Raw genomic sequence first — 71,642 nt, forward strand, 5'->3', positions numbered from 1 at the left:
ACTGGCCCAAAGTTAGACTTTAAGGGCCCAGGAAACCTTTGCATGTGTTTTAAATTAATTAATTGATTAGGGTGTGATGCCACACTTTTCCAATAATCCCCCTTTTCACAGTATTCTAATTTTCTGAGACAGTGAAATTTGAGTTTCCATTATCAGGAAGTCATAATCATCAAAGTACAAGATGATTCTATGTAATATGAATTTCACTTTCTGAGATGACTGGCATGAGATATTGCACTTTTATTCAATATTGTATTTTTCTCAGATGTACTTGAATTTTGAATGGCGTTAATTTACACCATTTATTGTTTTGTTTATCCCTTGATAGAGCAGTTTTGTGTAAAAAAGATGAAATTCCAACTCTATGATCCCCCAAAATGCAATTAATTTATTTTTATTTTTTTTTATCATTTCTACTTAAACTGTCAGAAGAAATGGACAATAAGGCATTATATACAAACCATGACTAAGCTCGCAGGCTTTGTAATCAGCACATGCACAACCATAGCCATAACAGTTTATCTACAGGTTAATGGGAAATTAAAGCAAAAAGGAAATCAATTTACAACCCAAAATCAAATGTAAGTTTTCAAGCACCAGTCTAAAACACAGCATTTGCATGGCAACATCTTACAAGACGTTTTTACAAGAACATAGCTCTAGCCTTAATAAATGATTTTGTTTACACACACATACAAACTGTCATACTAACTTACTGTGTTATAAATTTAAACCCATAATAAATAACCATCATTCTGGTGACAAATCACAGACCATGTATGTCTAAATATAAGAAAAACTATGATTTAACATGATATGACATGAATTAACATCAATTTTAGTGGAAGTAAGCAGTTGTGTATTGCATAAAGTTTTCTTGGTCTAAAAATAGTATTGTTCAGAGGAATGATTTCTCCACATAGCAGTAAAAGCTTGAAGAATCTAAACATTTCATCTGTGTTGATTCTAACATTGAGTTCATGAAACAGAAAGTCAGAATTTGCATTCAGTGCAACAATTGGGGCACAATTCCAAGAACTTGAGATGAAGTCAAAAAGAAGAAAAAAAAAAGTTGCTTTTCATGTTTTGCTTAATACTTGCAGTGCTAACCATGGTTCCCTGGGATTAGTTAAGCTTTGGTCCCTTTTTTTCTTCCACACAGTTTGATTGAAGCCCTTTTGACTTCATGTCTGCGTCCTTTTATGCACTATGCTTCAAACTCTTCACTCTTCCACACGCCTGCTGTTAATGTCTCTGCTGCGGTGCTCAGCGATATTGACTCCACATTAGTCCCAACAGGCTGGTTCACAAATGCACTCAGAAATTAAAGAGCACAGACGTTGGTAGCTGCTGCCCTCTAGAGGTAGTCCATCTCCAGTGCATGGCTCAAAGCCTCCAGATCTGCCCGACAAGACACCCTCCAGAACGGCATGTTTTTCTATTTATACAAACAAAACAGATTATTAGTATGTAAAATTATAGCAGATGTCTCATAGTAGTAAGTGATACTGCTGCAAATGCAGAGTAGTTGTTAAATATTAGGTAAGGTGTAGGGTAGGCCTTTGGACCAGTTGGAAACATGCTGTCTGTCTGATATCAATTCCTTATAACATTCTGACGTCTTAGTGTTAATATAAAAATCAGTCACAACAGCTTTGCAAATAGAGATTCTCATAGTGTACCAGATTTTATGAGGACCATTTTTCAGCAGTCAGCCATAAAACAACAGACTGGATTATATATACCTTTTTGGCTACGGTCTCCTCTTCGGCTCCGTCTCCTATTACCACGTAGACCGCTCTGCGACCAAACCTCTGAGATACACGCTCAAAGCAGCTCTCCTTTCCTTTAAAGAGGAAACATACATATATGTATCAAATAACAAAACTTAATCTTTGGATAAACCAAAACAAAAAAGAAACAAATTTAGACTTAAAATATAGACGGTGTTACATCAACACATCTGTCTTGTCTTAGGGCAGTGGTTCCCAGTCTCTTTTCCTGAGTGTTCTCCTTCCTGAGGGTGGTGGGGGACGGGGTGGGGCTCTTAGGAGAAATATGCTTTAGGATAATTTTTTTATGTCTTCAGAACTATGCTCCTTTTGAGAAGCAGGTTGTGTGTAAACGCAATAAAACAAGGTCTAATTTCCTCTCAGATCATGTTACAAATTAACGCAAAAAGTTGCTTATGTGACGTAATTTTATAACTTTCAACTTTCCTTTCTGCAGTGTTTGACTCAGGATGCACTATCTGTCATTCACTATGATTCACTATTTGCTCTGTGCTCTCAACCATTATAACCAGATAGCTATGTCATCTCAGTGTGTTGTAAATTTTAATATGCTAACAGTCTTTTTGGCATCGAAGCGCAGGCACTCCCAGAGCTTTCCAGGACCCCACTTAGGGATGCTGCCTCCCCCCTATGTTGGGAATCACTGCCTTAGGACATTGTTCTGCTCCCAAAGGTTTTCCTCACCTGTCTTTGTTGCACTGTAAATGTTCTCTATTGGGAAGGCTGAGCCAAGACCATAGAGTAACACCTTCGAGAGAGCAGGGATAAGCTGGGTGGTGGTCACCAGCACATTCACACAGTTAGGCCTGGGGACAGAATGGCAATATTATAAAATGTCACATTTAGCAGTGATTCCTTTCATATTGTAAGTTTTATACATCAAAAACATCCTCCATTGGTGGAGCAGGAAAGCCTAACCTGGAGTTGATTAGAGCCAGGGCTTTTAGTGCTTGAGTCAGCCACAGGTCAGTGAGGACTTCCATCTCTCTCCTCAGCTGTAACCATTCCTCTCGCTTGGGACTGCCCAGCAGACCTGAAAGACACGTCCAGTACAGCTTGAAACACATCTCCGTGAATATATATTATAAAGTTGGAGTAATTTTCCTTCCAGGCACTCAAAATTGAATTGTCAATGTAAAATGTTAGAAAAAGACTCAAGCAACAAAAGTTTTAGAAAAACAAGGTACATTGCTAAGCCTTCTGAAAAAGTTGAATGTGAATCTAATTACACATTTCATGTTATTAGTAATCTTTTTTTCATAGTGGGACTGCAAATCTTACTTAATATATTAAATTGTGTTGATCTTTTCCTTTTTAACGTGTTGGAAAATCAAACACCAGGTAATTTTGAAGGTAATTTATTTAACTACAACAGGTGCAAACAAATGCTCACAAATGTAAACAAAATGAGAGCATGACGGACCTCCAACATTATTTTTGTAAGTGTTGTAGATCTCCTTGACTCTGCGGTATCGGAAAGCCAGTTTCCTCATCCAGTCCACCCCTCCATGGACCCCTGACCCCAGGCACAAAGATCCTGCTCCTGCCGGGCTCTGGAAGCCATCCGACCCAAAGTTGTAAGTGCTGCAGATTTTCAATAAAGGAAACCGTCAGATCATCAAAAAAACAAACAACAAAAAACAATTTAAAAATACATTGTAGTTCACACAGTTCCACTTGTTTCACTTTTATCAGTTTGTTAAGGTGAGTCCCTTTGAAATACTTCCATTCATTAAGGTTTTGTCAGTTGTGGTGATTAAATACAGTAGTCATTCGTCAATTTTAAGGAAGTACACATTACAAAGAAACCAAATATCTGTCAGGGTGAAGAGGTTACCTTTAAAACTGAAACGAGACCATCAATGAACGTTTGTCAGAAAAAAATAATATATGTACTAAGTATTAAAATCATAAAATAAAAAAATGGCCTTATTTAATCAATAAAAAAAAATCTCATTGTTTTTCTGTGTGATTAAACTGAAATAACTTTTTTTTGTACAGTGCCTCAAGGCGACATTTGTTGGGAATTTGGCTATATAAATAAACTGAATTATTTTGTTTAGTCTTTTTATCAAATTACTCACAAAAGTGCCCTGAAGTATTTACACATGTTTATGTTGTTTAAAGTAAGAGATATTTTGATAAAATTTTAAAGCGTTGGATATCATGTGACATACTATACTGCTAAGGAAGTACAACAAAAAAAGTCACGGACAAGCTTGCAAATTTGAATGCACATATTTACACACATCCCATTCCTCGCTTCATCTCCTTTGTTGTTTTTTTCACCTGGTGTATTAAAATTTAGAGAGCAAATCTGGTTCACAAGCCACAAAGAAGTTGGCAGTGTCCCACATCGAATCTCTTCAGGAACACAAAAGAAATTTTACCTCAGGTCCTGTCCATTGTCATCTGATGCCACGTCATCAATATGAACCTGGTCACATTCCTGGGAAATGACAACGAGAGCAGACATGTCAGGAGATCCATTTCAGAGTGTGACACGTCAAAGTTAAACTGATGTTATTGTGGCAAAATGATGGTGTATCTTTGTAGTAATCTAAAGGAAACTAAGCACAAACATTTAAACAGACATTAAAATCCATAGTACAACCAATCAGTGTAGGTGTTAAAACCAGTCCATTACTTTTCACTTTTAGCAAAAATGCCTTCATCACTATGAGAAAAAATTAAAAACAAACCCGGCACAACAAATATCATATAACAAAGGCATATGAGTGCAAACGTCTGCAAAAAAGGAGTTTTTATGATTCTGTCCTGAGTCCAACTTAAAAGATCACAAAACCATCTTTCATATTGTGAAACTCTGCATACCTTGATTTTTCTGAAAGCTACACAATATACAGAATCCATGAATAGGTTGTTATGAGATGACCCAGGACAGAAAGGCTCTCCTATCACATTTCAGTCACCCAGACAGAGACACTACCTCATCCTCCTTACATTATTGCAGTTCTTGGTTCTCACTGGCTAGTCGCCACATCCCACTCAGGTGGCTTCATCAGAAAAGTGACTGGTAACCATTAAATGTAAATGACCACTTCAGTTCTGAATATGAACTAAGACTTAGAGAAAAAAATAAAATCTTAGTTCTGGATTAAAAGGACAATAGTAGCCATAGCTACTATTGTAAACCTAGTACAAAAAAATAACCATTTTCTGTTTTGGGCTTAAGACTTGTCTTTGTTTTTCAGGATTACTATAATCATTATAGTTAGTTGGTTTTTTGTTTGTCTTCTATAATTTCTAGTCACAAATAAATTCATACCTTTTTAGTAGATGTTGATGTAGCCTGAATAATGTTGTACTTTTCAAAATTTTATTTGTGAAAAACTATGAGCTACCCTGAGCTAGTCTATTAAATCAAATTTTAAATAGAATACAATAAAGTGCATGAGATGTCAAAATGATAAAATATTTAAAGTTTCTGAATACTATCGGGAAGATATTTTACCAATTTCTAATTCATAACAGAAATTCAGATTTTTATTGACATTCTTTATCAAACAATGAACTATACACATGTGACACCTGCGGCACCTTTGACACAAGTAAGTATATAATTGGATAATTGCCCCACTTGACAGCAGGAGCTGCTAGCCAGCTCCAAAGTACTGCTCAGGAGATTTACTCAGCCCCAACTACAAAAGAAGGAATGAAAACTGGGTTTGGAAATGGCTTTGCTGGCTCCTTTCACTCCTCCACATTGCTTCTCCTCGTTTGACTAATTTTCCTCTTGGATGCCCAGACACACACCTGTAATTATGACGCAAAGTGTTCTTGTTCCCTTTGTCTGAGTCCCTCTTTAATCTTTTCCCTTTTGACAGAACAAGGGAGAGGAATGTGATGAAAAACACATGTAGTGTTGAGTCTTTAGCATGTCCTAAAACACCGTTTTTTATTTTGTTTGAGTCATTGCTTTTTAGAAGCTGCGTTAATGCCTAGTTGCTTATATTAAATTAGTTGAACTTTAAGTAGATTTATTAGGTGTTTCTGGCTTTTTTCTAGCGCACTGGAACATTTTTGACAGTTAAAAAACTGTGAGATCTGCAGTACACTGAACCTAATTTGAGGGTGGATCAGAAAGATTTTTGACTCAAGAAGGGCGGACGATTGCTGCTTAGTTGACTTCGGATGAGAAAAAAAAACTGCAACTTTCTCAGTTTAGGCTTGTTCTTCATCTGTTTCTGATTTGCTTAAATTTTAGAACTCACCTCTAGGTCATTGAAAAAGAGTCTTGAGTCAGCTAGATTGAAGATCATTTCTTCCATCCACAAACCCAGAGACACTGCCTTTGATGAGTCCTGTTCAACAGACAAAAGGGGGGAAATTAATACTCCTGATATATAATCCTTCTATAAATCTTAGCATAATCTCATTGACAAAACAGAAATCTCTTTCTTAAACCAAAATGATTCTTTTTGTGTCACAATACATAGCATATGTTACCTAAAAGAAATGTCTCATGGTGAGCTTTATTTATTATGTATTTATGTCTTGTGATATGTTTTGTAAAGAAAAAAGAAATTGGGATTTGGAAACTACAAACAGGCTTTGACCTTCTTTACAAAGATAATAACAAAATAAGGATTTCAAATAAGCAGTTTACAAACTTATAAATTATGTAAATAAGGTGAAAAAAAATCATAACTTGACTGTGAGATTGTGTGTCTAAGATATGTAAATAAACGTTCGGTTAAACTGAATTAGCAAACAGCATTACTCCCGCCACCATGTCAGTGCAGCTGCCTGTCTGTCTCTATTAACTTCCTGCTCATCAACTACACTGACAAACAGGTTTCAGGGGGAAAGAAGAGAGAATATTTCACTGTCAGTCATACCGCCTGCCAAACTTTTTCATTACTGTTGATTTTCCGCATGAGTTTTGTCTGTCAGACAGACAGTTTGTTTTCTCTCGTCTCTACTGGAATGCTTTCTCTGTCCACTAAAGAGTTTTAATCTACTAAGTAAACATCAGATTAAAAGTTGCAAAACAAGAAAAAGGTGTTGGTTCTGACTTTTCTTTGAAAATCTATGTAACTGAAAATAGAACATTTTTTACAGGCATAAACAGGGATTTTTCTAGTCTTGCCCACAGTAGGTACAACTCTACTGTAATGACAAAGGCAAAATGTAAATGTGCCTTTGTCATTAGATTAAAGAGTTTTAATCTACTAAGTAAACATCAGATTAAAAGTTGCAAAACAAGAAAAAGGTGTTGGTTCTGACTTTTCTTTGAAAATCTATGTAACTGAAAATAGAACATTTTTTACAGGCATAAACAGGGATTTTTCTAGTCTTGCCCACAGTAGGTACAACTCTACTGTAATGACAAAGGCAAAATGTAAATGTAGAGTGAGGTAAAAATAACCATTAGATGAGTCTTGTTTTATCAATGCAATGTATTTCTAATGAGGTATTAGAACTGCCTGCAACAATCCATGTCATACACACATAGAAAAAGTCCATAAATCAAGAAATGCATCACAAAGTGGATTGACAAAGAGAGTAAGTGCTGAACACTCAAAAATAAAAAGTAATGAAAGGCATGAAAAGACAAGGAAATTGCTGGAATTTCTCGGTACTGAGACGACAATCCTGTCCCCTATCACTGCCATTTAACATAAACTAGTTAAGCCCCAGTTGTTAAACCGTAAAGATTCTTACCAGGTTATCACTCAACATATTTTAGATATAAACTTCTAAAAGGTCTGGTGGTTACTATTTGGCAACAAGCCAAATATTTAAAAAACTTCCATTCATCATAAACCAGCTACAAACAGGTGCTCCTCACAAGATGACTTACTTACAGACATCAAAACTATAATGAGAAGAGTTGTTCAAGAGCCAAGAATGACTTTCAGTGAGACTAAGACCTAGAAAAACAGGTCGAGCTTTCCCGATGAAACAATAAGTAATTCAGTTGACTGCCGTGACCTTTACGCCTGTTAACTGCACAAGACTTTGTTGCAAAAAAAAAAAAGCATGTAGAAGCTTGATTAAAGTTTGCTGAGGAACATTTGGAAAAGCCACTTTGGAGGAGGAATTGTGCTGCACTTCAAAACTGCCATATCCACAATGAAGTTTGCTGGTTTGAGTGCCGTAGTGTAGGGCTGTTTCACAGCACAGTAGACAGATAGGCCTTGTAAAATTGAAGGATGCATTCAGAGGTGACCAGATACTTTTTGAATCAGAAACTGAAGATGAAACAAGATATGCAAATTCACATTTGCTGAGAAAGTAGACAGATTTGCCACTTATATCCCCCGCTATATCAAAGAAAGTAAAAACAATAAAAAAGTGGATCTAATGTAGAGCAGTTAAGATCACATCTGTTTACTTTGTCATATGATAAAACAGCTTCAAAAATGTTGGAACATCTGCCCTCTCATCCACCATCCTCATTTTGTTTGCTTTCCATACTGATAAAAATAAAAAGCCTGGGTGTGACACAACACCAACTTCAGTTATTAGATTAATAAGCAAACAATTAATCCCCTATCCACAGAATCATATAAATCATAATCCAGAATCTGTCAGCTTGGATGTGCTGTAATTCTATACTGCAAAAGCAGGTGTGTTAAGTTATGTGTGCCACATTGTTTTACTGGCAGCCCTGGTAGCAGAACAAGCCAGAAGGGAGAAGTGTCAGCCAAAGGTAAGCATCTCATTAAAGTATTTAGAGTGACAAGCCGGGGCTTTTTTCTGGTTTACAATTACAAGCCACAAGTAGGGTAAAAGATGACACAAATAGGACAATTACAACACATCCCCCTCAGAAATGAGTGCAATATAGAACAAGAGGGTGAACAAAAGTTCAACAGGATCAATATTGAGACAGAGGAAGTTTTAGAAGAGGAAGAGGTCAAATGTTTAACAAAGGTGTTTTTATGTTTATTATGAGAATTAAAATCATAATCTATGATAGTCTAATTCTTCAAACGGTCTGCTACCCAAAGTCAGAATTGTTTGTTTTTTTTTCATTTAGCATTATTATCATCATCATATCTTTACTCCAGACATAAAAAAGGTCCATAGTAAAAAAGATAAAACAAACAAAATAAGAAAAAGATACAAATAAACAAATAAATAAAATTATACTCATAAAACAAGGATAGATACAAAAATCCCCTCACTTCTCACCTTAACTCTTATGCAAGTAGTTTGCCGATATGAAAGACAGCTGGGAGACTTGAATTCACATAGTGGAGGACAGGACGGGGTGTTGTATGATGAATGAGATAATAGATGAGATGATATTAAAGGTTCTCCAGTAACATTTGGCTCAACAAAAACTGCTGAAAACAGGCATCTTTCAGCCTGCCTCCCACGTATTTCCAAGAACAGGTCCCAGTTTTACCTTGAAAACCAACCATTTATTCTCAAAATCTATTCACACTTATTCAGTCAGTGAAGTTATGAATAAGCAGAAACTGTATAAACTGAGCAAAATGAATTAAGCATGAGATTGCTGTAAGATTAGAATGAATTTTGTGTTAATTATCGTTTTACAAGGTTTTAAGAAGCCTCAGAGAACTGGACTGTTTTCTCTGCTGTCACTCATTTAATTCCTCCGCTGCATGTCTGAGTTTTGATGTCAGAATCTGTCCAACCGAGCTCCCCTGGATCCAGCAGTGGGGTGTTTGTGTGGTGGGAGGAATTTTTGGCACATGAGTCACATTTCAACACATCCGCAAGGCCCAACTAGCACTTTGCTTCTTCCTCACTCTGCCTCTCCAGACCCTTGCCGGGGCAGAGCAGAAAAGAAAAAGAAACATCGGCACACAAGGCCTGCCAGGGAGCTTAAATGATCTGCAACGCTGCTCTCAAACTCCCATCAGCCTTGTGTCAACCCGCAGGGGGACCGTGAGAATTCAAAACATGGCGCCTTTGCCAAAAACAAGAAATGCACCACTGTCCGCCTCTTGTCAGCTGCCGGTCTCTTATGTAAAGGTCCTGCTGGCTGTCAATCACGCCGCGGGCTGTCAGGGTAGCCAAACAACCTCGCTGCATTATGAAAAGAAACAAGAGGGCAGAAGGCATAACATGGCCAGCGTGTGAAAATGTTCAGAAATGAGACCTGAAGGTTATGGACTTCAACCTTTGTTCAAATAAGCAGGTGAATAGAGAGACAAAGGGAGTATTTTGCAAAGTAGAACTCTGTGTTTACCGTGAAGAGTCTAAGCAAACAAACTGTCTGCTTGCTATAATCGCCTACTGTGGGGCTGGGATTTGTCACAGAGCATGACTCTTATGCTAAATGACAAAGTGAAGGGTAGTCCTACCTTGCCAAACCGTGAGGAGAAGGTTCCAGTGAGGAGCGAATGGAAAATGATGATGGTTTCATCCAGATCCCAGATAAACACACGCTGCAGTGAAATAATAGATATGTTAGCTGCATGACAGTTTGTGTGTTCACGAAAGGGAGAAAGATAAATATTGTTTTTGAGAAATGCCAATAGTTTTGCTGTGCGAGAGGGTGTTTACCTCTATATCAGAGTCAAGAGGGGGAGCGGGTTCAATAACTCTTTTTCTTCCTCTCAACTTGCTGTCGGTTCCCCTCCGTCCTGGGATTCCCTCTTCTTTACCCGGGGTTGGCGGACTGGGTGGTGGATTGTAATCTGCTAAATGAAAATAACCTTAAAATCTATAGGACTTTTTACACTTATTCCATATTTTTTCTAACGGTTAGACGCTAATTAGTAGCCACATAAATAGTATTTGTTTTTACGTATTGCAATTTTAACTGTTAGTAATTTTTGCAGCAATTTTTTTAAAGACTATAGAGTGACATGACGATCTATCCAGAAAATGTTTTCTGAAATTTTCCATCATGATATAGCCACAAACTATAATGTATTTTATTGGTATATTATGTTAGAGCAACACCACATAATATACATAAAAATGAATCCTCCTTAGTCCGTGAATAATAATTGGCATATATCTGGGACAGATTTATGTTACTGTCCCAGAGAAAAAGATTCCCCAAAACTAACATGAATTACTTGCTTTTTCACATGCAAAATCAGGATATCCTGCAATTATACTTATATTCCATTTCATATGGCAAGGACTTTTTTGATTTTTCAAGAGCAATTTACAACTCACACAAAAAATTAAGTACATTTTGTGCTTCTAACCATCTCTGTGCTGATGGTATACACATTTATTACTCAGTTAAGTACAACAATTAAACTATAATCTCTATTTAATGAATAACCAACATTAAACACATTTGTACAAAAAGAACATTCATAGATTCCTGCACAGTGCCAACCTGCAATCAAACAACACATCGGTGCATTGAGCTGAACTGTTCAGCATGGCCTCTGAAATATTTCAATTAGTTCTGACTCTGCTTGAAATCAACATGTTTTTCTTGTTTTGACTGATTTTGGTTTAATTGGATGATTCATTTTTAAAGTCAGTTATCCTTTATTGCAGAGTTTCATGTTAAATAACTATGCTTTTTGGCTAAATTAAGGATGTTTTTGATGTGCCTTTATGTTTTCAAGTTGGCATTTTTCTGAAGCAATTGGTGGATCTTACCATTGACAAGTGTAATATCAATGTTTTTTTTTGTTGGTCTGAAAAACTAGTTCACAGAAGAATAAATCAAGAAAGCAAAAAGAAGTTAAGATTTATATATTGAGAAGAAAATGACTCTTTACCTGTATGTGACTCTGGGCTGTGATTGGGCATCATAACCGGGTGCTCTGGGTGCTGATAGGCTAAAGGAGCTGTGATTGATGCAGGACTGATGTTGCTGCTGGTTATGTAGGGACTGTTGTAGTGATGTGAATTATAATAGGGAGAGTACTGGCTCTGACTGTAGCTGGAATATGCAGAAAATTCCTGACAATGGAAACAAAAATTTTAATCGGTTGCATCAGGTTGTTAAAAAAAGGGTAAATGTTAACAATTAGTAGGTCAATAATTATTACTAAGACTATTATGTCTTCAGTAGCACAGGAACTTCTTTAAATATAAACTTTCTTAAGGTAAATTACTCACTTGTTGGGTTGGGTTGAATGGGGTTGAACTTGAGATTGCATGAGTACCTTGAAAAATTCCAGAAGAAATACCAGCACCTAAGAAGAAAGTAAATGATATGAAATGGAAAAAGTGAAAGCTTCTGTTAATATGACACAATTATAAACATAAAAAAGTATGGGTGATGCACTGGTAGTGTTTATTTGCTTTCCGTCTTATGTAGGCAAAAAAGGCTGTGCTGTTACTGCCCTGCATCTGATCTGTGTAGCTGTGTGCAGGAGGAAGTAGCTCTTGTTCTTTCCTTGGTGACAGCTCAGAGCTGCAGGAGCTTAGTCTGGGATTTATGACTGACATGGCAATACAGGTGGGAAAGTCTACAGCTCCTGCGCTTCTTACTGCTGTGGGAATTTTCAAATAAGATCAAGCTAAGACAGGAATGCCTTCCTCCAAGCAATCTCCCCTCACCTCCAACATCCTGTTGAGTCTATATGTACTGTTTGTCAGGTTATTAACTTTTCTTATCTCCAGCCAACACCCTGTACAACATCTTTACCTTTATTTTTTTTTACCCAGTCTTTTTAGCATGTGGCTGACTGTTCCAAACTTGAATCGAAACTAATTTGAATAAATACTGGAAATGGGCCACTTTGAAACACATGAGCTATTGAACACAAAACAGGTAGAAAAGAGCACTGTGTTGGGCATGTCATATGATGCAAACAAACTTCCCCGAAGATTCAAATCTGACCAAAAGTTCAAAAGGTTGGCCTAATAGTATTTATTCAAAAAGTACCTTTGTATGAGTGCAATTTCTCACAGAGGTTCAAGTTCAATGACTAGTAACTACTATACTGAATACTGCCTTATTAGTAATACATATAAGCACCACCAAATTTCAAGATATGATAATCTTGAAATTTAGACTTGCAGGTAATTAGTCTGAAAACAAAAAGTTGGAAATAAACTGAACACATATCTTCCAATGACATTTAGTTAAGTCATGCAATGTAAATTGCATCAGTCCAGACTGAGGCATTTCAAAAAACAGCAGGAATGTGAAACTCATCCAGATGTTTGAAAAAGTTCTCAAAGGGGCAATATCAATCAAGTAGCAATGTTAACTTCAGTTGTAATGAAAATCTCGTAAACATCAAAAATAACTGAAAAGAAATTTGAATTTGCATTGTGGCCATATCTTACGCCTTGAAATTAGCCTCTGTCTCTTTAAGAAGTTCAGATCCTTTCTGACGCAATCCTCAGCACATCTTCACAATAATGCTTCTCCATAATGCCATTCTTAGGAGTATTGGACTGAGAAATAGTTTATATGATAAGTTTAAAGAGCCCAGCATGGACAGCCGAAGTCAAACAGTCAAAGAGTGGTTGTATGGTTGCGGGACATTTGTTTTCACACACACCCTTCCAAGGGGTACAAGACACACTGTAGCATACATCACAAAGTTTTGCCACATGCTAAAAATTAGCCTCAATGGTAAGTTTAGCTAAGGTATAGTCAATAGCATCTGGATAATCAAGAGCACTTTGACTAACATGGACTTATACCACTCAGTATGGTAAAATTCGTGTATAAGCTAAAATTAGCCGAAATGCTAATGTTAGCCTAAATGCTGTCAGTGGCATGTGGGGTATCACTAGCATGTTGTCTTACATTGACTTACTCCATTCCGTATACTAAACATGGCTAATCAATAAGAACAATATCTAAAAGCTTTTTTTAGGGAAAAGGCAAATGCTAACTAGTGAGGGGCAGTGAAATGTTATGTGCTAATGTTAATGCACTGCCTTGCGCAGCCCAATAAAAATGTTGGGTTTACTTGTGAGCTGGGGTCTGTAATTAAAGTTAATTAGTGGGGACAGATCGAGATTGGACACTACGTCTACATGTCAGGTTGTATGTTTTAGGCCTTATCTAAACTCTAGAGTATAGTAAACAGCACAGTGGATCTTCAGATCCTCTTTGACCAAAACTGAAGATATTTACTCAGCCTGCCTGTTCAAGCGGTCAAAGAGCAATTTAAAAGACCCTTCACACCCAGCATGCTGCCAGGGTACACAAGACACATACGAACTGGCTCAGACATTATAACATATTATTTTAGAACCATCAGGAATTAGTTGCTTTTCTGTTTTTTTTTTAATCAAGTTTTATTTCTATAGATTAAAGTTTTTGTATAAGTAGAGTGCATTGTCAAACTGTGGTCAATTTATTCAAGGTTATCATAACATAAAAGCCTTTTAGGTCATGATTCATTACAGCTTTCTCTTGACTGTTATATGTTACCCAAGCCAAAAAGATGAGAAAAGAGACATTATGACTCAGGGGCAGAAATCTTCCCAGACAACACAACAGTCCCTTAAACTGACAACAAGAAAAATAGAGGGGGTCTCTCCAGTAAACACAGAAAAGCCTGCATTTGGTTTAGTTGTGTACACTGTATACAATAAGCTTTTGGAAGGATTTTGGGTGTGTGTGTGCGCGCGCTATCTTTGTGTGTTGTTGTGTATTGTGTGCAGTATAATGGATGATGAAAACGTTCTAATTACATCAACTATTTGAATGTTGTGGAAATCTATTACCCTTTGAAGTTCACAGTAAATGATTTATACATAAGAATATTCAAACAAATTTATTTTGTTTAGGAACATTGTCCCTCAAAGTCCAATTACACTGTTAAAAATTTCTTTGTTGGTCTAACTGCCGTGCTGTAACAAAGCTGTGCAGTTTGTCAAAGGGTTCCTTCAAAAGCCTGTTTACACAAACATTTACATTCTTCTGTAATGTTTCACATCTGAATATTCCTTAAAAGAGAAAGTACAATAATACAAAAATCATGGATTGTCTTCAAAGGAATAAAAAATAGCGGTTCAGGAGTTAGATCATGTCTGGAGAAAGATTACGTGTCATTCATATTTAATGGCAAATAGTTTTAAACTTAACTCTTTAAAAGATCACATTTTAACACACAGCTTTACGTCCCTAAAGAGTAAACAATGTTGTGAAGACAAGGAAGATAATCACTCACTGATGGAAGTGGGAGTTATATTAAAGCTTAGAGAAAAAGACGAACGAGGAAAAATGAAGAAAAAGCAGTATTGAAAGTAATTTAAAACCAATGTGATACTTACTGACTTGGATCTTTAGAAATATTTACATTTTCATAGTTACATGAGCTGGATATCGCATAAACTAACTTCAATTTATTATTAAAAGTGTGAGAAGAAGGTTATTTATATAGACAAGAATTTTGGTTGCTGGAAAAAAACATTTAGCTTTGTTGTCAGCTTTTCCTTCAGCAACTGATAAAACCAAAAATTTAATTCTTAAGAGCAACAAGAGGTTTGTATTTTAATAAATATTCTGACATTGCCATTGAGTCATTTATTTGAATTTACATTATAAGAGGAGCTTTGATTATGATCAACATTAATTAATAGTATAAAAAAAATGCTTAAGAACATAATATGTAAGAAGAACTGCAGAACACGTTGACTAAAATAATTGTCTGCTTAATCATCTGTGGATAAATATTATTAGGCAACACAAAACTCAATTAATTTTTGGCCTTACTTTGTATCCACTGACTCGAGGGTCAGCAGAAACCACCTGGTGTTACCGCTGGTGATGATCCGCAATATTCACAATATGGATTTTTTTCATGACACTTATGTTTAAAATTAGTTTTATCTGAATAACTTTAAATACATATCAAAGTTTCTCTTAAATGAATAATCTTATTTTAAATTTTCAAAAATTCTTTGACAATATTTGAAATAATCCATAATTTGATGCAACTTAAATAATGTTAACTTGTTTGAAACTTTGGTACTAAGGGAAACCCTGGTTAAGAAGTATTATTTTGGCTACAGCAACGAATTACTCTAAAGAAAGTGTTAATAAAGTTTCATTAGACGTCTAACATGACATAGTTTTCATGTTACCCCAACCCTGATTGGTTCATGTCTCCTCTCGAAGATCCTTCACAATGCACATCGGGATCCAAGCAGAAGATTTTCCCAACTAGATCAAAGAGGGTTTTATAACCTTTGAGGATTTGGTTGGAGTAAACAAGTTTTGTTTGCATCATACGATAAGCCACTTTTGTCTGTTTTTGTGTAAAACTATGCAAGACTCCACTTTTCCTCAAACGATTTTGAAGCATCACCAAATAACTTCTAAAAGATCATCATCACTAAACAAAGCCTACAATATCCATGTTTGGATATCTGGAATTTACAGTGACAGTTTTAAACATTACGAGGTGATGCAGAAAAACGTAAAAAGATAATCTGTTTTTGGTACTTTAATATTTGTTCTTGCCTTTGTCTCTTCCATACAATGGGAACAGCTTGTGTAGCGCCTGTAGCACTAGACCAGCTCACCCCTCCGTAAAATGCCCCTTAACCTCTCCCCTGTCACACACAAGGTCAATTTCATGCTGGTTTCAAAGCCATAAAGTCGCACTGAGCAAGTCATGCTTTGGGCGCCGGGCGACTGAGGAATGTGTACAGCACAGTCGCTTGCACTCAATCACAGACGCACACTGACATGCAGGGAGCTGCACACCCTCCCAGGGCTGAAACATCTTTATCTAAGTACCTTTATCAGAAAGCACTTCTGCCCAGCTTTTGTTGTGCCATAAATATTGTGGTTTTTTTCCCCATCTGTCTGCTTTGTTTCTTTGCTTTTGTGTGCACATAATATTCGGTCCTTCTTCCGTCAGAAAAACAGAAACAAACGGTTGCATGCTGTGTTGTTGGTCTGAGTGGAGAAAGGGGGCCTGACCCCTAGAAAAGAGGAGGGGTGAATAGACTTTTGACGCCAGAAGCCCAGACCGCAGCTAATAGAGAACAGGTGTGGTGGTGAAGAAAAAAGAAGAGAGGAGAGGAGATAGAAGGAGGACTACAGCAGCTATGGATGCTCCTGTAGTTAAATCAAATATGAGTTAGAAAGGCTATGCCTACAAGTGCATCAGAGGGCCCTCACATGCAGTGAATGTATTGTTTTAAACTGACCATGTGTGTGTGAGTAGCTGTAGAGGCTTTGGCTCGGAGGGGTGCCGCTGAAGTTTGAGTAGCCCAGGAGTCCTGTTTGTCCCGGAGAGTGACTCAAACCATCCTCTGTTTTTATGTCTAAAATAAAAACAACACAACATTTATGATATATTCAACATAAAACATATGGGCATCCACTACGGTAAAATACGAGTTTAATCTACTGATCTCGGCTATTTAACTATGACCAAACAATTCCACCATTTGCTTTTGGAAGCTCAAACTATGACTAGTTATCTGGATGTGCAAAATCTAGACAGCAAATTAGCCATGGTTTTTGCTTTTGTAAGTCAATAAAAAATTATGTGATCATTTCTTGAATTAGACAATATTTTCACAAGGCAATAAACATGCTTTACTGTTTAGCACTAGAAGGCACAAGCTGTACTGCGACTCTCTGTGGGATTAAACACGGAAAACCAGTGTCTAAACTTAGGCTGTGTCCTGCAACCAAATGCAATCAAATTAGCAAAAATACCAGAAATGACATGACAGAATGTAAAATAAAATAAAAATCTTTTTATAGTTTGGACTTTATATTTTGTCAGTTTTGTGGTCATAATAAAAACGTGTCAGGAACCTCAAAGACTTTATGTTTGATATATGTTTTTATAGATGCAACATGTTTTATGATACAACAACTAACATGGCCCAGGAAATCTGAAATGTCAGAATGCCAACAAGATGCCACCGGAACATCATAAAGGATCACCCATTTTGTACAGCTGAGTTCAACTTCACCAAGGCCTGATTACCTCCAGACATGCAGAATTAAAGCGTTACTTAAATAGAACTTTCCTGACAACATGAAGTATCCTAAAATATTTAAAAAAGAAACACACTATGACCCCTTTCTACTGAAATTCAAAAACAGATTAAGTTACATACCTTATTTTAGAAAGAGTTAAAAAGCAATTTCAAAACATTTGGGACTCTAGTGATCCAGAGTGAAACATTATCCACAAATTGATAAAAAAAACATCCCACCCAGGAGTGAGTGATTTACCAAAATTACTCTTAAAAGCACATCCGTGATTCATCCAAGAGGTGATAAATAATGTCAGATTAACATCTAAAGAACTAAAAACCACAGTTGAGGTCAGCATTTATGATACTGCAGTTAGAATCAAGGTGGAAACCACAACTGAACAAAAACAACAGAAATGTCTGTTCAAAGTTCTCCAAAATAAAAGCAACACATTTTTGGGGAAAATATTCTGAGGACTGATGAAACAATAGTGGACATTTCCAGAAGATACTGAATTGACCTACCATTCAGTCTTTTATTAAAGTTAGCTCACAGAGCTAACTTTTTACAGGAATAACACATTTTTCAAACATAGTACTGAGTTTGTTTGTACTCACTGTAAGAGGGCATGCTGTAGCCTTGTGTGTGGTGTGTATAAGCTGTGTATGGCACTGCGGGTTGAAGGGCAGAGCTGTACTGAGTCTGTCCGTATGCAGCCATGGCTTTGATCCTACAAGACAGAAGGCATAAAATAAGGTTGTTACAGCAAAACATTTGTTCTTTTATTGGAAATTTTATTGTGGAGTGAAGAACTTTTTTCAGTCAGAGAACAACAGACGAAAATCTGAGTCGTTGCTTACCTCTAACTTTAACAAGCTTCTAAAAAGCACAAATACAGTTGGACTTGTCTCACAATCAAAATTCTAAATTATTATTATTATTTTTATTTTAATCTTCTACGCAAATGCAAGAAGACATGATGCACTGCATCATAAATCTATTTAAATGTAGTGCCAAATGTCACAACGAACTTAGGTACCAAAGGTAAGGTAAGGTAATTTTATTTATATAGCATTTTTTCAGCAACAAGGCAATTCAAAGTGCAAAGCTCTGAATATGAAGCCGTCAATGAGAAGAGCTGTAAATTAAGAAACATGGTCGGTTGAAAAAACCTCAAAACTTTTAATAAAAAAGAAAAGTATGAAAAAATAAATAGACGATTCTTTAGGGCTAAAATTAGTTACATTACATGCACTGAAAAATCTCACTGATCAAAAACTAAGGAAACATCTTAAGTAAATGTTCTTTTTTTTGGCAATGTGATTTACAATAAGGTCACAAAACCTGTTTGATAACTTCAGGGACTTTCTGCTTTGTTCTTTTCCTTTTTCTCTCTTACCTGCTCCTATTGAGAGGGCCGTATCTTCTTTATCCTGTCACCCTCCTCTTAAATCAGGTTCCTCTGAGTACGTCAACTCTCCTGTGGAAACAATCAGGGCCCAGATATGGAGTTCACTGATCCTCGATGACCTGCTTTCTGCTTTCATCAGATTTTTGGCAGCTAAAAAAGAAGAAAAAAAAATCCATAAACACGAGGCAAAATGTGAAAGTATGGAGCAAAAATGAGAGCTTAAATGCTATCTTAGTGTGAAGAGATTTAGCAAATTCAGTTACAGTCAAATTATAAATTATGTTTCCTGGAAAATTGTTGATTTATGCTTCTGACTGGCACCTGTACTTTCTGCACCTTGAAAATATTCAGGCTGTCTAACCGCAGAAGAATATAAACACCAAGAACAAAGCAGTGTTAGCTGCCAAGAGACAGTACTGTGCGTTTTTTAATATGCTAGTCTCAATGGCAAACAGTAGAGCTTTGTTAAACAGGGCAAGATAAGACGGGAGATTTTGTTTTAGTTTTCCTGCCCTTCTCATTGTGGATTAAACCCCCCGAACGGCTCTCTGATTAACATCAGATATAAAATTTATTTTTACTGAGATTTTAATTTACTAGATAATCCAAATATAAACGCATTTCGATTTTTTTATATGTTAATTCAGCTTATGATACAGTTGTAATGAGAACTGGTCATATGTGATGAATGAATTCCATATAAATTTTGCACTTTGATTTTTGAATTCCTTTTTACTAGTAAATAATGAACATATGGAAAAAACAAGAGCTAATGGTATAAAATTTAATTAATAATGTATAATCTATATCCCATACAGGGTCAAAATTATGAATACAAGCTGAAATAGATGTACATATCCTCTAATTCTTGAAATAAATGGTAAAAAAAATGTATGTTAGCATGACAAGGACAAATCTTTGTAACTACTCATTTTCAACCATAATTGACTGTAAATGCTAGTTACTCTTTGCCTGTATAAGGATTTGTTTGATTGAACCAATGGATTGATCGATTAATACTCAAAACAATAAGAAGGTCAAAGAAAGTCCATGAGGATGTCATATTCAGACTGACCCTTTGGACAAAAAGAAAAATTTTTTAGGATTTTTAGGAGCAATGCAAACATTATCAAGCCTTTAATGAACTGGAAATTGTAGGAATACCAGTATGGTTGTAAATGGTGAAATGAGTTTTACATTGTCATGCAATAAAAGAGTATCACCCAAGAAGCTTCAAAATTAACATCTTCCATCCAAATTGCCCACATGGACAATTTCTCTGTACTTTTTGTGCAGAATCATTAGCTTCTGGCAATGTTTTCTTGTGGCTTGTGCTGCACAAAAGAGTCTCTCAGACAGTCTGAACAAGGTTTCTGCAAACCATGAATTGTATATAAATATTTTCCCTAAAATGTACCACAACTACAATGTTTTGTCCCTTTTTAAATTAGGTTTTGTTTTAGTCCTAAGGAAAAATGCATGTTGTTGAAAGTTAATGTTTCTTAAAAATGCAGAATATTCTACCAAAGTATTTAATTTTTGTTTATGTTAGAACGAAACTGTCACATTTAATTTGGGAATTCCACCAGTATTCCATTTTCTTTACTTCTCCTTTTTTTTCTCCTTCTTGTTGCAGTTGCTTTTGGACCACAGAGTGGTCCAAAAGCAACTGCAAGGTTAAAATGCTGAAATTTTAACAAGGTTAAAATGCTGAAATTTTAACCTTGTTGAAAACATGACCAGATAGAGAGTTGACAATTGTGAGCTGTTGAGGCAAAAATGTTTTTAAAGAAAGAGAAACTGACAAAAAGTAATATTTGAAAAAGACAAAAATAGATTTATGCATATTTTTCTTCTTTTTTTTTGTATTTTATAAAAAAAATGCTAAGGGTTATGCGTAAACTTTAATTTGTGTATGTTATCAAAAGCAGAAATAGTCCAAAACTTCCATTAATCCTGGTATGAGCTTTATCATAACAGACTTTGATGCCCTACAAAATGACAATGATTGTGGGCAAGGAACAGTATGAGGACAGTGCTTTGCACATCCTCGATCTTCTCTCAGATCAAAATTAAAATTTATGGTAATTTAGCATGCTCTTGATTTCAAAATGGACACACATATACATCTTCAAGAACTGTGTGTGTCACCACCGAGGCACTTCCTTGTTCAGGGTGAGGCCCAAGAGCAGGGCGTCCAAGGCCATGGGAACTACAGGACACCGGAGGGGAGATGAGCGGAGCTCAGCAGAGCCGTGGAGAGCCGAGGTCTGAAACTAAAGCTAAAACAAACTCAGCGGGGCCACAGGGGGCCACAAGGCCACAAGGCCAGTTCCACCAGCTTCACCTGGGTTCCAGGGATCTGCTAGACCGCTGCTTCTTTCACGGATATCAAATTCTAGCTTTTATGTTGTGTGTTATGCATTAAGTGCAAATGAGAGTATAAACTCTTCAAAGAGCGTTCCAATAACTAAGCTATTTAATAATAAAAATATGACTACACAGCACTGAATGAGTTTTGAACACAGTTAAAAAATAGTTAGTTGATGTTTTCAATGACCTCTAACATCTGAAGCCATGTAAGAATGTCATTGTGGGGATTCGTGACATTCAATCATAATCTTGCATTTGTTTATCCGTAAGTAAATGTGGTAAAAAGGGAAAAAATATTTTACCAAAGTTTAACTTGTACAGGAGCAAAAGAACTTTTTCCACTTGCTACTTTTTTCAGGTTGTCAAACAGTATATTTTCATAAACTTAAGCACCTTTAATGGTTTATGTAATAATTGACGTAAGCACTCTGACATAACGTCTTTTGGTTAAAAGGCATATATTTTTACTTTGATGAGTTTCTCTACTTCAACGGTTGAAGCAGAGAAGACATGTTAGTTCTCCATAACTAGGAATATCAAGTGCCCTCAGCAACCAAAGGGTTTTGTGTTTCACAACACATTCCACAGCGTTATAAATCATAAAAGTTATGCACATTTCACCAATTTGTGCGAAACCTCCTGAGTGTAAACGGCAACTGCTGGCAGTATTAGATCATTTTTGTAAGACGATCTGATAACCTTGAGCTACACAGTTAAGCCAAAAAGTATTCACACCCCTGGCAGATTTACCAAAAGGTTTGTTTTTAATAGGAGACAGTTATCTATCAAAACATAATAACATCTTGTCAAAAGAGTTTCTCTTTGAAAAAAACTATATTTAAAAATAGCCAGGTTAAAAATGATCTACACCCTTCTTAATCAATGAAAAAAAAAAAATCTTCATTTGCATTTACAGCAATTAAAGCTTTCTTTTAGTTCTGGTCAGCTTTGCATGTTTCCACTGGAGTTTTCATGATTCTAAAATGTTAATGTTACTTTAACTTGGGGATAAGCACTATGGATGGAAAGCTTACTCACAATGTTTTGGGGTTTTAATGGAATAACAATAAGTGAGATTAAAAACTATTCAAAAAATACACTGTTAACTTTTTCTTGGTAATAACATAGGAACTGAAGTTAAAGTCCCACAAACACAAATACTGCTCTAATAAAAATTATTTACACATTACTTAATATGGTGCTTCAGGACACAGCTGACATAATTAGTTAGTGCAGGTTTAGCATCATACAATAACTGTATTTATTTTTTTAAGAAAACATTTATTGCTGATTTTATGGAGCCAACAGTGAAAAAAAATTGTTCTAACAATCCTTTTAGTTGTTGATATTTCTTAGCCTCGTAATGTAGTTAATTGTTGCCATAATAAATGTAAATCTAGAAATTATGTCACAATCATGATAAATGATTGATGAATGATGATCATCATCCCCACTTCCAGTCAAAACCTAAACATCCAGGGATATAAATAAATTTGGGTTTAACTCTATAACACAAAGTATGCTTTATTGGTTGCTAAATTACGAAAAACAAAAACTGATGGAGGTACCCTTCTTATACATACAAATACTTTTTTCTTTCTTTTTTTAACATAATTTATTTATACCATAAATATAAAACAAAGTATCTGCCATCACTTGACTGGTGGCTAGTAGCAAATAAATAAGCCTCAGTTGGTCTTTTCAATTATTCACACAAGTCAAGTTATATGAAATTCAATGTCTTTATCTTTATCTCACTAAGAATGCATTTATGATCTAAATATTTGAAATGTGTTCCTGTTTGTCTCAACGTGACAAAAGAGTCATATTGCACATTGTAATGTTAGTCTGATGGCCTGACCTTTATTGAAACAGTCAATCAACAGCTTGAAGAGGTGACTTGCCAGTCTATAATCATACCATATGGAACCCCACCTGGAGCCCCTAATTTAGACGGTCAGTGTAAGTGCCTGGGGAAAAGCTGGAGGGGCTGAATCACTGTTGCACAGAGATGTCTCTTCTTAGAAGCTGATAACAAGGAGGGCACTATCTGGATCTGTAGGACACTGTTAAGTTTTTTTTTTTTTTGGGGGGTGGAGGGGAATGGTGCCATCTGCCATCTACAGCTCTCTTTAGTCATTACTGACACACAGCTGATACAGAGAAGGACAAGGGGAAACAAAAGGTGAGTGGAAAGAGAAAAGGAAGAAACAATTCTACATCACTATGAGTTTCATAAGGTAGTGTAGAATAAAAGAATGGAAATGATTCAACATGCAAGCCAAAATAGAGGAGATTCACAGGTGTTCGTTAGAGAAAATGAGTAAACAAACATCTGGATGATAAAGAGCACACTAAAAATATTAAGAATGAAGTAGTGGAGAAATTTGAAGCGCAGTTATGATTCAAAACAAATATAAGCTGCAAGCATCTCATAGATAGTTCAACGCATAATCTGAAAATGGAAAAAAAAATATGACACATCTGCAAACCTAAACTGACAGGCTACACAAGAAGCTGGATGACCTGCAGAGATCCACAGATCAGGTGGGAGAATCGTTCATAAAAAGCTGCAAAAACTCCAGACTAAGGTCGTCATTGACCTTCAGGCAGAAAAGCAATCTAAAACAAAAGCACAGAGGTACAACGGAGTAATTATGACACTAGCAAGTTTATGTGTTAAAATAACCCAGTTAAAGACCAGGCTTAAATTTAATTGGAATACATTTTTTGTGAAAAGTTACTAATGCTCTGAGGGCATGGTGAGGATGTTGTAATGATGGGTAAAAAATAAGAGTGAGGAGCAGCTCTAATCATAACCATGTGTATTTCCTTGCATAAATGTAATGATGTTTTTAATTTGTGTCCTAACTAAACACTTCCTATTTCTAAACAAGTATACTTTAATGTCTGGAACCAAATACCATGTAATGTACACAAAATAGAAAGTACGCCAAAAACAACAGACAGTACGGCACAAATTTCAAAGTAAATTTGAAACACCACCAATGAGGGACTGCGGCTCAGTCATTTTTTGTTTTAGGTATGTTTATGTAACCAGATACCGAAGCCTTCAAGTGTTTATTTTAATGTGATGCAACAGTCAGAAGACAACACTGTGTTACATAATTTTAATGCTTATGAATATCTTTTACACTGTGACTTTGAATCAATCAGTCAACTGCACTAGTTAAAAAAAAATCTTTGTGTGCATGTCTGGAGTTTCAGAAGTGTGCACAAAAATACTCCTCTGAAGCAAAGAGCATTTTCAAACAAATGTTAATCTGTTGAAACTGAGCTTTGATTGTGTTTTTAATTATTCTGATACAACTGATTAGAACTTTTTATGGCTGCTAAGTCAAAACAGTAGATGTGTGCAATTGGTGCTCACCACACCCCACCAAGCAAAACACAGATGTTATTTACAGTTACATAGTAGAAAGATTAGGTTTTGGATGGTAAAAATAATGCTTAATTTATTAAGACATTTTCTACTGAAGCTCATCTGCTTTCTACATTATCCCCCTGTTTTTTATTATTTCAAATAACTTCACATGGTAAAATATTTTTTTCTAATTGTGAAAAGATGCCTAAATACATATAATTTATAGTGACTGAGATACAATGTTTGCTTTACCAGCTATAAACTGGAAACATGAGTGACCACTTAAGACCTTCATGATTAATCCTTTATGACAAGTTAAAAACCATAATTGCACACACACACACACACACACACACACACACACACACACACACACACACACACACACACACACACACACACACACACACACACACACAAACCTGACTAACGCTCCCTAAATCTAGTCAACACAGACTACATATAACAACAGACCAGAGCTCCATTTCCAGAAACAGAGGGATTCAACAACGGGGTCCAATTAATCTCTGGCAGCAGGGAAGCTGTTGTCGACTCAGTCTGCGCTCTGTAACTTTACCCTCAGGCCTGATGGACTTTTCTTTTCACTTGAGTGACTTCTGCAACAAGACGTTTTCAGTCCCAGGACCCCCTCTCTGCGTCTCTAAGTAACCAAAATCGTCTGCTACAGAAATCTGTATCTCTGTTTCTTAAGCAACCCTTATTTGTTTTTAAATTCCCCTTAAAATACACTGTCTCCTAGGAAAGATTGGATCCATCTTCTATGTCCAAGAACAAGGAAAAAGAGTATATTTTAAAAATGCCCCTGTGTAATATTGCAAAATTGTAGTGGGACCACCTACTCCATGGCCTAGACCCAGTCTCCCTCAGAATCAGTGCCCCGGGACGGAGGGTCAGGCAGAGAGACAGCTGGTAGACCTCCCACCAGCCTGTAGGAGATGACTAGGCTGACCCCAGTCAGATGGTGGTCTGGCTCCCAGGTAACAAACATCTGGTCCAGAGATGGGAGGGTGGTCAAACATGCGCTCGCACATTCAGAAGTGACACACGCCTGACTGCTCCTGCCTTCGCTAATGAACTCGCTCTCGCACGCAGGGGCACACACACTCCACACTCGGGTTTATTAGTCATTAGGATGAAAAGGTCCTCCCTCAATCAGGCTCTTCTGCACAAGATGGCAACTGGCCGCCCTAGTTGCTAACAGCTGGTCAGACAGAACTAACTGGTAGGTGAGGCTCATAAGCTCTACAGCCGCAGCAAGGTTCAGTTACATCTTTTTAAGTAGAATTAATGAATAAGGGGAAAAGAGACAGAAAGAATGAAGCAGAGTGAGATTCATGATTGAAGATCGAGTAAGTTCATGGAGAAAGAAGAACTGAAATTTAAGGTAGTTGGTGGAAAGACTATCTTTATAAAATGAATACTAAAAAAAGAATTGAGAAAATATTTTATCGCCAAAAAAATTTTATTTAGATACAAAAAGTAGAAACATTGTTATTTAAAGTGTTGCTTATGACATTTGTGGCTTTACTATTTCCAAAATGAAATAAAGAGAGCAGCGATAAGTAATGGGGACAGCTGCCCTCTGCCCAACAGCACAGGGTTTGTTTCACTCGCAGACCAACGAGCACCACCACTGAGCCAGACCCAAGAGCTCTCTGGGGACTAACTGGATATGAAAAATGGGGGTGAGGATATTTCTATATTTATAGAAATAAATAAAAAATTCAAAAGCTATTAAAAGTCAGACACAGTTAGCCCATTTGATCAACCTTAACAACGTTTTCTCCACAGCTTTTTAACCACATTAAAACCTCAGTTGACATCTTCATGTACGTCTTAATGCTGCTTAAATGGAAAACAGTGTCTTTATGAATGTTTATTTAATAAAATGTTGCTAGGAGATGTGTTGTATTTAATCATAACTGAAGGACCGTTTGATAATCCAACACTTTCTTACAAGGCAAGTTAAAGTCCTTTACTTTAATTGCTGTTTGTTCAGATGAAATTGGCAGTACAGACTGGTTCCTCCATTTTCTTTTTTATTTCATGATTTATTTAAGAAAGACAAAATTAAATACAACTATATATTTTAAAAAATACATATAAAGAACCATTTAAAAGTAAATGTCATTATTTTTATTTACTGAAAAGTATGGTTATATCTTACTGTCTTTAGTGTTTGAATTAAATGTTGTCTCAAGCAATCATCAAACATCTGACAAACTAGTTGCTTGTAATAAATATATTTCTTTTACCATACATTATGTACAAAGTGTTGTAACAGTCATGCAAATATGACCTCAATGAAGCAAGTAAATGCCAATAACCACACCTACACTCTCAACATTCAGTGTACTTGTTAAAGCTCAAAGACAAGGAAATTAAACAATACTAAACTATCTGAGCTTCTGCAGCAGCAAAAATAAGGAAAACTAAATGAGCAGCATGCCAGGAAAAAAAAGTAAACTATTTGGTTTTGCTGGAAAGTTCTTCTGCAACCTTGAATTCATGCAGGTACAATTGTACCAGCCAGTGAAACAAGGAAGGATGGAGAGAAAAAGGAAAAGAAAGAGGGATTCACAGAAGCTGAGAGACATTAAGACGCGAGCAGCTGTGAAGGGGTATAATAAAATTGGGGCAGATAAAGTCAGGAAGAGCAGAACTTCCTATGAAAATATTTATCATTCCAGAAACGTTTGGCTACAGAGAGGTTTGGAATTAATTTGTGTTTTCTTAGGGGGGCTCAGAGGTGGGGGGCCTTCAGTGTACAGGATGGGGAATTCTTCACATCCCAGGACTTTTTAGGCTGCTGCTTATTCACAATTTATCAGACCGGGTAATAAGAACCATGAAGGCTGAGGGGAGAGAAGGGGAGATCAACTGAGAAGGGCCTCGGGTCAGCCATCGAGAGGCAGTCCAGAAATGGGGCCTGGTGTTATTAAGAGAGGAACCACAGTGTTAAATCAAACACAGTCGAGCCCACACGTTCGGTATGTGGTCTGAGCACACCGCTCGGCATCCTCCAGCAGACCCCTGGATGTTATTTGTGGGGCTTAAAATACAGGAGATTTACTAGGATTTACAGCCCATTGAGAATAGAAACATGATATAGGTGCTATCTAAACTAATATTCTCTTTTTCTCTGAAGGTTTGCTTCAGATAATTGAAACTGACAAGAAAAGATGTGCATTGACTCTGTAATGAAAAACCTACTGGTGAGAGAGAAATTTCCAAGAATCAGCCTCCGTACAATCTATTTACACGTCTTTACTTTCCAACAGGAATATATGCAAATAAAAACTTGTTCTGTGGAACATGAAAATGGATTTAGCCCGGATAAACATTTTTTTTCCAATTACATAAATAATCAAGCAAAATAATAAAAATAAAAAGATAAAATTTACCAGAAAATACAATTGCATTAAATATATCATAAAATATATTTTCATAATGTCTTTCAAAGGAGGAACTAGGTTAATGGTTGCAGCTCTAAATCTGTAGTCGAAAAAAAAAATAAAGGGATGAGTGTTAAAAAAAAAAATCAGAGAGAGACTTTTTGGTCTAAAGTCATGAAGGGGTCCTTGGAAAAGAAAAAAAATGAATACCAGCTTTGAAAAATGCTGAAGTGTGGCTCCCCTAATTTCCTTTAATGACGGTCTGCATGGCTGCTGGAGGCCTGTCAGTGAATTGGATATAATCTTCTGTAGTTAGGCAGAAAGTGAGCAGAAAGTATAGCATTGATTCAACCAGAACCAAGAAAAACAAAATGTTCAATTAAAAGCGAAGGCCCTTCACGCACTTTCACCCTGAATCTTTAAATAGCACGTTGGGAGACAAATAAACCGTTTGCTGATGGCCAGTTCCTGCTCCTCTAAATCACTTCTTAAAAATTCAGAGTGAGTGCAAACGTAATTATGTTTTAACCTATGGCATAGTTTAATTAACACTATTGTTATAATTAATAATATTTTATTTTGTTAAATTTAATTTTAAATTGAAAATGTATTTAAGGTATGCAATACGCTTATACATTTGGCATTAAAAATACAATACAGTTAGGCACAGATATTAAGTTTTTTTAAATATATTTTTAACTTAAAACAAATATAGAAAAAAATTGTTAGAGGCTATGTGACGTAATTTAAAAACAAGGCTTTGGCTATTTTAGGTTATTGTGTTTTATCAAGATTTTTCTTTAAAAGACAAGTTCAAATGTAAAATAATCCAACATTATATATATATATGTATGCAAATCAAGTGTTATGTCCTAAACTGAGATGAATTTGAAAAATTTTGCAACGCAGCATATTTTAAATGAGTAGCCTAGTGCTAAACCCGCTTTGAAATGTGTAAGCGTAATCGTAAACCAAATTAAACGACGACACTAACTCTCTGTATGAAAAAACAAACCAATAATTTTTACACTCACCATTATTTACATAGAATGCAAGAAAAATCCACCGGCCGTCAGTCAGAGGAGCTGCCGCTCCATGCCTGGAGGAGCTTCCCCGCAAACTTCTCCAAGTGTCCCAACGTGAGCGCTCCTGTCGACTCGGAGCCCCTCAACGTGTTTGAGGAGAGATTTAAAAATATAAAAAATAAAAATAAAATCGCTGTCGGTCTGCAGGTCCAGGTGACGGCTTTCTGCAGACACACAGTCGGCATCGATCTTACTTCTTGCTCCTCTGCAGATCCAGGAGGAGTGTTTGCTTTCCCGGCGGTGGGGAAGTGATGTTAAGTAAATGAGCGAAGATTTTTGGTTCCTCCTCCTCCGCGTCCTCCTCCTACTACTTCTGAACAGTGCGCGCGTCCTGCATAGCACGCGGCTTGAATACGTGCTGTGTGTGTGGGCGCGTGCCCCCTTTTTGTCTCAGCCTCGTTCTATCTCCGCTTTAAATCTTTTGTTTGGTCAAGAGTTCCGTGCCTGTTTGCACAGCGACCCTCTGATGCTCGAGACTATCTGTGTTTGTTGCAGATGTGAAGATTTCCCCACACTGCACAAAAGCTGTTGACACCTTTATCAAGACGTTGTTGTCTTTGCTGCATTTTGTTAATAGTCTACTTACCAGAATACCCTAAAAATTGTGACCCACTATATTTATGCAGCTTGTTTCACAAGAATTAAGTTGTATTTAAGTTTATTTTTACTAATCTTCGCAGTTACATTGATTTAATTGTCCTCTTTAATAAGAGCATGGACTTAATTTTCTTCATTGTAACTAAAGACAAACTAAAATCCCAATATAAATTCCATATCATCCCATTATTGTATATTTTAGAACATGGAACGCTTAAAAATTGCTTTGTTAACCATAACAGAATTTAGAATTAGAATTTAGAATGTATTGCTTTGTCGCTGCACAATGAGATTGAAGTAAACTCCAGTAGTATCATAGTATCATAAAAGAGTTTTTCCTCATAAAGTTTGGGTTTTTACATGTACATTAGAATATGGGTCCACATTCAGACAATAAAAGTGAAATGATAAAAGCTGTTTTACGATTAAGACATATTTTCTGTAATATGAAAGAGTGTTTGGGGATGTAATGTTATTGGTATGTTTTTAGGTTTGAAAATGTATTAGTTTCATATGTAACATTTATAATATTTTTGCTGTTAGTAGAATATCATATTTTTGTTATTTGAATGAATCAGTGTTTGTGTTTTTTTTGTAAAAAAAAAAAAAGGCTTTGACATAATGTATGCAAGGTGCTATAAAAATAAACATCTATATCACTTACTGAAAAGTGTTGTTCTAGTTTACTAGCTCACCTTTCAATATTGTCACTTATTTCCTGTTGGAAAATGTGACAGAAACATTAAGGTTAACAAAACAGGTCACATGGAAGCAACACCTGCTGAACAGGAAGTCGGTATTTGCCTCATGTCTGTTAGGACAACCGCCATTTCCAGAGGTTCCCTTAAAACTGAGGAAATGTGATTCAGGTGTGTCATCCTCTATATGTGTGTGTTCATGTCTGCTTCATGTGTGACTAGAATATGTGCCATTGTCTCTGTGTATTTTCTGTAACTTGAGAGAGAGTGTTTCACAGCACAGAACGTTGATTTGGTAGGAAACAGGTCCTTCTTACCAGAAACAACAGGATGATCTTGCTAAAGTAATCTCCACAGCCACAGACATGGGATATGTGAGGGCACATAGGTGAAGATTCATAGTATTTTACATCTGGGATGGTGCTGATATGACTGACCATCTATGGCTAATAAATATCTTGTTATTTTCTTCAGTTGTAGTTTGCTTTTTGTGGTCAGAAAAGAAAAACTACCAAACTCCATGGATATGCTGAAACATTGTTTTTTACATTTTCTCTCATATTTATTCATCCATGGAGCTATGTTTTCATGTTAATTCTAATAAAAAGTAGCCGAGCAGACTCACTGCAAAAGAAAAATCAAAAAGGAGTGTCAAATGTAGATAAAGAGTTACCTTCAGTTCAGAGGAATTGCCACCCACATCTTCAGTGTTGTTGCTTCACTCTCCCCTAACCAGAACTTCTTTGGTTAAAATTTTGCTTTTAACAGTAGTTGTTTCAGGCATCCCATGAAGCAGGCTCGAACTTGTTTCATTTGGCACAAAGGTAACACCACCAGCAAGTAGAAGGAAATAAACGTAGAAACCTGTAACTTCGTAAACAAAAGAGATTTTTGTAGCAGTGAACCATGCTGGCGTTTTGAGACTACTATGAATAAACATCTGGTTTAAACATTCCTCGTCTGAAAGTGCCGATACATGAAGTAAGATTAGATCAGATAAACTTTATTGTCCCCAAAGGGCAATTTGCAAGAATAATTGCAGATACATAAAAAAAAAACATTGCAATAATTACACAATATAAGATGTAATTTTTCAGTACAAGATTTGACTCTACAGAGAGCACAGGAGAGTATATCTGTCTGGCATACGTATCATAAGTCAGTTTCATAATAAACCATTTTACACCCGAGGAGTCCATTTAGTATATGATGATAAAGTAGCACATTAATACCTTTATAAAACTATCTGCAATGAAAGTAGGCTACGCTTTGGTTCTCACAAGTTTCTACCCTCTTTGCTCCAAGACAGGAAATGTTCAAATAAAATGTTTCCATAAACTACTCATTCCAATTTTCTATTAAAATTGGAGGCCAAAAGGCCAAAATATTTAGTTTCAGGTTGCATCTTTTAATTCTTGTTGTATTCATTTTATCTGCATTTCATCAGGTGAAAATGCAATGTTAAATAATGTGAGTGGCTATAAAGCCTACTCAATGTACACACCTTATGGCAGTAAAGTTTTTTCATTAAAGAGTGAGAAAGTGCATTTATCTCACAAGCCATAACATTGCTATCAGCTATGTTCAGTACTTTGGATCAGTGTCTTTCTGCTTTGTTTAAATAAATACACTCATTGGGATATGATTAAGGCTAGCTGTTGTTAACATAGAAATATTAATACAGAAATATTACAGAAAAGACTGGGTTATGTTGTAAATGTAAAAAAAAAAATGGTTTACAAAAACAGCCCTAAAGATACATCAGAGATGAGTAACTCTTTATTCAGTAAACATACAAAAATGACTTGTGTCTTATTTCTATTACACAAAGAAGATCATAAAAATACCCCTGTATTACAACCTTTACAATACTAATTACACAGTTCTAGAATGATTTCTGCTTTCATTTCCTCTGATAGTTTGGGGTTCGCTAAAAGTTGCACTGAGAGAGGGTCTGCAGCTGATATAGCCAAAGATCTATTTAAGATTCAATTTAATGGCAGTGCAGCTACCGAGCAACCGAATGTTTCAATATTTAACATTAAAAAAATGGAACAACGAAAAATCTAATAAAAACAAAGTGATATGATGTCACGAAAGGAAACAATAACAATAGCTTTGGAATGTACAGTATGCTCAGACATGAACTGGACTGCTTTTGGTATAAAAAGAGGGGAAGCAGGCCTGTTAATCCTTTAGACAGGAATGTAAGGTGGAGAAATAAAACCCACCATTGTCTCTGTTTTCCTCCTTAGGTCTCAGCTATCTGCTGCTTCATCTGCTGACACACTGCCATTGTGTGTTGTTATTTCGCTAACTGCCCCACAGAGAGAAACATGGTTTGTTGATTGTCAGCAGAATTTAAAGTAAAAGAAATAAAAAAATAAAAAAATTGTATACATGTGGGAAAGTTTTGATGGTGTGTGGAGCGTCCTTATGTGAATTTATCATTGAGGGAAACTGAAAAGTAAAATAATACTTTCTGGTGCTAATGCCTGACAAAAGTAAGCTAGATTCCAAGTATTGAATGGATTATTACTATGACAGCAACCAAATGTATTTTCCAAATCTTTGGAATAAGGTATCCGTATTATTAAGTACTAATTACTTGAGAAGTACTTTAATCTGACATAATTTGTTAAATGATATAATCATGCAGTCAAAATTTAAAATTATTGCAGGTTCTGGTACTTTGAATAATAATAATAAAAAAAAATTACCAAACAGCATGCATTCTAGTTTGTAAGTATGTAGCAGTAAATGCAACTAGTTTCTGCCAACCTCTGCTTATTCTTTCCAAAGAAAAGAATCCAGGCTTGGATGAAACCTTCCAAAGACGCAGGAATATGAGTTACAGTCAGATAAAAGGCAACTTTAGGCCACATTTCCAAAAGGTTTGTTTGGAACAAAACAACGCTGCATATCAACAAAAGAATATGATACTTACAGGGAACATGGTGGTAGCGACATTATGGTCTGGGGAGATGGCGGGATTAAATTATGTTCAATTTGGAGTCAAGACAATTTGGAGTACATGCTCAGCATAACCTACCAAAGAAGACGGAAGGCTAAAATTAATTATCCAGACGTTATGTAATATTAAAGGTAGAAAAGACAGTAAAACAATTAATCAAGGTCTCATTCTTTCAACAGCAGTATTGACACCTTTCAGATCTACCATACTTGTAAATGTGGTTTTAACAAGTAGAAAACCAAAATAACAAAAAAAGAAGACTTGGTAGTGGAAGTAGTAAAAATGTATAATAAGGTTTTCTTCCCAACTCCTGCTTTTCCACCAGCCACCAGAAAAGTTGTTTGGCGTGATCTAATGAGCACCATTCTCCTAAAATCTAGAGGTGAAAGCAACCGTTTGACAGATTTGTCCACAACCCCAAGAATTCTTCAGTTTGCTTTGGGTCTGGCAACTGAATGCCACTGCATATGATTCACATCACTGTTGTATTCCTCACAACATTCAGGGGCCCCTCATGTCCTGGGTGGAAGCATCTGGATTTTCTTCTGTTTTCCATTTGTTCATTTAGACTTTTTTATAGAGACCAAACTGTCCTTTGAAAATAATTCCTATGGTTGCTTTTTTATATTTTTGCTTGAGGAGGATGGAAAGTGATTTTGTCCATTTTCTCTTAATTTCTCTAAAGATGTCAAAAATATATCTAATAAGTTTACATATATATTTCTCCTAAATTAAATTAGATTTTCAATGTAAAATGAGAAAAGCTGAACTTGATTCAGTTATGACAGTAGGTTTTAAAATAGATTTTTAAGTGTTTAAATGGACTTGCACCTACACCATTAAGCGATTGCATACAGAGACTGCAGGGCAATAGCAGATCTACCAGAGCAGCTTTGGATGGAAATTGTAAGGTCCCCTTTCAAAGAAGCACTTTTGCTCAAGTGCTCTGTCCGTGAGAGGATCTGCTGTTTGGAACTCACTTCCTGTTCATTTAAAGTCTGTAACCAGTTTTACTATGTTCAAAAATAAAACATAACTCTGGTTATGTCAAAAACAGAACTGTACCCATTTTTGATGTTTTACATTTTTCTGTTTGTATACATTATGTTGTGCTATTTTAACTGATTATCACTTCAATTTTTAGAGTAACTTTTTAAAAGCCCATCTAGGGACAAGTGCTGTGAATTAGCTGTTGCTATTGCACCATGATGCAAACATGGGACTGCTGTTTTATTCAGTTTGTCTATGTTGATGTGTGTCTGTCCCTATCAAATAAACTTTATAATAATTATCTACTTGAAGAACCCTGAACCCTTAAAATTAAAAGCTGGAGGGTTTAAATAAATCTGCTTAAAAGTTTTGATTTGATATGACAATGTTTCAGTTGTTGCTGACATTTTTATGTTAGCACAAGAGATCAAAATAATATCACATCAGAAATTACAATGGAAATGTAAAACAATCAAACAAACAAACACAAAAATAGGCCTATATGCATTTGTGGTGTTTTTTGCAACCATAACGTATAATATAAAATTTGCCCCTTAAAAGCATCTTTGCTTTTAAGTTATTTTACCATTCCCTGATGTGTACCAACGTTGTAGGGACGTAAGAAGTAGATGAGAGTATATCAAATCATCAGTGAATGTAACTTAGAAAGTAATTCAATGTGAGAGAAGACAGCAAAGGAAATTAAATGACAAGTCTCAAATTTCATGAAATTCATTGGTGTCAACTGCCTGTGATGAACCTTCATTGTCATTATTTAGAAAAATAAATTATATTCTCAGACAGTGTAGCATAGGCTGACTTACTGAAAAAAGAAGAGTAGTCAATGTGCAAGTTTTGAGTCTTTACTGAGAGAGCCAGAAAGGATATACACACACTTACAGCCACACACACAATACATTGATGCTGTCAAATTCAGTCCCTGCTGCTCTACACCCCTCCTCACCTTCCTCACAGGAATGTGGAAATGATTGCCTTAATTTTATACAGCACACAGCTTCCTTTGGTTCAATTTTCACCAACACCATAAAAAAAGAAGCAGTTGTAAGGTCAGCAAGAACCCATCTGGTTTTGCCATTGCTGGGACTTTAATGACCAGGTAATAAAAGTTCAATTTGACAGAAATTACAACAGATGTTTCAGGCTGAAAGCCTCAGACATGTTGGTTTCCACAAGAGGATGAAACTCCAGCATGCAGAAGCTGCCCACTCGTCTGACATGCTGCATAAAATGTTTGTACAGCAAGCGATAATGTATTTGGGAATAGTCATGGAAAAATACAGTAAAATAGAAATACAAATTAAATCTGTTGTTCAGCTATCTGGAGTTGTCCATGACAACACAACTTGTCATCCAGTGATTTAATTACAAGAGTCAAAAGGTGTGCATCTCTTCCCTGTTGCCACTGCTTGTTTCAATCTTCAGGCGTGGGAAAATGCTGTTGGATGTCACCTTAACCTGACCCAGGAAGAGCAGAAAGCATATTAAAGATTTAGAAGTGTCTCGATGAAAATGTGAAACTGATCACCCTTTGGGCAGGTATTCATTTGACTTTTCTAAATGTTTTCCCACGTGAACAAACATATCCGCAACTGAAAAGTGCATACAGTTCCGCTCAACATATCATGTCAGTCAACAAGATGTTCCCAAGGTGTCACTTGCATCTGGTAACAATATTTGCCATTTATAACAGAAAACACCTAAAAGCAAAGAAAGGAACCAACTCAAAATAAATTGCAAGAATACAAGACTAGAAATGTTTCTGAAAAACTGGTGCTGAGATGACGGCAGTTGCGATTGACAGTTGTTCTCAGTTCTCTTGATTTATAATTCCCCTATGAACCCAAATGAAGAAAAACCTCAAGCAGTCTCTCATATGATGGATGATCTCCTGAGAGATTTCCAGCACTTTTTGCTTTTTTAAACCCTCCAGCCACAACTGGAACAGACACACAAAAACACACTTTCAAGTCTTCCATTTCCTGTGCACAAGCTCAGAGGTGAGATAGATTTGTTACTAGTTCCCACAAATAAGGGAAAGCGTCAGACCTTTACAAAAAATAAAATAAAAAATGTCTTGGAAGTGTAGGGGATTTTTTTTCTCTCATTGTCAGACAAACGCCAGGCAAGTTGAGAGTATTGCCTTACCATTCTGTCCATGTGACCACAGAAACAGAGTGAAATATTTTTACCACGGTAGTAAGCCCTATTGTTTAATTCACAGGGAATGTTTTACAGCTTCCTGGTGATTACTGGGAAGTTACATTGCTGAGGGATGACAATGCTTCCCTGAATGTTTTTCTTTCAGGTAATGGTTTTGTGGAAACTTGCCTCGTGTCAGTTAGATTTTAAATATAAATATAAATCATTTACTTCATGACTGTCAATTGATAAGCATTTTTTTTGTTTTCTGTATTTCAAACAACAAATAAACCATAAGTTGGATGTTGCAAATCGGGGAATCTGTTGAATAAGCATTCTTTTAAATGAATGTCTCAGTGTAAGTTTAAAAATCTCTGTCAAATAGTGATGTTCATATTAATATAATAATGTCTTATTATTTTATAGGAATTATAAGTTGATATATTGGAGTTTATCAATAAAAATGAGTAGTTGTTTTGTCATGCTGCTGTTAGTAGCTTGTGCCAGGTACCTCACATATACCGCAGCATTGCCAAGGAAAGTGACGAGAGGAGAATGTTTGTTTTTCCATTTATTTTATATCATCCTCTTGTAGGCAAATATTGCTGTTGTAAAATCAGCTTATCTGTAATAAATAAATGAAGCAAACTCATATTTACTAAAAAAAACGTACATGAACATTGTATGCCCATTAGTGACACACCTATGTGTTTTGCCAGCTATGTAATTTAAAACACTTAACTAACAAGAATACCATCTGATGTTTAATCTGTTGTTTTTATAACTCCTTCTGTGTCAATTTACCCTGTGAAAGTTGAGCATGACCAAATAACACAGCTAATAATAAATTATCTTTATCAGTTTAAGCATCTTAAAAAAAACAGTTCAAACCGTTGAGGTAACTCGGAACGACAAATAAACTAAAAGAGGTTACTTTATTTAAAAAAACTTAAGTAGAAATTTTATTTATACATATATATATATATATATATATATATATATATATATATATATATATATATATATATATATATATATATATATATATATTATGTTTTTCATTTGTGAAAAACATAATTTCTTACAATGCACTTCAGTATCCTTAAATAGGACAAAGATTTTTTTTGGCATCTTGTGTTTTCATACAATGATAAGTGATTATTTAAGACCTGTGGGGGATCTCATGGTGCAATTTCTTCTCTATGTTATGGTGGATATTCATGACTGGAAGGCTGAAGGCAGTAAGATTTTATTACACAACCTGTATGTGCACGTCTGGGTTATTGCTGCACTTTTATTTGAAAGCAAGCAAACGTTTTAATCAATGCCAACAAAAGGAAGTGAATTTTGGAGGTCAGCAGTCACCGTTTGGGAAGCAGCAAAAAACATTTGGGGATTTAAGGATACTTACAATTTGGAAATAAATGGGAACAAGAATGAGACTCCGGGGGAAATCATGCCATGTTGTTCTATGAAATCAACTAAAGATTGCAGTTAATGTGACTCACAGATATGAGCATCTTATGTTTTTGACTAACTCAAGTAACTCCTGCATTTCTCAAAATTCATTTCAGTTTGTAGGGATTTCACAAAGACCCTTAAACCAACTGTAATATTTGGGATAAGAAATGAACAAAGCATATTTGACCTCAGTTGAGACAATACAAAGGGAATTGAGAAAATGTAAAAACAAAACAAAAAAAACAGCAAGGTTATATAAACAAAACCCAAACATCTTTCATTTGAATTGTTGAGCAGTTTTGTTTCTCATAGTAAAATTGTAGGTCAAAAATAATTCTTAAACAGATGTTCTTGAATGCCTGCATTCATGAAACACAACCCTAAATCTAGTCGACTTGACACAACTAGATGCATGCAGCATGCAGTTTTTCCTGTCTAACATGTTGAGAAGTCGTGTTCTGGCATATTTAAAATAAAGAAACTGCTAACACACTTTCCCATAGCCCGCTTTTTAAAAATTTGAAATGTAAAACTAACATTTAAAATATTTCCTACTTTTAAATTCTAGACCCATAAACAATTAAAATTATTTTCATGAGATCATAACATGGCTGAAGAACATTTGAATAACAATGGCAGAATGATTCAATTAAATTGGCAGGCCTTTCTTAATCAGTATTCTGACGTAGCTGTTAGCAAAGTGTTTATGCAGCTGGATAAATTTATGATTTATATTTAAGGACAATAAATAACATTAATTCAGGCAGCAACAGTCACACTGCAACCAGTGGAACAGTAAATATTGTAGACATTATCCAACCATTTGCTGTTTGTTGGTTAACCTTAGCTTTCAATTTCAATTTGCTCATAAGGGAAATAGCTGGATATTTAATAGACCATGAGAGGGCATTTGTTAATTGATCAATAAAAAGAAATTAAGTAGAAACAGAAATTAGGTAAAATATTTAAATGCTGAGGACAAATGGCAATATGATGGAAACCTGTCAAAGTTTGCTTACTGTATGCAGGTGAGCTCTAAGCACTCCACATATTTTTTTAATTTCTGTAAAATTACACTGGTTGAACCTCGCAGGCTCTCACGTGCCCCTGTTCATCCCATTTTCTCTGTCAGCATTCCACATAAAGATATTTTTTATTACGTCGTAAGGGGTGATAGTGCATTGGTCTTCTCAGAACAAATAACAAAAAAAGAGTAAGGAAGAAAAAAACAAATATTTTCTTACCAGCTTTTCAGTATAGCTTCTATACTCTTCTTGTCTCTAGCATCTATGTCAAGCTATTGCATATCAGAGTTGCTTTGCAGTGGCGTAGAAAGATAAACTCTCTTAGGTAAGTAATGCTGTCTAAGGGAGTTAACACTGTAACACACATCATTTGCATACAAGATAAGCCAGGCTGCAAACAGACTTCTTGAACATTTGTAAAAGTTCTGCATTATGCAGTTCTCACACACCAGGTGTCAATATTTGGATACCACTATTACAGCAGTTAAGAGAGTGTACAGCTCACACATAAATGTCACCACATGATGAGCTGTACCAGATAATATCATAAGCTTATTCACATCTGCAGTCTCTTTTTCTTTTTTCCCTTAACCTCTGTTTTCGTTGTCTGCTGTGTTTGGCTCTCTGGAAATGGGAGGTTTACTATTGCTGCAGTTAGCATGGAGGAAAAAAATCTGGCCCATATACACATAAACTTCTATGGAGATTCCTGATACCCTGGTGGGCGGGTTTCACAGCAAAGCATAGAGTGAAGCAGACTAGACAATGCAGATTTACCTGCAGATGAACTAAGAAACAAGCTGCCCTTTCAAGTATATATATATATATATATATATATATATATATATATATATATATATATATATATATATATATATATATATATATATATAGGCAAGTATATATTGAGCTATATATATAGAAATTTGTTAGACTTTTCCCAAAAGATTCTTAAGTATATGATATGCTAATAGCGTCAAGATTTTGTCCAAAAAAAGTGCAGTGGGAAAATGTAAAACAAAGGTGCCAGAAACTTTGTGCAAGTTCAACATTATATTTATGGAATATTATAATCAAAGTGTATTTTCTTGTAAGTTGTGGTTTCTATTAGTACCGACATTTCTTTTGCTTCGGTAAACTGTGCTGTCAGCCAATCTAAAGACAGCAGACTTGTTAATTACATTACAAATAACTTCTGTGCTCGCATTTTATATCCGCTGACTAATCGTTGTCAACTTTTCACCTTTATGAATGAAGAAAGGGAGTTCACACAACATGGATATCATGTGGTAGAAAAATGCTCAGAGAAGTGGAGACGCTTCCCCAGTGTAACCAGCCCTGGGTGATGAAGACTGATACTCCCTCGGGCTTGTTTTGTCTTTTTTTTTTTCATTGTGGATGAGACATAGAAGGGAGTGGTTGGAGAAGGAGGCCATCGGTGACCTTTCAGATTATCAGTTCAATGCCTGGGGTGAATGAGTGGGATGGAGTAAATGAAAAGAGAGGTGGGGACAGGTTGAGGTAAAGGTAAAGAAGCAATGTGTTCATTTCCTTTCCTCTCTGCTTCAGGCAGTGGATTTTCACCCAAGCCTCACCTTGGTGCACATTGTCTTGTCACTGCAAAGTGTGTGAAAACTCCGCCCATAACAATCGAAAGGCAGCGGGTAAAAAGCAGGGTTTAAACTTTTGCACTCCATGATTAGGCTCACAGCATTCTCTCACCGTTGACTGAGAAGAAAACAGACGCTGACGAATATGAGTATAATATAAATTCAAATAACTCTACATGCACACAACAAAATGGAAGGGCTGCAAATTTTTATTTGCATGAAGGGTTGTAAAAAATCAACTGATTGTATATAAGAAAGTTCAGAGTATATTTTGTGAAATATAATTTTATTCAAATTTGTTATTTTCTAGTTCATCCCACTGTATTCTTATTTAGCTAAGAACTGTTCAATTTAACATGAATACAACCCTTTTTTTCTCTAGTTAGAAGCCTTAAAGAAACAGTCCAGTTTTGAAAGATAGCTTTTTAGATAATTTCTTGCTGTTTTGGTCTCTGTTTATGCAACGTGTTGAATTGCCAGGTGTCATAAAGAAGATCCTGTTTTAGAGTTTTCAGAAGAGAGTTTTAATAGGTTTAATATGATGTCACTGATGCTGGTCTTGGACTGTTTGATGAATTACCTAAATTAAACAATCTAACCCTCATTCATTTGGCTTTATAAACAATTCTTTTAGTGGCTTTGGATGTAAGTCTGACTGTCTTAGTAACCTCAATTGTGTAAGTACTTAAATATGAGGATGCAGCAAATGTTGTATGGTTTCAAGCCAAACATTGGTCGAGGGCAGTTTGTCATCATGCCAGTTCAAAGCTCAAGCCCTCTGTGTCATTTTGAAAAACACATGAAAGGCATAACCACACTTGTCAGGGAGACACCACAAATTCTGAAAGAAAACAGTGACTGTTTGATCAGGTTTCACAAAGTTACTGCTTTGTTGCTGTTTGTACTTTTTTTTAATGGTTGTCTAAAGTAGAAGCTGTTGATATGAAAAGTATAGTTATATTTACACCTTTACATAAAACAAATTTTAAAAGGGATAGCCTGAAGATTTCTTTTCTGTCTCATTAAATTTAAATTAAGTTTTATTTGTTTTTCTCATTAAATTCCTATTGGATTTATCTATATCCAGTTGGCTGCGCTGTGTTTCCACTGAGTGGTGGGGCCAACGTGTTTATGGTCATGTCTGCGAGCACTCGACAGGCACTGGAACACCACATACAACCGCCCATAATTAGAACAAGACTGTTTGACTTACTGCATTACCCTGTTATTACTCAAACTGAAGGACAAGACTTGGTTTTTAGAAACCTGCGTAAAACTGAGGGAAATTTTAAGCAATCAAAATCAGATGACTATTTATACTCATAGCTGCCGGAAAAAAAAAAAACAAAAAAACTAGCATGAAACAATTTTACCACGTTCGACGGATGGATAAAAAAATGTATCATTCCCATGTTTACAGAGTGAAAGATTGATCTCATGAATAGATGTGCACCGTCAGTGATCCATATTAGTACAGATTGGTCGCGTACATTATTAATGACCTCGGGGGTCCCTCTTAAGATCCCAAAGACTTATCAATAATTCACAAATCTGATCGAAAACAGGCTTAGTATTGGCTGATTTAATTATCTCACAAGTAAGAAGGCTGGTAAAAGCCAAGGGTCTTTCTATTAAGGTAATCATCTTATTGATAAACCACCAGGGAATAGAGGCAGCTGTTAGGCAAAAGAAAAAAAGAAGCAAGTAATGGACACTAAGTGTTTTTTTTTCACCAATACTGTGACATACCATCCATTCCAACCACCCCCCTCATCCACTTTGCACCATTAAGCTGTGGTGATGGGGAAAACAAGCACCTAGATTCACACTGACAACATCTTGGCCTCAAGGAAACTTGTTTTGAAACACTTGAACTTCTGCTAATTTTGCAGCTTAATTAGTGCATTTATTGCAACCCTTCCCCCCACAAATTTAAGATTCTTTTAATCACTTTTACTGAGACAGGGGTCTTATATTTTCCTGACTTGGTGTATCTTGAAAAGAAGGTTGGTGGAAAGAGATTTCATCAGGCCTTAACAGTTCCTGAAGAAACATGAGCACAGTGGAAGAGCTGATATTAAACCTGACTAGCTGTGCCAAGTGATAAAGCTTTAGTTCAGGCTGCAGGGCTGTGATAATGAGGCTTTTGGGAATTATAAAATAACTAATGGCTGCAGGGCTGTGTGCAGATCTCTGTGTGTGCACAATATTTCTGCATCTGAACTCTTACTATTTTATGACTTGAACTTGTTACAGATTGTTGTTGTGGTTTTTTCTTATCATTGAATTCAGATGTTTTAAGAGTTCATGAACACTTTGCTTTTATCCTGAATTATGTGTCCATTTTCATACATAAATTGTTGTAGATGGAGATATAATTTCTACATTCCATATAAAACTAATGCATTTATAAAATGCCTCATTATTTGCTAAATCCTCAGAGTTCAGACTGAAAAAAGTATGATTATGCATTTTATATTTATGTTTAGGTAACAAGTAACATCCATCAAGCTATTGGTCTTCCTTTCACCCCAATAATACTGACACGCTAAGGCATGAACTCTATTAGTCCCTGGGGTGTACTGCGGTATCTGGCAGTACTCATATTAACTCATATTAAGATTTTTTAAGTCCTTGAACTTGCCAGGCTGTGTCATGGACCTAACTTTTTGTTCAATGTATAATGAACAGGAGTCCAGTTTATCATTTGTCCTACTTTTTTTTAACCTTTGAATTATATATGTGCTGCATGTACCAATAGTACCTCAAAATTACATTAGTTCACGGTGATTCAAATTCTGTCTGTTTACATCTGATTACCTCAATTATTGCTGTGGCACCTCCAACCTCAACAACATGCATTAAGAAGCCTTTTGCACTTTTTAAAGTAAGTTTTAATTCTGAGAAAATCCTGCAGTAAAATTGCAGATTTCACTATTCATCTTTGTTTTTATTATGATGTATAAATTCAGCAGTAGTCTGCACCTTCAAATGCAGCTACATGATCAAGTTGCTCAAATAATTACATTTATCTGATTCCTTAGTGTTTAAATTAATTTTCCAACTTGGTTGCAACTTGTGCTGAATGGCAGAGATGTCAAACCAACCAATTAGCAGTAACGTCTCAAAAGACAAAGATCAGTAGTTGATGATTATGATGATTCAAATACTATTAAATATATGTTGGTTACTGTTTTGCATTCTAAAAAATAGTTCCTTCAGCCCAAGTGCCACATTTTACAGAACAGAGAGTCCATATGTCCAAACCTCACTGAGGAATGTCTCTTAACTCTGTGAGCTTGGCACTTCATCTCAAGAGTGAAGCTCTAAACAGCTGCTGCATCACTTTCTCTCTGTGATGTAGCACAGAAACCTGAGATGAGCTATTGATCAGACTTCCAGGTTGTTAGCGAACAGCTTGATGTCTCCATATTCACTTTATGACCCTAGCTGTCCTAGAAGAAGTGGGGGAGTGATGAACGATTGATAAAACGGTGCCAGATAAATCTTCCCAGTAGAATTTCAACATTTAAACAAAGATCAGGTGTTTGAATTAATTTCCCTAACTTCACCAATTTGAAAAGTAAAAAAAAAAAATGTGGTTGCCTTTTTAAAGATGTTTCTAACTATTTGATTTTGAATTACCACAAATTCTAACACTGAAACCGAAAACTTTAGTAATAAAATACAGGGAAAGCCTGGTTGAGCTTTCTCACTCTAATTATGAACGTTCAGGGGATCTGATGTACTGTGCTTGAGGCAAACCAGGCTGACTTGGATTTATTTTATATCATAATGAATATCTGGCTCTCAGTCCTCAACATAATTTTACCAGCTTGTCACTTTGGCCTAAAGCCAGAGACATACCTCTTCAGAATGGCCTAAGAAATAGGAAAAAAGATGAACTGAGACTGCTGAAAAGATAGGCATGGGGCAGCGGGGTGCTCAAGAAAAATATCTGAACACCATTTTGAAAAAAATGCCTCTTAAGCTGAGAAAACATAGAAGTTGAGGAGAAACAGCTGTGCGCACTGAAGCCTGGCATCGTCAGGATAAAAAACACGGGCAGTTAATAATAAAAATAATAAGCCTGCTGGGTTCCTAATAAAAGGATCCTGATGAGACAATACAGTCAAGTGAAGGGCCCTCAATGTATCCCTGGCTGCACACCCAACCCACCACAGAAAAAGAAAAAAGGTCAGGTTTGGCAGAGACGGAGAGATGCTGCTGGCTCTTTTTATTGGCTGTGAACAACGACCATAACACAGATGAAGAAATTTGGCATAAAAACTCTTTCTTACTTTCTGCTACCAGGTTCTTTAGACTTTATCATATGAAAGTTGAAACAGAGCCAACAGCTGGGCGCTTTCTGGACAGATTCTAACTTTAATTCTTTAACTTTGGTATTCTGAGCGGGATGAAAATGTGTGCATGAGTGTTTGTGTGTGTGGTTTGTTTTTCTGAGCTGAAAAAGGAATGCCAGGGAAACGCCAAACCACCCAGTTTGTCATCTCGTCCCATACCTTACTCATTTTTGCCTTCCCTGTCATCTGTCTCTTTCTCCCCTTTCGCTCGTTTTGCCATCTGGCCTCTGTGAACAGACATCTGACAGAAGCACTCAGACAACTCAGCATTAATGTACCGCTCGTTATTAATGGTGCTCCTTTTATGCTTTTAAATCCTGCTGCAGAAATTTCAGTGACAGTTTCAACACTAAAGACCTATAGAGAGGCCATAAATAAGATTGTTCTCAGAAGTCCTTTACATGCAAGTAATGACAACTGAAAAAGAAATAAAGGAAAAAAAAAACTTCTGCTCCACTTCTTTAATGAAGTGGAAAAAAATCAAGGAAAGAAGATGGCATAGTTGAAGTGAAAGTCCTGTAATATATATATATATATATATTTTTATTTATAAACATACCCTGTTGGTTATTTTGCTTATAACAGAAAAAAGTGACAATAGTGTTGTCTTCAACTGTAACTACAGTAAAAAAAAAAACATTTTCAAATGTGAAAATAATACATTTCACCCATAGTCACAAATTGGTCTTCAAACCGTAACTAAAATATGTCCATTTAATTATTCTGTCACCACTTTTTATGTCAGATAGCTCAGAATGGTGTTTTCACCATTCCGAGCTATCTGGCATGGTTTACTGTCAGAAACCGACAGTAATCCACGTCACTGTCGGTTTCTGAGAAATGCTTCAGCTCCTGATAACATGGCTAACCCTGCAAATTCATTATGTAAAGGTAAAGTTTTGGTTGATACAGATCAACACAACATTAAGTGACTAAAACGTGTGCAGAAATTAACTAAATTTTAACATTGCTTTAAGTTGTGAAATCTCTTCTAAAAAAAAGATTTTTCCAAGCAAAACTGGACTATAATCTCTTGGTGGGATTTTAGTAAAGCGGAAATGATGTCTAACAATTGAAAAATCGTTGGTTTTGTTCTTGTTGCCTTCTCTGTCCCAAGTCAATTTGAGATCAGGCAAGGCTCTTGACCTCAGTTGCCTACTAATATTTCTATCAATGTAAGAATGTATTCAATTGTGTTGAATATCCCCAGAGTGACTGTTTGACTGAGTAATATGACTGGAAACGCACCAAAGAAATTCAGTCCATTTTCCTGGTACTGGAGATAATGAATGCAATCATCAAATGGGAGGAAAACGAGTATTTTTTTCAAATTTGTCAGTTATCCAGTGATGTAAAGCTCCTATTCCTCTGAATGAAAATGAATCAGTGGAGGTGGGCGTTTGAACAAAGTGTCCCTTAGAGTCTCCCATTGCAGGTTCTTTTGGGCATGTTCCGCTGGGTAAACCAATAACATGGAAGACATATATTCTTTTTGACAGGAAAACCTATGACTTACTTGGAGGGATTGCAAACTTCTCCTAGGTTGGTTTTTCCTTAAAAATACCCTGGGATGAGCTGGGGAGAGTTTGAGGAAAGGTGGAAATGGCTGGATTTCCCTCCTGAACCTGTTCCTTCCATGTATAGTATAAGACAATGGGAAGATATAGCAAAACTACGTCCTTTATTATATAAAGGATGCATTTTGCTCTCTGCTCACTGAGTTAGAGCAATTGTACCACTTATGGATAGGAAGGAGTAACTGAAAATGAAATGAAGAAGAGTGCATTACTGCTAAAGTTTTTTTCTTAAGGTATACAAAGACAACATTTAGGTCAAGAAAGTTGTGTGTATTTATTTGCTTTTTATTCATATTACATTAATTACCAAAACATGACAAATTAATTTATTGTACAATGAAATGACCAAATCAAGGCAGGTATATTTTTGGCTATTTGCACATGACCCTGTTTTCCTTAGCTCTGGTTTGTTCCTTGAGCTGCCGAACTTATGTTCAGTGATTTATGGAAACACAAGAAGTCAAAATAAATGAGAGAAATAGAGTATGAGACTATAAATCACCATCATCACAAGTAACTCAGAGATCAGTAATTGGCAGCCAAACCTTTGGTGGAGCCAAAAAGAAAATCCATAAAAAAGGTAGAAAAAAGAGAACTGTGAGAAAAAGAACAGAGACAAAAAAAACGACCCAGTAAGATAATACTACTGTGATTAGTCATGCCATCCATACTCTTATAAAATTACCCAACATATGCTATATACAGCCAGTCAAGCAGAACCATACATGGATATGCCTGTCTTTCTTCTTATTTATATTAATCAAAATGAATATTATTTCTGGACAGATTTTATGTGTCTCATACAAAAGTATACTTTATGCAAATACAGATAATATTCCACCAGCATATTTCTTTTTTATCTAGCAAAACTCAAAATAGAATCTATCCATCCATCAAAATTTAAAAAAAAAATAAAAAGTGCAAGTAATAGGGACACCAGGTTGTAATAAGAAATACATATTTAGGTTCTTTGCCAACTACATTAGCACAAGAAAAATAAATCAAGTGACTTATGTCCTTCACAAAATTATTTCAAAGTCAAAGTGCTTTGAACAGTATTCAGGTGGCATGAGACTCAACACAAATTACTTAAGAACTTGTAAAGCATATTGGTGAACCTCGGAGGGGAGGCTTGGTACAAAACATCATGCACACACACATAAATCAATTAGACTTTAAAATAATTTACTTTGATATTTAACGCCTTAAAATTGGGCCTCTGTCTCTTTAAAAACTCCTGCTCTTTCTAAAACTCCGCCTCAAGAAAGTCATCACATCGCTTCATTTGTAACACTTTAACAATGTTTTTTTTTTTTTTACCAGCGTTGCACTTAAAAGTAGCTCAGCAGATGCACAGCTCCACCAGGTGTTTGCTAATTGCTATTCAAAGGAGCTGAGCAGGGGAGTCACTGGGGAAGAGAAGCTTTTTGAGGCAGAAATTCGTAAGCTTGGAAACGGCAACTCTGAGGAGGAGCTGTTTCCGTAGGCGGTGCAAAGGCCACCCAGACATGTTGCACAACTAAATGGTTGCCATGGGAGGCATACGTATTTCTCAAACATGAATGAAATAATCAAGGCAACACTCTGGGTATGTCCTTGATGATTACAACATTATGTAAAGCGCAAAAAATGTGATTTTACATAATATTGTCCCTTTAAGATTAAACCTGAAATAGCTTTGTGAGATCGAGAAAGATATTTTGTTTCATTCTAAAAGAAATTTGCAGAGTGGGTGTGCTAGTTGTAAGTGGGACTGTTGCACTTTCTGCTGCAGGCTGTAAACTAATTCAGTTAGAGATATGCAAAATCATGCCTTGAGGAGTAACGTCTAATTAACTCTTTAGGTGTACGCCTTTTCAGTCAAACATATAAAGAAAGGCACCTTTTGTCAAAAGTTAAATTCATTATTATTTTATTGCTTTCAAATTTACTCTAAAAAACTGACAAAACACCAACCACCCTTTAAACTCTTATGTATGGACCTTCTGTGACAAGTTTTCTATGTTGTTCAAAGTTTAAGCTTTTTGTTATATATCAAATAACAAAGAAATTAAATACACCAAACATATTAGCATAGAAAAAATATCTATCCCATCATTTCATCTAAATCTCAAATTTATTCTAGCGATGCAAGAACACATTCTGTACAGATTAATGCTATGTGTGTTTTAGTGAATTATCATAATTTGATGTTGCTTCATCATATAGAGACAAATCCTCAACCACAATGTTTGAGGTTAGTAAATAGACAAACAAACTGCTTTTAAATATTTACCCTTCCCTTCTTTCACTTTGAGTTTTTACTTAGAAGAATAGTACAAAATAAATATTTATACTAATTTCACAGATCAAGTCACGTGAAAGAAGATCCTTACATCCGTCTCAGGTCAATAAAGCAGGCAAATAAAAATATTCCATGGAAACCTGTTTCCGCCACTGTGTTAAAAAAATAAAAAAATAAATAATCTCATTATATTGAGATAGTATGTTCGCTAACATAAATCTTGATATGCTAAGTTGAGCCTTTAAAGTCCACAGTTTAGATTACTGGAGTGTCTGACCCTGGCATCACCTTGTTAGAAAATTCACTTTGGAAAAGATTAACAGCTGTCTTAAATGTCTCTATGTGTGGAATATTCTCCTCGGCTGTAGAATGATGTCGTTTCAGACGGCCTGTTACAGTTGATTAAAAAAAAATAAAAAAAAAATAAATATATATATATATATATATATATATATATATATATATATATATATATATATATATATATATATATATATATATATATATATATATATATATATATATATATATATTTATACATTGTTTTCGTAATTGTTGATAATTTCCCCCTATCCTCCTATTTTTCATTTGTTCATCCTGGTTGACATGTTCTTCTGACATGTTGGTAACAAGTGTGTCTATTTTTTTTTTTATGAACAGTTTCTGCATATCTGCTTCAAGGTGTGGAAAAAAATTGTTCAATGTGATGTCTGTTTGCACTTTTACAGGTAATTTTTACTTAATTTTCCCACCTGTTTGAACTAGTTATATGCACTCACATGGCACTTTATTGGGTACTTCTGACTTGTATTGTCTTTGATCATTTTTTGTTCTGTGTAAAAACCCCAGCTGATCATCAGCTTCTGAAATATTCACACCAGCTTCTTTACCACCAACAACCTTTTGAAGTCACTTAAATTTCCCCGCGACTTAATCAACTTTATTGTTCCCTAAGCTAAAACTGTTGTCCAAACACAGAAGACAATCCTCATCTGCTGCTGCCAATCAGTCAGGGAATTAGTGATCCACTGGCAAGTGGAGGCTGAGCTTTTTGTGGACAATGTCTGGGTTGATGATTTTGAAGGCTGAGCTGAAGTCCATGAGCAGGATCCTAGTTTAACATCCCAGGGTAGTTGAAGTATTGCAACATCTGCTGACCTTCTTGGTCAGTAAGCTAACTATAGGGGATCCAGCTGGGTACCCAAGATTTTTTTCAGATGCTTCATGACCACAGATGTCATAGTGACAGGACACAGTCATGTTTCTGGGAGTCCAAGATGATGGAGGAATGCTTGAAGCAGAAGGGAACCTCACACAGCTTCGTAGACTTGTTGAAGAGTTGAGTAAAGATGGGGACCAGTTGGTCAACACAGGCTCACATGAAAGAGGGGGGAGAAGTTGTCAGCTCCTGTAGCTTTCTTGATCTTCTGACATTCACAGAGATTATTAGCATCTTCCTTAGAGATCTTCAGTCCATTCTGACTGGATGCAAACATTGGTAACACATACAAACACTGACTGTATGAAAACATATGATTCAGGGGGTCTGAAGAAAGGAAGGTGGTTAAGTTGTGGATGAGATGTGAGTAACAGCCTTTTAAACCTGTGGTAGAGGCTGTTAGGGTCATCTACCAAACATGGATTCTGCTCAGGGTGGGGGAAAGGGCTGCAGGTGTTAACAAAATTTTCTTTTGAAACCATTCAAAACTGATGTTTTGAGTGCTTTTTACCTTCTCACTATAGTTACCCTAACCTTCTTGGTAAGTTTTTTGGCCTGCTCATACAAGGCTTGGTCGCCGCTGCTCTAAGCCTCTTTCTTGGTCTGACGGAGATTACTCAGATGTGAAGGGTAACTATGATTTATTGTTGTATTGTGTGGAAGATCTGCACGTGTCCTCAGAAAAACCAGCCAAACATTTGCCTATGATCTATATGATTTATAGTGCAACCCCATTCTAAACTCAGAATCGACACTGGAAGCAGCAGATTTTTTCTACAGCATCAGAGGAAATGACCAATATTGATTGGTTTATATAAATCCACACTATACTGTAACGTTCCCACAAAGCTAAACATACTTCAAGCAAAATATATAAAGAAGATGTTAATGAAAAGAGTTACAACGTCTCCATTCATCACACTACAGTTGAAAGGGAATCTTTGTTCTTCCGCAATGTAGGGATGATGCATTTTATGTACTGTAAACCGTGCAGTAAATTTTAAACATCTGCTGATTTTATTTGCTCCTGCTCATTTATATCTGTATTTGAGCGAAATCAATTGCTGTGAGAAAACATTTAAGAAAGGATTATATTTCTTTATCAGACTGGTCTTGTTTACATTTTGCTAATGTCTCAAGTTCAAGATCTGCAACCATGATTCAAATGTTTGGTGTCATGTGGTTTAATGTGGTGTGGTTTTCTTGTTGGAACTACCTAAACCGACTTCTGTCTCAAAGCAACCAGAACCCGGACATTTCTGTATAGGTACATGGTGTTTGTGGTTTATGAGTGCAAGCACTCTTCATCGGTAACACATGCAAACACTGACTATTCGCAAACATAAATCCTAACACACTCACGCATACACACACGAGTGCATGCACACAACTTCCCTTGAGGTCCTTTTGATTGACATTGCCTGCCCCAACTAGGGATTATGGTGGAAAATTGTGGGGTGTGTAGGGGAGGGGTGACAGGGTTTAAGGCCAGGGTGAGGGAGAGTGAGAAAGAGGGTCGGGGATTAGGCCCACTGAGCTTCATTAACCTGAATGTTTACACAAGCTGATCTCTCGCAACGAGACCCTTTTTCTTCCCACAAGTGTCCCCTTCAAGAATATGCTGCCCCTTCCTGCATTTATTCAATACAAGTGAAGCAACAGTTTACGTCCTGCAAGTGAGACATTTTTTCCTGTCTACTGAAAATCTTTATATCCAAAATACTTAAATATTCAAAGGTTTTAATTAACATTCAATACTTTCTCTAAGTCGTCCTGGTTTGGAATACATTTTAAATGCAAGGGATAATAACGGAAGAGTAAATTGGTCCACTGATAGTTTTTTTTCTAAAAGAGATTTAAAAAACACGTGCATTTTATGAAACTACTGCTTTTTTCAGAGGTTTGTTGAATGTGGTATTGATGTCATGCACATGGCATCCCTCTGAGAGACATGGTTTTGTCAAGTGACCTTTTATTGTTAGCTCTTCAAAAGAACTGTGCTCAGAAAAAAAATTCACTTCGTTTTTGCTATTTTTCTTTTAAATCACACTTTAACATTCCGGATTATAAAACCGATTGTCATATCAGGCAAAGATAATCTGAGTGATTTTAATTCTTTTTACTTAGTGAAATAAAATAAATACATTAAAAAAGAAACCCTGGGAGCATGTGGAAAGTAATTATTCTCCAAGCCAAACAGATGACATGTTGAAGTTTATTCTTCTTGGTGGAATTTTCTTGGCCATATTAAAAAGTTTCAAGCATGAATATCCTGTTTAAGGCCACGAGATAAATTGAACTCACTTGACAATAAAAAACCTTTTTTTTTAACCCTGTACAGGAGATCTTGCTGATTTACCTTGGATATTTCTCCTTCTATGTAAAACACGTGCTTAGGATTAAGGCCACAGAAAATGCAGAGAGATTCCCTTTCAGCATATCACAGAAAGCAGAATTCATGATCCCAATAAGCATGGTCAATCCTGAGGCAAGAAACTTGCCCCAAATCACAAAACCTTCACCTGTTGGCATAATGTTCTTTATCTGAAATGTTGTGTAAGATGTAAAAGTATGAACACTTTTGCAAAAACAATTCATACTTATCTCATTAGTCCACAGAATATTTTTTCTCAAGGTTTTAGAGATCATCAAAATATTTTTTTTGACAAAGACGAAATGGGACTTTATGTTCTTTTGGTCAGAAGTAATTTACAACTTGGAACTCTCCCACAAATACTGTTTTTGCCCAGTCTCTTCATTATGTTTGAGCCATGAACACTGACCTTAGCTGAGGCAAGTGAGGTCAGCAGTGCTTTAGATCTCGTTCTAGGCTCTTTTGTGATCTTCTGGATGAGTTGTCAATGTGCCCTTAAGTAATTTTGTTAGCCAACCACTTCTGAGAAGGTTGACCTCTGTTCCATGTTTCCTCCATTTTTGGAAACAACCCCGTGGGGAGTTAAGCAACACCATTTTTGCCAGGAGTGTCTTATACCTTCTTTTTGCACTGACTTTAATTGCTCAATACTTGGAAGCGTGGCCAGGATATACTGAACGACTTTGTTCTCTTCCTTTGACTGCCACTGCCAACACTACACTGTTATATAGCAGTGAAGTGACGTTCACGAACAATCTGATTCTTTTGAATGGCTCTTTACCATGAAAGGTGGGACTTGAGTCTCGGTTAGTAAGATATCTTCTTTGTGTTTCACTACTTTGCTTACTTACAATTTTCTATTTGCTTTCATCATCTTGGCAGACGTGTGTGGCTCTGTGTGCAACCTGGCTGCAACGCTGATGCAGGCTTCATGCAGTGAGAGAGAAACTAAAGACGTCACGTGTGCTCACTTTTTCTTGGTTTTTTCTTACTTTCTTCTTGCTTGTTGTTCCTTGATTAATGTTAATAGATGAGTGTTGTTGAGTGTTAGTGCACTGGCTTAATTGTTAAAGAAGAGGATTTTTGTTTTTTTGTTTCAGGCAAAGCAACTCAAGTCCATTTTTTATCTTGATTGTTTGTTATATTTCCATTTTATTTTGTTTCTATCTTACAAATAGAACAAAAATGTTACTAATGCCCACATCCCTTGCAGTAAAAAAAAGAAAAACTACTGCTTTTAAAATGTTATATTTTATTAATATAAAAATATATTGAGAATTTAATTATTCATGATTATAAATTATTTAGAAATAATAATTTATATTATAAGTATTAGAATAATATAATTAGAATATTATTATTATTGACCCAGTTTGAAGTCATTTGGAGAAATCTTGCTCAATGGGAGAAATCCAAGATAGAGCACTGAAGGGAGATGAGAATCGAACAGAGTAGCGGAAGGCAATGGCCAGGCAAGTTTCAATGCATTACTACATAATTTCATACTAAAACCCAAAGGAGTAAAGAGCCAGTATATTAGTGCCAATCATGAAGCAGACTTCAAACACATCAGCTTGTGCTTTCATTGCTTCTCTCCAAGGACCTATTTAAGGTGTCCAGGGCTGAGCTTAGGCTCCAAAGACAACACTGGAAGCTATTTGCTTCTCAGATTAAAGAGGCTGACTAAGATAGCCACCTGAGAGCAGTAGTAGTAGGACAAGCTCCAGAGGTTTCCCCCCAAAAGGGCAGTTAAGAGAACAGAACTGCCCATAATATTTAGCATCTCCCGCATGAGGTTGTTTTCTCTCTTCACTGAGGTGGAAAAGTAAATTACCGATCACTCTGTGTCTGGCTCTGGCCGTGACAAACTGAAAATGGTACGTTGACAGGCACAGGATTGCTTTCTTTCAAGAGCTGTAACTAAGGGGACATGGCTTGTGCCTAGATAAACACAAAGCAGTCCAGAACTCTTACTAAGACAAACAGGTTGTGGCGTCTATTTCAAAAGTGCAACAACATTGAATCGACTGGCAGCCGAAAGTCTCTCTGCAAAACCCTCTTCTTTTTAGTGCCATGTGGGTCTGATTTTTCACCTTGAATGATTGTGAGTGCTGAGGAGGTTCACGTTGAGTCCACGCCTGTTTGACAAGATGCTGATTCTAGAGACAGAAAAAACGGTAGAAGAAGGAAATGCTTTAGACGGAGAGAAAAAGACCAAGCCAACGAGAGCCAAATCATGTCTGCTTAGGTCCAGCCGTCTATACAATCTTAAACAGGAAAGAGAATGTGGGGGAAAAGAAGGGGAATGAGATATTGGAGAGGGGTTCTGGGAGCAGAAGAGAGAAAAAAGTTTTTAAAGGGGACATCTGGCTTTGATTATGAGGGGGCAGTATGGACAAGCTTGGCTTTACTGCTTGTTTTGACTGGGCTTTCCAGGGGAAGTTGATGTTGTTTGTTTTTGAATTGCAAGTGGCTTCTTAATTGATGACTATAACTAGAGAAAAAACAACTGAGTAAAGAAAAGACAGTTTTGAAATTACATTGTCTCTTCCTCATAATTATTTCCTAAGCATATATTTCGCCCCCCCAAAAAATGTTAAAGATCAGTACTGCAGACTTACTGTTGAATGTTCTGACCATACAAATGAGGAGGAACTGGAATCCAAACATTCTTATCTGTCAATTCTTTCCTGACATATTGAGTGTGAGAGGAACCTCATGGCACAGCGTCCCGCACCACTGAGTATGAATAAACCATCAAGCACAGTGATTCAGGCCAAGCCAAACTTAGCACACAAGCAGAGCCAGACTTCATCTACAGAAATGTCTTTCCCTAGAGTCAGTTGCCCATCAACCAAAGTTAATGGCTTAAGTAAACATCATGCAATGATTCCTCTGGCCACTATTTTTAGTTGCTAGAGTTACATACATTTATAAAGCGGAAGATACTGCAGGTTAGAGAGAATAAAGATGTACAGCAAGGTTTGGGAGGCTGGTTTGGAGAGAAATTGGAGACCACAAATAGGCTGCTGGTTTTCTACAGGACTATAAGGTTGTGATGATGATTGGAAGCGATATCTGCTTCTGCTTCTATGTCAGACGTATAACTGTCAAGGGAGTTTGGGCCTAGGTTTCTGGCAAGAAAAAGACGGAAGTCAGACAGGGACAAAAGAATGATTAAGACTGGCATAACTTCCTTCTGGATATTATCACAAAATGTATTTATTTTGTAGTAAAATGCTATAGAATTATGCAGCACTCTAAAAGCAATTTTACCATCCTCTAGTGTGTGGGTAGGAAGGTAAACTTGAGTCAGTTTAAATATTTTTAAACTCATTAATTACTGCTCTCACTTTAGATATGGACAAGTTTATCTAGTAGACATTTTACTGCCATTTCTTAGCTCACAATCAACAGATATCTTCCTTACTTTAATTAAAAGTCCATTTTTCCCTTATTTGTAAAAATGGCAAGGAGTCTCAATGTAAATGAAATAAATGGTGTATTAAGAGTCGTTTACTACACCACATTCTTACTTTCACCTACATTGTATTCTTTTGAAATAACTCTCCTCTTACTGAAACCATTTTCGTGGAACTCTACATGCCTCAGTTTACTTCACTGAATGAAAAATAAGCATGGCTTACCCAAGCATGCTCCAGACAGATGCAGACACACACCCAGTCAGTTTATAGTAAAGTGAAACTTTTTCTGTACACAAGCTAACTTGCTGAAACGTTTTTTTTGTAATTCTTTTCTATTTGACATGCAGCATTTATAATGCAAATTGATACACAGCACATAGGCATGACTCACACTCACGCACGTAAATTTGTAAAGGTTAGACTGATCCTGCGTGCAATTGTTTTGAATGTTATCCAACTGCTAACATTTGTTAGCAGTTGTAATGTGCCAGTTCAACTTTATGAAGCTTACCGGAAATTGTCTGCTCTGTAAACAACCATCCTCCACTGCAAAGAGAGAAGCGCAGAACTAAACAAGATGACGGTTAATGTTAATTCAATATTTGGAAGCCTGACTAACTCAGACTGAACAACTTTCTTCACCTCGTCCGCTGCTATTGCTAAAACTGCAAGCAGACTACATTCTAAACCAGAGCAGAAAAGCATCATAATTCACAATTTCTTCTTCTATTGACTGTTTGGCCCAGTAGAAATTCTACTGGAGGGATTCAAATCAATGGGAGAAAGCCTGGATTGTGCTGTAAGCCCTTTAATAGCACAGGAAGGCAATGGGCAGTCTAGCAACGAATGCCATCTGGGGGAGAAAACGTTCCTTCAGTTGAAGTCTCTTGGTAAATCTTGTCATGTACTGTTGGTTATTTTCAAAAGAGTTCTTCATGAAGTGATTTGCACAAACTACAATTTTTTTTGGCAATGTGTCTGGGATATTGCCATTAGAAAGTAAAATGAAGCCAAGGAATTCTGACAGGGAGAATGTTTATGGACGCATGTTGTTCATTGCAGCTGACAACAAAACACTAGTCTTTTCCAGCAGCCATTGTGCAGCTAATCTAGTCATAAATGTTTATCTTCTAATAATGAATGGAGCATAGCTCCTCTTGGGTTGGTGAAGGACTCGGCTGGGGTTGCTAGGTATCAGGGACATGCCTGCCAATTGTGATTTAATATTCAAGAGGTTTCTGAAACGCCTCGTTTTGCAGACACCAAAAAAACATTTAGCTATTGCCAAAAACAGCTAGGTGTTTTTTAGCACTGTTTTTAGAAACAGTTAAGATCCAAATGGAAGTACATGTGCAAAAATACAGTTTTGCATAATATGTTCCCTTTAAGTTTTTTTTTTACATCGTAACTTTTACTGGATATAAAAAAAAGAATCCAGTAAAAATTGAGTATGTAAATCATTCATATTCTTGAATGACTTACATATTAGTTAAAAATTATTCCATCTATCTATTTGCACTGTGATCACTCTGTTGAATTAAACTGGCTTTGAGGTCATGAACTACTGACCACCACAGGTTAGAAGCAGCAGCAACACATTGTGTTCGAGAATTACTGAAACATTATCCACAGGACGGGAAACCAGCCGGGAAGAGGAGAGCCAGAGTAACTGGAGGATGTTCTCTCTGCTTATCAAACAGAAACTCAAGAAGATGTGTTCCAAGGGTGAGGAGAAAGGTGTTAAAGACAATATCTGTATCCTGACGCTATCCCCTCATACTAAGGGCCTTCTATTACAGCTTTTTGTTAGTGTGCACAAAGCACATACGAAATAGAAAATACATACCCAGTTAGTAAGGATCACAAAGTTAACATGAAGCCTGTAAAAACATTATATTCTCACAACATGTTTTAGTAAACAGGGGTTGTTGTTTTTTTTACAACAGTGTGCTGTATTTTAATGTTTTATCGAACTAGAATGTGTTTTATTAAACTTCCCACAAGGATTTAATTATGTTTTCAAGATAAAACTTTTGCTAAGAAATGTCAATAATATTATAAAAAAACAAAATTCCAATGAATTCTAGAACATAAACATAATGCCTAGGCATTTAAATTTGCACTAATTCAGGCACTTAATATTCAGACTGATTGAAAATCAGAAATGTTAACAGTCATCACATCAGACAACAGCATCTTGAAATTATCATAACTTGGTATTTTTAATTGTTTTGAGGGTTAAGGTCGATTTGCTTTGTAAACTGGATGCTGTTACGACATTTTCAGTGCAGTTCCTCATCATTTTTAAAGGAAAGGGGTTTTTGATACTTACTAATACACAAGAGGAATAGAACAAGATAGGTATATCATAAAAAAGGATTGAAAAAGCAGTTCTAATCTCAAGGTATGAACTAGTTCTGTGACTATGACATACAATCAATTTTAGATGGCTTTGGCTCTAGGTTTTTATTGCTCAATCGCACTATTACGTATGTTCCTTCCTTGTCTATGGTGTTGCTTAAATAGCTTAAAGCTGTGTACCTTCCTACACTTGTAAGAAGATACACCACTGGATCATCTGCTAAGCAAGGCTGCCACAATTTCATGAGCGTAGCCAATCAGAGATGAATAGGAAGGATGCAGTCCACTGGTGTGAAATTTAGCACTGAGACATTAATAACATTACTCAAGGCTACTTTTTGCAGACACTCTTTTTACATAGATAAAGTCGACTCACCGCCGTATACTAATCTGTTGAAGAGGCAACAGCATGAACTAATTTCTGATTAGCTTTGCTAATAATTATTTCTCTACTTGGGGACACAGATGGGGAGTTAAACTTTATGGTCCTAATGGTTAGTTAATTCATAAATAAATATCGCAAATGATAAATGATACACTGACATCACAACAAAATGAATTTACTTTTTCCGGACTCCCCAGAGCACTGCTTGCGTCAGAATGTGCACGCACTGTACAATATGTTTTGTGTTTTCTAAAAAAGTGTCAGGATGGTTCACAAAATGCACTTTATTTCCTTATGTTTTAAACCATGATTTTAGACATGACAATACATGGCAAGACAAAGAAATGTAAGATATCAACTAGAAACTAGTCCACAAAATCCCTTTTGTTGTCACTTCTTTAGATAATAAAAATATAAGATCAAAATATGATCTTATATTTCAATACAATATTACAATGTAATCATGATGTATTATGCAATGCAATTTCCAATCAGCTTTGAGCTGTTTAGAATGCGGTATTGAAGAGGAAAGAAACAGGAAAATTTCAAGAAAAAAAAATCCTAGAATCACATAGTCTTTCTTCCCATTTGCAGACGTATTTCCTGATGTGCAGGTGTTGGATGGTATCTGTCTCTGCTTTCAGTGTACCATGGCATATCGGCTGTTCCCTGCCACGCTACGTTGCTGATCATTAAACAAATGTGTTTCAGTCTTCTCCTGATTAAATATTTACCTTAACCAATACTGACAGTGTCACCCTGGCAGAGTTGTTGGCATCGTTGCCTTGCAGTAGGAACATTCTGACTTCAAATGTTGGCCTGCTCTTTATGTAGACTTTGCATTTTATCCTCATCCATTCCTTGGTTTGTGCCACACTCCGCCTGCCTCTCACAGTCTAAATCCAAAGCTTCTAGATTAAATGATTACTCTAGGTATAAGGTGACTTTAGGGGAAAATGCTTGCTTCCATGGTTGTGTGACCTGTGCAGTTTGCATTGCCCTGTGATTGACAGCAGACTTCGATATCTCCCTCAACAACTTAAGAAGTTTATATCTTGTCCTTCAGATTCCACCCCATCTGCTGCTTCATATTGCTCCTGCACACCTGCCTTGGATCACGAGACATCTGTAAATGTATTTGTGGATCAATTTGCCTGCAGTCTGACTTTCTTAAAACTAAAAGAAAGTTCAGCTTTTTAGGAGAAAAGCATTCAATAAAGCATAACCAACTGATCCAGCCCATATATCCTCTTGCAGCTTCATATGTCTTTCTTGTGATGGTAGTTAATACAATTAAATATGGATGAGTGTGTTCATGTTGTTTCTCTTTTCTTCTTATAATCAAAACACAATACTCTAGATAACTGTGCCTTTAATGTACTGTGCTATTTTTATTTATTTTTTTGCTAAAATAGACAATCACAGAATCCATAACTAACCAAGAAGTTGGGTTGATAATGTAACCAATTTTGTCTAAATATACAAAACAGAAAATAGAGAGACCAAATAAACCAATCAGAGGCCTGGTGGGTTTATTTCATAATTAAAACAATACTTTTACCACTGCATTTAAAATATGTGTATGACCATTATTACAGTGGAAATTGATTGAGGTACGTATCAAGAAGGCTTAAAATAATGATTGTTTAAATAGGTCAATGTATACTGTCTTCTATGTTTTGATAGGTCTTGCTTAGAGCCTCGTAAATGCAAAGGTTTTTGACATAATGAGAGTAAGAAACAGAAACAAAGAGGTTAAATACATTATAACCCTCTCAGGTTTTATAATTCTAGTCAGATTAATTTATTGGTATGATTACTTTTGTTAATTAAAATTTTTGTTATAACATTCCAGATTTGTTGCTGATGATCAGAGTGTTAAAGTGCAATGCCTACAACCGGTATCCGTAAAGTCTAACATTGTAATCAAAGGTTGAGACAGATGTTATAGTTTAAAAACACATATTGATTGTTTTAATTTTATTTTAAAAATAATTTAAGTAACCTATGTTGTGATACTGAACAAGATGTGAATGCTAGTTTTCCAATTTTTTTGAGAAAAATTAATATTAAAATGTACAGGTATAGATTTTAGAAAGCATTCTAAACAAGTCAGAGTACATTATTATGTTATGAATGTGGACAGTTTCTATGATTTTAATGGAGACATTTACTAGAGTCTTTAGTATGTTGCACACTACAAGCAATAAATTTATAATTTTACTATAGACAGTGAATATGCAATATTTATTAAGTCAGATCAAATTTACTATCAATTTGGGTGAAAGGTTTGCAAGTGCTGAACTATAGGTATGGGTTTCCTGGTTATATAAATGGTGCCTAACTAGTTCATGTTTAATACATTCAAGGAATTTGAACAATTCAATCAGAAAATATGTAATTTCTGTGTGTTTATGTAGAGTTTACAGACTTTCATTGTGGTTGCAACTTGAAATGAATAAATAAAAAAAAACCCAGCCCATTTTAGATATACGGCAACTTGTAATTTAACAAAGTCATAGACAAAGCTTTGACAGTTACAGTTGCTTTTTTCATTGTAGTTTTACTGCCCTGTTGTTTGACTAGTTTTTGGAGGGTTTTGGTTATGCAGGAGACTAAATGTGTTGAAGTGCATAAACAGACAACCGTAGTTGAGACTTGTACCTGTCTGTCATTATCTCATCAACCCATCAGTCATCAAGAAGCACAACCCTATGGGGAATATTTCCCAATAGGCATGCAGCTGAACCCTTAAATCAGCTTTAATTAGGCTGCTAAGTAACGAGCAGGTCAGAAAGGTGTGGGAAAATGAGTCAAAGAACTTTCTTATGCACTGAGAACTAAATGAAAATAGCAGAAGTTGATGTAAATAAACTTGACCATATTGTTTGTTTTTGTTTTTTGTTTTTAACTCAGATTGAACTGGAATCTATGCAGTTGACTTGAATCTATCAAAGTCAGTTACATGTGCTGAATTGTCTACATATTTCTGCATACAAACTGGATCAGTACATCTGAGTGGCTTGAGAACATTTGCAAATCAGCACTCTATAAATAAATGATACTGAATTGAACATAACTTAAATTAACATATTTTTATGGACATATTTAACTGTCCTACTTTTATTATGCTTTTCAAGCTCGTACTGACAGTTTTTCTGAAAGTCTCCAGCTACATACTGACTAGATTCTATGGCCAAGGACACACCCAGCCCAGTAGCCCAATGTCTTGCTGATAGCTCTTTCAACTCCACTCTGCAAATTTATTGACAGCTTTTAAAAATATTTACTGCCCTACTTCCTTTCCCCCTTGGGTTCTGAGCCTGTAATCTTCCTACCCATTCTCTGGATCATTTATCTAAGCCATTTCCACTCTCTCCGTTTTACTTTGCCCTCATCTGGTGCTTTCACTTTTTAAAAGAAAGGATGCCTGCAGCATTTGCGAATGAGATAGACTTATAAAAGTGAACAGAATAAAGGGAGACAGAGAGAGAGCAATAAAAAATGGAGATTAGCTCCTTCCATACACTTCGTTTCCTTTTTAAAGTCAGAATTTACAACTGATTAGCCTCCACTGTAAAGACAGGCCCCAGTTCGCAGGAGGAACGCTGCAAAACATTTATGCAAGGCCAGGCGAAAAGACCCTTATAAAAAACATGTGTTCCTCAAAGACCCTTCAGAGAGAAGTAAAACTTTGCAAATGGTTCTTTTTCAGCACATCGTTGAAGAAGGTTTGTTTCTTTGAAGTGGCGACTTCTAACATTTAGAGGGTGAGAACATAAGTGTTCACAAAAAAAAAAAATCAAATATCATTATTTTATGACTTTGAAAGAATACATCAACATTTTGAATATGTTTATCACATGACAAACAGCTTGCAACAACCTGAATAAGTCAACTCTTCTCAAGTTTACAGACTTTTAATGTTTAACATGAAACAGGCAACCCAAACTTCAGTGACGTTTTTCCTAAATCACTTTACAAAAGAAGAACACAAGCATGCCAGTTTTACCACAAGAAATAACAGATGTTCCACTTGATCATCTTAAGCAGGTCTGTGAGATAAAAATAACACGGTATTACACATGGCACAGTCTTTAAATTTTAAATCCAGATGGATTTACCTAATCCATCTGATTAGATGGATTAGATTAGATGTGACTAATAAACAATTCCATGGTGATGGTGGATCTTGTTGAATATTTGATCTTGTCAGTTTGTGTTTAGCATTTTGTATGAAATTATCTGAAAAACATCCACCACCCTTACATATGTTGTTTTTCTAATATCTCAAATCAATCAATCAAATGTACAATAAAATGACAGCAAAATTGTGAATACATTTTAAAAAATAACTTATTTCAAGATGAATAAATTCAGTCATTTCAGATTGTAGGCACGCATATTTTGTTAAAGTGCATTCAGCTGAAAAATGTACCACTTTAAACAGAATAAAATGTTGAAAAGGCCATTTAGTTGTGCATTTTGCCTGCAAGGGAACTAACATTTTCAGTAAAACAAATTGTAATCATTACTTAAGTCAAAATGGAAACCATCTGGAGGATGAAAGAAAATTACATAAAATTGTATGTGATCCATTCTCTAAAATTTTAGATGTATGACTTATGACAACATTCTTAGGTTAAACAAATAAAATGGATTTTATTTTTTTTTTTTCTGGGAATTTAATAGCCATACATTTTGTGTGTGTGTGTGTGCGTGTGTGTGCGTGTGTGTGTTTACACTTCTTTACTACAAAGTCAAAAATATTAAGCATTGTTTGCAGCTTGGTAAGAGTGGCTGACATTGTTTTGCAGTAGGTAAGCTAATGCTGACATATTGTGCATTACAGCTGGATTATTCCGACAACAGGATTTTCATTTATTGTGCAATACCTGAGAGACAGCCTGTTTTCAGTATTTTGAAAAGCATAACATTTTATTCGATTTCACTTTTTTCTCAAAAAAGTGAAATCAACAACATTTGTAACTTAGTTGTTTCCTTCCAGCCATATAACCTTGGTTACACTGACCAAATTGCTTTGAACAGCTGTGATTTTAATTGCAGCTGCAGGACTGCAGTTCAAGAATTACACAAATTAGTCACATCATACAGGTGGTTGATGCAGATAGACTTTTTATTTTGATTTAGAGCAATTAAATTCCTCACACAGCGGGAAGTATTAGGTACAGCAAAACATTTTCGTCTTTCTCTTTAAATTCAGACTTTTGAGTTTGTAAGGCCTCCTTTCCAACGCCTTAGTCTTAATCTCCCTACACATATTATCTATCGGAGTCACATCATGACTTTGGCTGGGCCATTTCAAAATGATAATATTTCTTTCCATTTGGACGAAATATGTTAGAATAACAAAATTATAATAAAAAATATACTTTAAACCCATATAACGCCAACATATTAAGTTGTAGAAGTTTAAATGGTACAAATCACCAGGCAGTGAAGAAATTGGAAGAAGTGTCCCTTTTCTCAGCAGTTTACTTGAATTAGATGCCAAAGGAGGAAGGGGTGACTTCTAGGGATAGTGCTAACCCTTGGAAATATGATTGAGACTAATATCAACTAATATTTATTTTTAATTTTAAAAATAAATTCCTATGTTCTCTCAAAATTTCAAAGTGGTTTTCTTGTCTGACACTTGTTGGATCTGATTTTGGACCTTTAAATTACTCAAATTTCTTCACTTCACTGTAATTTGAGCATATTTGGTTGAAAGAAAGTGAATAAGAGCACAAAGCTGTGAAAGCATGAGCCAAGAATAACATGCTTGAAAGAAGTGAGAGAAATTTATTGTTGTTAAAAACATATATAGAGGTAACAGCTGGAGTTGCCTTGCAGAGCCAAAGCCACTGTTGCAGCCAGGCCTCAGCTGCTACGTGTGCTCAGTCTTCCCCACATGCCCACAGAGTACACAAGGCAGCCACAGGTATGTCCCCATCACCCCAGGCCACAGCAGTCGCAGCCAGGAGGCTGTCAGATCCTTTTGGGTACCCCGTCAAAGCTAATGGATTGTGACTGTGTGGTGCCAGAGCAAAGGCAATTCTTCCATTCATATACTTGCTGCTGATGTACGCAGACTTTCCTTACCCACTCCCAGCAACCAAAGAGGGACTCTGGACCACGTGTGTGTGAGTCTTTTCTGTTTGTACAGACTGTAAATCTCAGTATTTCAGCTGAGTGCGAGTGTATGGATCCATTTATCTGTTGGAGGGTTTTTGTCTGCGGGTGTTCAGATAGTTTTGCCTCAGTGGAAAACATAATCACTAAGCTGGTTGGCTGATGACTAAAACCTATCCAGGTGGACTGTGTGTGTGTGTGTGTGTGTGTGTGTGTGTGTGTGTGTGTGTGTGTGTGTGTGTGTGTGTGTGTGTGTGTGTGTGTGTGTGTGTGTGTGTGTGTGTGTGTGTGTGCGTGTGTGTGTGTGTGTGCTTGTTGCTGATGTGTGGGACTGTGTCCCAGTTCAGCTGGCCACATAAGGGTCCCAATGCCTCCAGAAATCTACGGTAAATAAAATGATGAGCTGTGCACTTTAGTGCAGCTAGTGGGTCAAACATGTCATACAGCAGGATGGGGTTACAAGAGAAAATAACCTGCAATCATTTGCTGGAACTGACTTGGCAACATTGGGATAATTACCTTCTCTATTCAGCACAGTACCTTGTAGAAATGTTGAACCCCTTCAGTTCTGACTAAGCAGTGTTAAAGGGCGGCTACAGTATTATGTAAAATCAACTTTTTTTCAGCCTTATCTCATATTGTAATGTGTTTCCCTAATCTAAAGCATACCTGGAGTGTTGCTTTGATTCTTTCATGCATGTATGAAAAATCATTGTATTTCCCATAGGAAAAGTGGGTGCCTAAACTTTTGCTCTCACAAAGCACAGCCTATTTCAACAAAACTCCTCCCTGAAGCTGCAGTCTCCAGCTGAGGTTCCTCCTCACAGAGCATCCCTCCCCCGCCTCTGCCCCTCTCAGCAGACACCTGGTGAAAATGTACGAATGGCGAGCCTTTCATATGAACTACTTCTCAATCCAACATGAACTGTTGTTAACATCATAATGAGAAGCATTGTTGTGATAAGGCGCTGAAGGCTGAGTGTTGGAAAGAGCAATAGATTCTTAAAGAGACAATGTCAAGGCGTCAAATTTTGATGGCTGATCTTTTTTATATTGTGTTTACTTTAAACATAATTTTTATAACATCTGAAGGTAACATAGTTAATTGTGCTATATAATGGCACTATGTGTCTGGAATACATGATATGACCACTTTAGATTTCCAAAGCTTTGGACATTGTTTTGTAACTCAATGCTTCTTTACACTTCTATACAACTTCATCCCTGACCTGTCTGATGTGTTCTTTGGACTGCATGATGCTTCTGCAGAATTCAATTGCATTCACAGTAAAATGTAACTTTCTATATTTTTTATCTGTTATTGTTACCTGGTTATGTGGTTTAGGTAAAGGAAATTGCTAAAGTTATATTTTGAAAACTACAATTTGTGTTTTCAGTGGCACTGTTGCCCGGCAATAAGAAGGTCCAGTGTTTGAAGTTTTCATGTTTGTGTTGCTCTAACTTAAAATATTCAATTAAAAAAATTTGATTTTGTGAATATATGGTGACAAGTGCAACCCATACCTCGGCTTTAGTCCTCGGTTTGAGGACTAAAGCCGAGGTATGTGTTCTTTGACGCATGTGTTCCCCCTCTCTCACAATCTGCTTGTTTGTCTCAACACTGTAACATAAAGGTCACTAGACCAAAAAAGGAAAAAAAAATCCTTAAAGAAAAAATCTGACTCACATGTGTTTGCAGTGTAGTGTATTTAAAGTTGAGCAACGCAAGCAAAACTTGATTAGTGACCTATCTGTGATGTTTCAAAACTTAGTCTGGAACAGTCTAACAAAAATAATCTCTCTAATTTAGAGTTTAAATCAAATCATATAAGAATGACAAATAAAAACAAACCTGTCTTGTTTCCTTTTTTAGAATCTAATGTCAGGAGACACAGAGAAAGTTACAAAACAATTAACTAGACATCAGCTCCAATGTGAGGTTAAGAATGGACAGAGAGCTAGAGGATATAGAAACTTTAGTTTTGGGCATTGTTTCCACTTGACATGACTTCAGCTATGTGAGTTTCAACATAAACAGAAAAGGAATGAGAAAATAATTGTGGCTGACGGCTGTGTGTGGTAACTCTTGTCAGTCTTCATGTTTTTGGTGCTAGAGTTCTTTCCAGGGTTTGGGATTTCTCAGTATGTTATTTAAACTTTTGTACGTCTTAATGCATGTTGTTAGAGTTGAGAGAGTTTAGCAGTGTTAACTTGTTTAAATAAGCTTTCATTATTGTACGTTGTGATCTTTTCAGAAGAAATGCAGTGGTGAGCAACTAAAGTTTTCAGTGCCCTACAATTTTGAGGTGTTTCCTTGATCCAACACACTGGAGTCAGATCAATGGGTCATTAAAAAGTTGCTGTAGATGTGACCGGCACCAGATCTAGGGGAATCCGAGCAAGTATCAAGTGGTGCGCAGGCAGAGGAATTCTGTGCAACCAAGATCTGTAGATCACAGAGGAAACAAATTGCTACGATGTTACTCTGGCAAGAGCTCGTTTATTCTGAGCCACGCATTTTCAATAATAAAAAAACTAATAAATAAATAAAATGCAATTACAATACAATTCAAATTCAATCAACAACATTCGGAGTTTCCACAAAGAAATAAAAGAAAACAAAATGCACAAATAAAATAACACAATAGCAAAAAATTAAACAAATCTAATCCTAAATTAACATAACCAAACTGAACAAAACAATCCATCTACAACACACAGTAAACACCAACGTTTGGCAGTTACATCGGTTACAAAAGAGATCCAACCTACCACAAAAAAATATGAGAAATAAAAATACTACAACACTCCCCAAATACTAATATGGCAACAGGGCCCATATACAAACACAGCATTGACTTATTAGGTAATTTAAATAAATAAATAAATAAATAAATCCCAAAGGCTCCTACAAAGCAAGCCATCTACCGACACGGACCAAAGCTCAGTACAAAATGTCCAAATTACACACACAAGTTACACGAAACACCCCAAAACTAATCTTTACATACTTACAAAACATTTAAAAGAAGCTGTCTCTATAGGTTTATAAAAGTTGCCTTTTATCCTACTTGTGGATCACAGAGGGAACAAATTGCTACGATGCTACTCTGGCAAGAGCTCGTTTATTCTGAGCTGCGCATGCGCAGAGCCAGAAAAATTGTTCTCCCTGTTAGATTCACAGCTACTCGAGAGCGCCCCCACTGGCAAGAAGCCGTATGTACACAAGACGTCTCTCTCATGGATGTCTTTGCCGAAAATACTGCATCATTTTCTGTCCACTTCACAATTTTAAACAGAAGCTGATTGTGATTGTGATTATAATGTCACAAAATGTGCTACATTTTGAGTGGTATTTGTACGTTTGAGAGACCTTTCTCTAAGCATTCTGTTGTAGTTGTTATATTTTGACTCTGCTTGTTTTAGAATTGCCACCTTAATCAGCTGCAAATTTTAATTCAACTCAGAAATTTTGGAGAACAGGAGTGATAGCGGCGCTGCCCATCAGAGTCATCTCTCATTATAGGAAGATGATGGTCTTCAGTCAATGGCAGAAATAAAGAAATACAATTGATGCCATTGTATAGATGCCATCAGCAACAGTGTTCACCAGAAAAATATAACTGGCTTCCTTTTTCCCAGTGGTTGGAGTCCAGGCTTGAACAATTTTATTTATATCACAATAATCTCAATATTTTGAATATATATATATATATATATATATATATATATATATATATATATATATATATATATATATATATATATATATATATATATATATTTTTTTTTTTTTTCTATTTTTACAATAGAAAAAAAAGATAATACTATAACAATAATGATAATAATAAACCTGAATTTCTGTCTGCTTTGTTTACAAAATTTACCTCAAGAAAGCTTCAAGAAAGAAAGGTTCAAAGAGCTTGAGCCCAGTTAGCTACAGGGCGAGAGGATCTAGCTCTATTAACTTGTGCCAATGTAAACACAGCAATTCCTTCCCAATTAGAAACACTAAATGCATTAGACTCGGTGCAATACCAAGGCCTTTTCATGCAATTAATGTAGCCTTAGTCTCCAGTTGCTGCTTGGAATGGCTGAGACGGTTAAGATGGATACAGTTTCAGTTGAAGGCCAGTCACTGGAAGTCTGATTGGGCAGGCTGGAGTCATCATGGAAGTATAAACATGAGGTCGGATGGGCGTTTGGTGGTTGGGGTTTTCTTTGGGTCAGCCATGGAACAAATCGTCCTATCGACTGACCTAACTTACTGACTGGGGAGCGCTGGAGTTTCTAAGAGGAGGGGGTAGCTCTGAGGAAACGGAAGCAGCATTTCAGCTGTGTAAATTAGATACAAAGGGGATATAATGAGGATAAGTCAATTCAACTCTGAACTGCAGTCACTATAAATCTGAAATGACACACCTATTTTGCAGTTAATCACTGAATTACATAAAATGTTGCCTTATTGCAAGATGTGTAAATATTCTAATGAATTACAACACAATTTTAAATTGATAAATGTTTTGTAACAGAATTTTAAGGCAAATACTTCTTATTTTGCGGGATTTTAATAATAATGGTATGGAAAGGCACAACGTTGGGGGAAATATTCAAGGGGATGACAAGATGGCAGCAACTAATCCTTTTGAGAAGGCACATTAAAACCAAAAACCATAACAGAATTTTAATTTGTGTCATATACAGGGAGGAAGGGTGGATTAGTGGTCGAGTGATTAGTGCACAGTGAGATTAAATTATTAGTAAATAATTAGTGAAATGGTGAGTGCAGGAGTGATAGCACGGCATAAAGGTAAAAAAAATTACAAATAAATAACAGATTAATTGATTAAATTAATATATGTAACGAAAAAAAAATAGGTTTGGGGTATTAAGTTAGGTTAGGTGATGCTTTATTAATTCACAGGAAATTGCAATATTTGTGGGGCCTTGGTGCTGTCTTATTTGCACCACTGAATGGATATGTATCAATTGGACTCCTATTTAGAAGACATTGAGTTGTAAACTCTCTTTTTGTTATAACATTAATATAAAGTAAGTGTAGATAACATTATGCATATTTTGGCACTAAGATGTGAATATAAAATTTTCAAAATGCCCATTTTAGCTTAAAGAAAAACTGCAACTTAACAGTTGCAGGTGAAATAAATATCTATTTATGAATAGATAAATATCTATTTATTTCACCAAGGTGAATGCCACGTCCAAATCATGACACAAGTGTGGCCTTCTTGAGGAAAAGACAGCAAGAGAAAACCGGGATTAACTGGTAACAACACAAAGGAAACAGAACACTATTGTTCCAAGCCTCCTTTGTCCAGCAGGCATTGTTCAGTGTGTGTTCCTGGTGTTGTTGATTTGCACATCAGCCTGGGGTGCTGTACTCTCTCAAAGATAGTTTGCTAACAGAGCTTTCACTCCATTGCCTCTAATGAAAATCCATACTAAACATTTAGCTCTGTGTGAGAAAGGGGGGAAATTCAATAAGACACATAACATAATTTATAAATTACAGGAAGAAGCAATCGAACCGACAGGGAAAATGCAGGGATGTTTCTTTGATTCTGCTTGCTAATTTTGCCACATTTTGAGGACAGAATCTAAATGCCCGAGTGAGAAGTGTGTATGCGTGTGTGTAAGGGGAGACCAAAACCTCATTTTCCCTTACAAAATGAAATCCAGCTTAGTTTTTCATTCAGTCTGTTCTTCCACACAAATTATTAGTCATGCCGCCAGCAATGTCTCCACTGAGGTATTCCCCAAACTAATGGTCGCTCTTGGACAGCACCGTCGATAGTAAACTAATCTGCAGCCTGCGAGGCACAGGAAACAGATCTCATTAGCACTCATTGAACTATCTTCTAAGGAAACTTTCATCTTTAGACCACTCTGACAACAGGCCTGAAAGCCAGACTAATGTCACTTACTAGTTCTGAGTTTAATGGGTGCCTGAAAATGTCTCATAGATGGATGAGCAGTAAAAGAGTGAAGTAACCTGAGTTATTTTTTTCCTTATGCATTCTTGAAGCAGTCAACGCAGCTTAAGCAATAGTTTTCAGTCCTGTATATGGCTATATATGAGGTTTTCTTACTGTTTTAACTTATACAACATTTTAAGCACCTAAAATCAATTCTTTATGCACTTGGCTTTTGTGCCATACTTTTGTGCACACCATACTTTATTCAAATGTATTTTTTTTCAGTGTAAAATACAAAACAAACATGTTTATAATATTCATTAATACCCCCAATAATAACCGTAGTAATATACACTTAGTTCGCACTTTGGAAATATGAAGCATCTGCAAATACATAAAGACCGCTCGATTTTAATAGCTTTTCAAATGAGCTCATAGTTGAAGTAAGAGCGCCACACTGTGGCCAAAGAACAAGCATCTGTAGAACTTAAAATCAGATGCCCACTTTATAGCATCGTGTTCTCTACAGTGATCAGCTAAAAAGCCATTTTTGTATCCATTTTTAATGGGTGGGTGCTGTGTCTTTTGAATGCAAGCCAGTTCTTTTGTCTCCAGTGCAGAGTTGTCAAAAGACAGCCATTTAGAGACACTGACCTAAAATTTAGCTGCAACCCTACTCCAAAACACATGCATCAAAATTGTAGAATTATCTCATTAAGTTTTATAGAAGCCTGGTAATTAACCAAACCAATCATTTAATCCCAAT

General features: G+C 36.1%; 1 protein-coding gene across 3 annotated transcripts; it reads right to left on the reverse strand.

Moving 5' to 3' along the window:
- Nucleotides 1-361: 361 nt before the first annotated feature.
- Nucleotides 362-30,098, reverse strand: eya2 (EYA transcriptional coactivator and phosphatase 2). 3 transcript variants are annotated; one of them, XM_081606970.1, is made up of 15 exons: nt 29,251-30,095; nt 19,031-19,192; nt 18,249-18,361; nt 16,845-16,961; nt 11,832-11,908; nt 11,489-11,672; nt 10,302-10,438; nt 10,100-10,183; nt 6,029-6,118; nt 4,184-4,242; nt 3,217-3,377; nt 2,712-2,826; nt 2,478-2,599; nt 1,746-1,846; nt 362-1,438 (listed from the first exon to the last, which is right to left on the reverse strand). In XM_081606970.1, the coding sequence occupies exons 3-15, from the start codon at nt 18,349-18,351 to the stop codon at nt 1,358-1,360; spliced, it is 1,431 nt and encodes a 476-aa protein (XP_081463096.1). In that variant the 5' UTR covers nt 18,352-18,361; nt 19,031-19,192; nt 29,251-30,095; the 3' UTR covers nt 362-1,357. The 3 variants fall into 3 exon arrangements, with proteins under 3 accessions (XP_081463096.1, XP_081463097.1, XP_081463098.1); XM_081606971.1 differs by having other exon boundaries at nt 10,302-10,435; nt 29,251-30,091; XM_081606972.1 differs by lacking the exon at nt 16,845-16,961 and having other exon boundaries at nt 29,251-30,098.
- Between the last annotated feature and the right edge of the window lie 41,544 nt (nt 30,099-71,642).

The sequence above is a fragment of the Poecilia reticulata genome, chromosome 5 (genome assembly GCF_904066995.2).
Source record: "Poecilia reticulata chromosome 5, P_reticulata-male-v2, whole genome shotgun sequence".
In the NCBI taxonomy this organism is placed as follows: Eukaryota; Metazoa; Chordata; class Actinopteri; order Cyprinodontiformes; family Poeciliidae; genus Poecilia; species Poecilia reticulata.

What these genes read in the sequence shown, in the direction of transcription:
- eya2 (XM_081606970.1), bottom strand. Translation starts at nt 18,351, where the DNA reads ATGGCTGCATACGGACAGACTCAGTACAGCTCTGCCCTTCAACCCGCA. An exon ending in CTACAGCATGCCCTCTTACA is followed by an intron (nt 16,962 to 18,248) that starts GTGAGTACAAAC and finishes TTTTTATTTTAG; the next exon opens with ACATAAAAACAGAGGATGGT. An exon ending in CTCTTGACTCTGATATAGAG is followed by an intron (nt 10,184 to 10,301) that starts GTAAACACCCTC and finishes ATTTCACTGCAG; the next exon opens with CGTGTGTTTATCTGGGATCT.